The 70,821-nt window shown below is 44.2% G+C and overlaps 3 protein-coding genes and 1 non-coding gene across 5 annotated transcripts; 1 reads left to right on the top strand and 3 right to left on the bottom strand.

Annotated features, from left to right (window-relative positions):
• Positions 1-4,939: 4,939 nt before the first annotated feature.
• Positions 4,940-5,021, bottom strand: TRNAL-CAA (transfer RNA leucine (anticodon CAA)). The gene has a single exon. It is a non-coding gene; the product is annotated as a tRNA-Leu (tRNA).
• Positions 5,022-6,826: 1,805 nt separating this feature from the next.
• TRIM31 (tripartite motif containing 31) lies at positions 6,827-17,455 on the bottom strand. Its single transcript, XM_068961067.1, has 8 exons — positions 17,039-17,455; positions 16,298-16,393; positions 15,267-15,501; positions 13,329-13,463; positions 10,596-10,670; positions 9,381-9,446; positions 8,654-8,827; positions 6,827-7,353 (listed from the first exon to the last, which is right to left on the bottom strand). The coding sequence occupies exons 1-8, from the start codon at positions 17,453-17,455 to the stop codon at positions 6,827-6,829; spliced, it is 1,725 nt and encodes a 574-aa protein (XP_068817168.1).
• A 27,599-nt stretch (positions 17,456-45,054) lies between these two features.
• On the top strand, positions 45,055-56,469 carry TRIM40 (tripartite motif containing 40). Its single transcript, XM_068994173.1, has 5 exons — positions 45,055-45,399; positions 54,640-54,735; positions 55,337-55,555; positions 55,848-55,870; positions 56,352-56,469. Exons 1-5 carry the CDS (start codon positions 45,055-45,057, stop codon positions 56,467-56,469), a joined length of 801 nt encoding a protein of 266 aa, XP_068850274.1.
• A 4,012-nt stretch (positions 56,470-60,481) lies between these two features.
• On the bottom strand, positions 60,482-68,528 carry TRIM10 (tripartite motif containing 10). 2 transcript variants are annotated; one of them, XM_068960824.1, is made up of 8 exons: positions 68,100-68,528; positions 66,210-66,305; positions 65,472-65,702; positions 64,720-64,742; positions 64,270-64,385; positions 63,007-63,039; positions 61,078-61,252; positions 60,482-60,551 (listed from the first exon to the last, which is right to left on the bottom strand). In XM_068960824.1, the coding sequence occupies exons 1-8, from the start codon at positions 68,526-68,528 to the stop codon at positions 60,482-60,484; spliced, it is 1,173 nt and encodes a 390-aa protein (XP_068816925.1). The 2 variants fall into 2 exon arrangements, with proteins under 2 accessions (XP_068816925.1, XP_068816924.1); XM_068960823.1 differs by lacking the exon at positions 60,482-60,551 and having other exon boundaries at positions 60,711-61,252.
• Between the last annotated feature and the right edge of the window lie 2,293 nt (positions 68,529-70,821).

Raw genomic sequence — 70,821 nt, 5'->3', positions numbered from 1 at the left:
AGAATGGAAAGTAAGAAGCAGTGTCGGGGAGGGATTAGGCTGGAGGCACTTACAAACGGGTTTGGGCTTTATGCTTGCCCCAAAGAAGGCATCATGGAATGTCCGTTGAATGTTCCGCAAGCCCTGACCTGATGAGATTATGTTTTTAAACATCATTTGAAAGTCTGCAACTTACTTGATTTTGTCTGGTTTTGTGGGGTTTTTGTTTGTTTTGGTTTGTTTTTTTCTGACTGAGTGGCATGTGGGATTTCAGTTCCTCAACCAGGGATCGAACATGCAGCTTCTAAGCAACTTACTTTAAAAAGCATAAAATTATAAGATGGACTGATGGATGGATAAAGGGGAGGATAGATGGAAAAAGCACTTGATAAAGCAATTGTAGTAAAGTGCTAAAGATAGAATATCATTCTATAAAACATTCTAACTCTGTTTGAAAATGTTTGGAGAGGGGGTTATGTTGGCCTCTGTCCTGGAGGATAGATTGAGCAGGGTGAAGTCTAGAGGCAGGGAGACTCACTGATGCATCTCCATCCAAGCCAAGGAAGGACAAAGGATAAAGATTGCCAGCAAACACAGGAATTTGAAGGGGCAAGGAAGGTTCTTCCCTAGATACTTTTGAGAAAGTATGGCCCTGTTGACACCTTGATTTCAGACATTTAGCGTCCAGAACAGTGAGGGAATAGTTTCTCTTGTTTTATTCCACCCAGTTTGAGGCAATTTGTTAGAGCAGACTTAGGAAATTAGCACAGGAGTTGAGGATGTCAAGGTAGACGGCACTACCATGGAAAGATTATTATTTGTTATACCATACTATCACATATTTTTACCATATTTTGCCTTTTCAATATGGCTTTTGTGTTTGCTTTCAGTTAAAAGACCTGAGTTTGAGCATCGATGCCAATACCTAATTCAAGAGGCTATGAGGAACAAATGGAATACGGTGTATAAAACCATTTGATAAACTGTCAAACTCTGTAAAGAAGGTATTAGTACTGATACCAGTGTGTGGAGGAGCCAAAAACACCTTGAACTAGAGAACGGAAAGCTAGGCCTTGGCCTCAGTGACTGTTTCACTTTCCAAACACAGCGCTGTGTGAGTGGCCAGGACCCAATTCAAGTTTGTCAGCTTCTGAAAGATTCAAAAGTGCTTCTCTTCAGACAGGACAGAAGAGGGACAGGTCACAGTTTCAGGTTAGGGACCAGAGGGGAAGACCTTCCCAGATTTAAACCATGTCACAATATGTCCCTTCATTCAATAAGAACTGTGCAAGAGGGGAGGAGAGGGAAGCCAAGATGAGTAAGAGGCAGCTTCTGCCCTCAAGGACTTCACAGTCTACCAAGGTGAGTGCGATGGCTTGGGAGCGTGGACCTGTCTACAGGAAGAGCCAGGAACCCCAACTGGGGAAGGTGTCCTGGAGGAGGTAAGGTGAAACTGCTCCAAAACAGTTGAGTGGGGTTGCCAAGATACCAGTCCTTCCGGAGAAAGAGGAATTAGGAGATGGTTTCCACTTAGTGAATGCTATCAACCACCTCATTCCCTGATCTGTGCTAAGCGTCAGGTGAGGGAGAAAGTATGAAATATGCTCTCCAGTTCTTGTAAGGAAGCTAAATCTGCATACAAGAAAAGGAAGCTATGAGATAAAGAGAGTGATGGCAACCACTCAGACTTTGAATAGGGGATATAGTGACTGTGAACTTTGCCCCGGAAAGATTTCTGCAGGAATGCAGGGGGCGACGGGAGGGCAGGGGCGGGGATGTGGGTCCTGGTCACCTTGTCCCCCGTCGTTGCCTAACAGGCAGATGAAGGCTGCTTCTGTAATCGACGGTGCCTTGAGGGCGACGCGGGAAACAGGATGAGGGGGGCCGGGCTGGGGCTGACTGGGCGCTCCTGGAATCTGCGCTGCGGGAGTTGCCTCTCCCGGCCGGACACCTGGATGCGCCCTGCCCCTGCGGAGACGAGCGCGCGGCCACACGGAGATCCGCGGGCGGCTCCCCACGCCTTTGTAATCCAGCCGTTTCCCAACTGGAACCGGTTGGCTGTAAATGCCCGGGAAGCCCGCCCCATCCGCCTACCCCTCTCTCCACCCAGCTGAAGGGAGTCGAAGAGGAAGAAACCTGTAATAATCTGGAACTCTGGAGCAAATTCTGAGTCTTGCTCCCCGTCATCTTGTCGTCATCTTGGCTTAGGTTTCCAAGCCTCTCGCCTCTTATTTTCATCGGATTATCTTTGAAACAGGGGCAGTCCTTCTTTGAGTTTAATTTCGATCCCTCACGTGGCAACACTATATACAAAGGTCTTTGCTCCGCGTGATGCTGGTGGTGGTGGTGGTGTGGGGAGGTGGGTAGTTAGGAGGATGCACCTGGTCCTGAGATTAATTTTGAGGAAATTAAGGAAGAAAAAGGACTGACGATTTGCCTTTGAAAGGGAAACGACATCCTCTCATACTCCAGGTTAAGCCAGTCTTTCTAAAAATTAAAATCTTTTCACATCTTTGAAAGGATTTTTGGGTTCTGCGTTAGATCCACTCCCAAATATTGACCATGGGAGGCCACACTTACAGGATGTCTTAAATTTTTTGTGTGTCAACTTTTTTATTATAGAAAAATTAAAACACACATGAAGTGGAGAAATTAATATGATGAGCTCTTGTGCAACTATCACCCCCTTGGACAATGATCAGCTCATGACCAATTTTGTTTCATCAATTGCCTCCCACTCATCCTCCCCCTTTCCCCAGTGTGTCATTTTTAAGCAAATTCCAGGCGTATTTTATTAATAAAACTTCAATATACCAAAACCTCACTTTATTTGTTTAATTAATTTATTTATTTATTTTAATTTTACTTTACAATACTGTATTGGTTTTGCCATACATTGACATGAATCCGCCACGGGTGTACATGAGTTCCCAATCCTGAACCCCCCTCCCACCTCTCTCCCCATATCATCTCTCTGGGTCATCCCAGTGCACTAGCCCCAAGCATCCTGTATCCTGTATCGAACCTAGACTGGCGATTCATTTCTTACATGATAGTATACATGTTTCAGTGCCATTCTCCCAAATTATCCCACCCTCTCCCTCTCCCAGAGTCCAAAAGTCTGTTCTATACATCTGTGTCTCTTTTACTGTCTCGCATACAGAGTTATAATTACCATCTTTCTAAATTCCATAAATATGTGTTAGTATACTGTATTGGTGTTTTTCTTTCTGGCTTACTTCACTCTGTATAATAGGTTCCAGTTTCATCCACCTCGTTAGAACTGATTCACATGTATTCTTTTTAATGGCTGAGTAATACTCCATTGTGCATATGTACCACAGTTTTCTTATCCATTCGTCTGCTGATGAACATCTAGGTTGCTTCCATGTCCTGGCTATTATAAACAGTGCTGCAATGAACATTGGGGTACACGTGTCTCTTTCAATTCTGGTTTCCTCGGTGTGTATGCCCAGCAATAGGATTGCTGGGTCATAAGGCAGTTCAATTTCCATTTTTTTTAAGGAATCTCCACACTGTTCTCCATAGTGGCTGTACTAGTTTGCATTCCCACCAACAGTGTAGGAGGGTTCCCTTTTCTCCACACTCTTTCCAGCATTTATTGCTTGTAGACTTTTGGATCTCAGCCATTCTGACTGGTGTGAAATGCTATCTCATTGTGGTCTTGATTTGCATTTCTCTGATAATCAGTGATATTGAGCATCTTTTCATGTGTTGTTAGCCATCTGTATGTCTTCTTTGGAGAAATGTCTATTTAGTTCTTTGGCCCAGTTTTTAATTGGGTCACTTATTTTTCTGGAATTGAGCTGCAGGAGTTGCTTGTATATTTTTGAGATTAGTTGTTTGTCAGTTGCTTCATTTGCTATTATTTTCTCCCATTCTGAAGGCTGTCTTTTCACCTTGCTTATAGTTTCCTTTGTTGTGCAGAAGCTTTTAATTTTAATTAGATCCCATTTGTTTATTTTTGCTTTTATTTCCAGTATTCTGGGAGGTGGATCATAGAGGATCCTGCTGTGATTTATGTCAGAGTGCAAAACCTCACTTTAAAAAGTACAATTATCACACCTGAAAAGTGCACAATTCCTTAATATAAATGTACAGTCTGTTAAATTTTGTCTCATGTTTTAAAATTAGATTACAATTAATTCGTTCAAACCAGGATGCAAACAAGTCCACCACAGCGTTTGCTTGATATCTCTTTCAATCTTTAAGTTTCCTTTTTCTTATCTCCCCCACCTGCACCCCAATCCCTTTTCTTCTGGAAACTTATCTGATGAAGATAACTGATTCTCTGTCCTGTGAATTTTCCCAAACTTGGATTTGCCGACTGCATTTCTGTTAGCATTGTTAAAACGATTCTGATAGATGGGTTTTAGGTTCATCATTTTTGGCAAGTATACATCAAGTCATTACTTCCTATTGTATTACATTGGAGAGCACATAATGTTGGATTGTCTCTGTTTTTATGATGCTAGAGTTGATCAGTGGGTTCAAGTATTGTCGGAATGATTCATCATTGTAAGATTCCCATAAGCTTTTCACATATGTTTCTAGCAGCTGTTGATTATTGCATTGGTCCTTTATTTCATTAGGCATTAAAAAGAATGATATTCTTCCACCTTGTCTTCATTTATTAGCTGGAATATGTAATAAACTGTCCCTCAACCATTTGGTGATCTTAGATATATTTGTACAAGAATGGTGGCATAAAAACTGTGTCTTTATTTACCAGCGTTCAGGAAGAAGTAAAGGTTTCTGAAAGAAAAGTGAAAGTTGCACAGTCGTGTCTGACTCTTGGTAACCCCAGGCCAGACTACTAGAGTGGGTAAGCCTTTCCGTTCATCCAGAGGATTTTCCCAGCCCAGGGATTGAACCCAGGTCTCCCACATTGCAGGTGGATTCCTTACCAGCTGAGCCACAAAGGAAGCCCAAAGGAGAATGCTGTGAGCAGGATTTGAACCTGCCCGGGCAAACCCCATTGGGTTTTGAGTCCAATGCCTTAACCACTCGGCCATCACAGCTCAGTTTCTAGCATCTTCCAAAAGTGACCAGTGAGTTTTTAGTTGTCATAATGAACTGGTGGAACTTTATTTTTTGCATAGTTGACATATATTAATTAATTGCAGATATTATCCTCCTTCATGCTTAAAAGTGTCCCATCTTTAACCAGACATGGCCCCAGTAGCTTTCTCACAATCTGATGTGACAAAATGCTCCAGGGTCATCTTGTGTATTTCTTCTCTCAGACCTAGAATTAGCCAGTTCTTCAAGGAGCCATTTTCTTTTGAGCGGGAAATAATAAGATTTTCATCTGGGTGTAAGCAGGGCTTGCTCAGTGCATCCAGTTAGGCTATTATTTTTAATAATAGGGCTTCTTTGTGAAGGAAGCTAAGGAATGCATTTTATTATTTTTTTAAGGAACACGCATCATGAGTTTATCACATTTTGATTTTCCAATTCAAATTTGGGATCACTATGTTTTTATTTCTCTTCTTTTACGTCATAATCATAAGAGAAAACTAATCTTTCAGGTGGAAAATCTTGGTTCCTGGTAATGTTAACATAATTGCTTATTTTCTTTATCTTATTATATTTGGGTATATATGTACACATACATAATACATGGGCTACCCAGGTGGCTCAGCAGTAAAGAATCTGCCTGCTAATGCAGGAGACACAGGTTGGATCCCTGGATCAGGAATATCTCCTGGAGAAGGAAATGGCAACCCACTCCAGTATTCTTGCCTGGAAAATCCCATGGACAGAGAAGCCATAGAGTCACAAAGGAGTCACATATGACTTAGGGACTAAACAACATAATACATAGTAAATTCAGAATAACAACAAAAATATTATTACCAAGATGATAACTGAAGATTTTAAGTTTTATTTTCAATTCTTTTTGTCATTAGGCTATATTCCACAAAGGAGATACAGCTAAATTACTGTGTTTTAAAGTCACCTAAACTAACTCCTAAGAACGGAGAATTTAAGCTACCAACTACTTACACAGTTAGGTTTCTCTTGTTTTAATTTAATTTTGTTTTATAATGATGTAGAACATTTATACAATTCCAAAGCCTAATTTCCATGTCTTCCACTTGGTTTCCCCTCCTCCCAAAGGTAAGTGTTTTTGTTAGGTTTTGGTTTATCCTTCCACTTTAAAAATAAATATAAGCAAAAATAAAAAAGTATATTTACATTTCCCCTTTTCTTAGGTAAAGTGTAGCATGCTGTGTGCACTATCCTCCATCTTGGTTTTTTTTCACTTAATATATCCTGGAGGTCGTCCTAAAATAATAGACAGACAGTCCTCACTTGCAAAAGGTCTAGACCTGACTGAGTCGTCTGGGGAGACAACAATCCGCGATTCGGCGTCATGTTTTCCAGGTCCCTCGAAAGGATGAGGTCCAGACGGGGCAAGCCTGCACACACTCTCAAGGACATCGAGGAGAAAAGCCACAGCCTCAAATCAGTGTGTGGTCTCCTGGAATCTGTGTCTCAACCAACATTCTCATTGCAGAATCTTCAACTATCACCTATTGATTCATAATGCGACAGTAAATAGTCTTGTCTACTTGAAGCTTCCTTTTCAACCTAGGTATACTGGGGAGAAAAGGGGACTGAAAGTAACAAGGTAAATGTAAAGGGCGGGGTGGGGGCCGTGGGGGGAATGTCAGAGATATCAGGCCTCGATCAAGAAGCCAAAGAGTGTAACCTTCCTAAGGGGTTCCTGGAAGTAGCTTCAACCCTACCGCACACATCCCACACATCCCAAAGCGAGGGGGTAACGGGGAGGAGACGCAGAGGAAAGCAAAGAACAACTCTAGGGACTCAGGGTGATCTGGGTCCCGGGAAACAGGAGCCGGAAAAAGGGGAAGATCTGCCCTGGAAACGAGGCGTGGAAGGTGTAGAGGTGCTTGCTCGTGGTGGCGTCGTAGAACACGACCTTGCCGCACTCGTAATTCACGCAGACGCCCACTTTCCTGGGACAGACCGAGAGATCCTCGCGGGTGCCCGCCTCCGTGAGCGCCTGGCACTCGGAGCCCGCGATGCGCAGCGCCCAAAAGCCGCTCAAGGGCTCTATCTGCAGCATGCCCTTCCTGGGTACTAGCTCCGAGGCCACGCCCACTACGCAACCCCCGCCCCCGGGCCCTTGGAGCTCTGCCTCCCAGGTCTGGCAGCCGGAGCTGAGGCCTGGCAAGCCCAGAACACAGCGGAACGGATAGAAGCGTTCGGGGTCGGTGTGCTCAGCGCAGACTCTCTGAAGATCCGGGTTCAGCGTCACTGTCTTCAGATCCTGGGAAATGATGAGATCTGGGTGAGCCGAAGCCGCATCCAGGGTCAGTGGGTCTGCAGGAAGATGAGGAGAAAGAAGGGCAACCCCAGGTCAAGCCATCCGGGCCCACTTTAGGATGGCCTTCTCTAGAAGTCAAGGTCACCTTTGCCCCCAGAGAAGTCCTAGCCCCCCGCCCCCTCCTTGACGTTAATCCCTAAATTTCACCATATGCAGCTCTGAGGGTGGTCTCCCTCAGAGAGTGGTGGGGAGGTGTCATCTCAACACTCAGAACTGAGACTGTCTCCTCTTCCTTCCCTGTTTCCTGTGTTCCTCATATCTAGAACAAGATTTGAGGCTTGTATAAGAAATGTCGAGGTTCAGATTGTCTGAGCTCGAGTAGTTTTCTGAAGTACAACCCCTCAAAAACAGGGTTCAGTGGAGGGGTGGAGTGCAGAAGGAGGAACTGTCAGCCCCCTTCTCACCCCCTTCTCACACTTTGAGGCGGGGCGGGGCGGTGGACGCTCAGCATGCAATATCTTAGTTCCCCCACCAGGGTTGGAACTCACCACCTCTGAAGTGGAAGCATGGAGTCTTAACCACTGGGGAAGTCTGCCCCGCACATGCTTTTAATTGGATTTGGGTATTAAGTTATAGTTTGTCAAAGGTAGAAGGCCCCATCCTCCCTCTACAATGGCTTAAGAAGCTGTGGTTCCAGTCCTTGCCAAAGACTTAGGAATCTTCCTTTTACTTGTGTGTGTGTGTGTGTGTGTGTGTGTGTGTGTTAGTCGCTCAGTCATGTCCGACTCTTTGCAGCCCTACACACTGTAGCCCGACAGGCTCCTCTGTCCAAGGGGTTCTTCAGGCAAGAATACTGGAGTAGCTTGCCGTTCCTTTCTCCAGGGGATCTTCCTGACCCAGGGATCGAATCCTGGTCTCCTGCGTTGCAGGCAGATTCTTCACCATTTGAGCTACAGGGAAGTCCTCCTCTTACTCTAATATGACTTAATGTTTCCTTACTGGATGGGGTGTTTAGGAGAGATGGAGGATGTGGGAATGTGGGGAAGAGGAAAAAGAGCGGTCAGAATCATGAGGATGAGTTAGGTGGATTGGGGCCCAGGTAGTTTTTACTGGTCTCTAGATTCCACCCTGGCTAAACTGATGCCTTGGTAGTTGAAAAAAAAAGTGGACCGGAGCAGTCAACTATAGTGACTTTCTTTATCCACCAGGGGGCACCACAGCCAAGCAGTAAACAGAAGCCAAGTGCTGGGTCCTCGTCCTCCTTTTGCTTGAGAACACCTGCTTCCTTCTCCAAGTCCCCACCTCCATCCCCATCTTCCCTCCCTCAGGGACCTTTCCGTGTTCTCAGCCACTCACCTATCACCGTCCTGAGCTCTTCAATATTCGTAGCTTCAGGGCTCCCCAGGTTCTCAGAGCTGTCCAGGTTTGGTGAATAAGAAACAAAAGAGGCCCTGTTTCGGCTCCGGAAGAGTGGGCTGAGTGAAATTGAGAGTATGGTATTTGGCAGCACTGTTTTAGTTGTTCTGTCAACTTTGAGGGAGAAGGAGAGGAGAGAGGTCAGTGGGGGCAAGGCAGCAATGTCAGAAAGTGCTACCGAGCTCTAGACCCAGCAGGAGGAATCAGGGGTAGACTCAGGAAAGTGAAACTGCCCACACGGTTCCAGTAGCTGGGGATCAACAGAAATTCTTGGGCTTGCCTTACTGAATGCTAAATAAAGGCACAGTTTATTAAAACCCCTCTGCTTATAAGCTGTCTTCACTGGTTAAGCTTACGTTAGTTATTTTTTCCATCTAATTGTAATTTTTCCTTTTAATTGCATGTGTGTGTGTGTTAGTCACTCAGTGGTATCAGACTCTTTGCAACTCCATGCAAGAATACTGGAGTGAGCAGCCATTCCTTTCTTCAGGGTATCTTCTTGACTCACGGATAGAACCCCGATCTCCTGCATTGCAGGCGGATTCTTTACCATTGATTGCATACCCTCCAAGTGCTTGGGTGGGGACAGCATTTGACCCCCTGTAGACTTGGAGGTTCCTTGACTCCACCATTAGAAGCCACCAGCATTCAGGGGCAGGACTCTTACCTGGAGGGGTCAACTCAGGCTCTGAAGTTTTGTTTGTCTTAGGATCATTTTTCTCTGACAGGTACCCTAGGAATTGGTGAGAGAAAACCAATGTTGGTCTCGATAACCGGAAGCTGCAAACTAAAAACCAAACAGCCTGCCACCATCAATAAGAACAAGAATTGGTGTTTCTCAGTAAGGACTGCCCCCCAGGTCATCAGGAAGTATAGAAGCCTTTCAGGTTGTCCCAATGCCTGCAAAGAAGGGGGCTACTCTACTGGCCTAGAATGTTTCCTGAGGCCTGGGATGTGATTCAGCAGACCGCAAGGCAGAGAGCACAGTGGAGACTTAACCATGTGCAAACACTGATAGCTCCTCTGGTGGAAAAACACTGGTGGAACAGAATCTTAAGTTCTGCTCTTGGCTTTGGAAGGCATTGTGTAGTTTCTGGCTTTGGCAAAATGATTTCTAATGCTGTCTTTTCCACTTAATAGTCACGTGACTTGGGTAATTTACTTCACCTCTCTGAAGTTGCAGGGGCCCTATTTATTGTAAATTGCCAATAATAACACCTATCTAGGAGGATGGTAGTGAGATTTTGAACTTTTAGAAGTGGACTGCTTAGCACATGGTGGCTCTTAAAGAAATGCTACTTCTAGTGTTACCATGTCAGATAGCAGGGCTATCTCTGATGGCTTGGGCATAGGCTGCGGTTACAGGGGGTCTCCCTCCCCTGGGCTGTCATGATCTGACTTACAACCAGAAACCCAGCCTATGGCTGATGGCAGCTACTACTATAGAGACTGAGCTGCTTTGGTCTTCTCCTTGTCTTATCTTTTCTTTCCTTACTCTGAGGAATGGAGGAATAAATTTGAAACTTTCTGTTACTTTTTTTGGGGGGAGGGGGGCATGCCGTGCAGCACGTGGGATCTTAGTTCCCCAACCAAGGATCGAACCCATGCCCCCTGAATTAGAACCATGGAGTCTTACCCACTGGACCACCAGGGAAGTCCTAGAATTTTCTGTTACTTTTCAATATTTCTAAATTTTGGGATTAGTCTCTGTTTTGTGAGTTACCTGAGTTTAAAATAATAAAACATATCCATATGCCTGTGCTTCTCCCTTGATGAGGAATGGGAATGCGCCTATATTTGGCCTCCGTGTAATCAGAGAGACAGAATTCTTCCCCTTTGCTTTTTTCACTTTCCCCAGATGGCAGGAGCAGTCATCACTTACAGCTCTTTCTGTCTTCCTCAGTCATGCCTCTGAGGAATTTGCTTTTATCTTTCTTGCTGTCAGCCTGGAGATTGTCTGTGGAGAGAGAACAGAATGAGATGGAGTAAATTCAGAGAGTTTGAACAAGGAACCCACTATCACACAGAGGGCATCAAATTTCAAATGCCTTGAACTTGACTCTCATAGTCTTAGTGGACCAAGGTGTAAAACTCTGAGAGATGCCCTTTCTGTTACCCTGGAGTGGCTCTCTAGCCCAGCACTGTCCAGTAGAAATACACTCAAGTCACAAATAACATTTTAAATTTTCTAGTAGTCACAAGGGAAGGGTTTCTCTTGTAGCTCAGTCGGTAAAGGATCTGCCTGCAGCACAGGAGACCAGGGTTCAATCCCTGGGTTGGGAAGATCCCCCGGAGAAGGAAATGGCAACCCACTCCAGTATCCTTGCCTGAAAATCTCATGGACACAGGAGCCTGGTGGGCTTCAGTCTACGGGGTTGCAAAGAGTCGGGCACAACTGAGTGACTAACATTTACTTACTTACTTAGTAGTCACATTACAAAAAGTAAAGTAAAAAGAAACAGATAAAATTAATTTTTAATTGTATTTTCTATTTAAATAATTATTGTAAAATATTGTCTTTCAACCTATAAAAAGTTATTACTATATTTTACATTCTATTTTCACAGTAAGTCTTGTGAAATCTGACATGTTTCCTTTACTAGCAGCACACCTGACTTTGGAGCCACATTTCAAATGCCCAAGCGCATACTGAGCAGCACAAATCTAGTCCCTTCCGTGAGAAGAACTGAGGAGAAAGGGCTGAGGGACAAAGGTGCTGTTTGGCCTCACGCTTTGGCTTCAGAAGAAGGTCAGGCACAGGGTGTGGTAAAGGATGGTCCCACCTACTTAAAGCCTGGGTGGCAATCCCTCTCCTCCCGATAAGAGAAGACTCAAGACAAGAAAGGCAAGGGAGCTCCGGACCAAGGCTCTTGGTGCCCTTCTGTCCCAGTTCTCCCCAAGGAGGGAGTTCTGTGCCCCCGTCTCCCAGACATGGAGGGCTGTCAACGTCTGTGTACCCTCATGGAAATAGGGGCAGAGGACAAAAGACTTTGTGTGGTTGGAGAATGAGCCCATAACTCAGGGACAATGGCCTGTGTCCAGCCTGCACTTGCTGTAGGGGTGCTGGACTAAGGGAAGAGCTACAGAGTGGGACTCCTAGATAAGGGGCTTCCTCTGGGCCTCTGTACCCTTCTAGTGCCCTGTAGCTCCAGGACAGGAGAGAGCCAGCCCTGGGTATAGGTGGAGGGAGACAGGGCATCTCCTCTGAGGGCTACCAGCCCAGCCATAGGGAATGCTCAGCAACCTTCTTATGAGGGGTCCGCACACCTGGAGCCAGAGCAAACACTGGCCAGGAATGCTATGCTTCCAGGGCCTTCAGGCTCCAGCCACCAACCCCCTCCACCTCTGGTTTCCCAGACCCAGTCATTCCCCAACAAGAGGCAACCATCCTCAGACTAGGCAGCTATGGAGATTAAACCAGTGTTCTAAATAGGCCCCCAGCACCCCCTCCATCCAGCGGACTCTAAGAGGGCCAGGTGGGAGTTAGGGGACTGTGTGTAGGGGTGGGGGGGGCGGAGAGAAAATACAGCAGACCACGTTCATCTGTGCCAAAAGGTAGAGAGTGTATTTGTAGCCCCCTTCTCCACGCCCAATCCCAGCCTGTGCCAAAATGAAAAGGTAATAAACCCCTTTATTGAAATTCTAAACTGAAGCCAAACTATTTAATTTTATTTTTTAGATTGTAGTTCTTCTATGTGAGATTGAACCCAGGCCGTGGCAGTGAAAGGCCAGCATCCTAACCACTAGGCCACCAGGGAACTTCAGAACCAAATTGGAATGACTATGAAAACCTGAAATGACTATGAATTGTTGGATTACATGAGATTACCCCACGTGGGATGGGAGAGCTGGACAAAGCAAAGCAGTCACTAGGGAAAAGAAAAGTTCAAAACAACAAAATTAAGAACAAAAACTGTGTCTGGGGAGTGGAGATTCTTAGCTAAACAAGTGGTATTCTTGGGGGCATTGTCCTGCTCCTGTTTTTCCAGAGGCATATGGGAGGGATCTTGGGGTGGGAGACTCTTGTGATATTTCCTGGGAGAAAACTCCATCCAGCTCTCTCTACTCCTGGTTTATACAACCACAACCTTTGCTGTGAAGGGAGTCCTTACAAATACCCAGCTGTCTTCCTAGTTGTAAACCCAGACATGTTTTTGAAAAATATCTGACCAAATATCTAAAGCCCAAGTCATCTACTGTCTGACTTCTGTTTCCCTGCAAGGCTGCAAGAAGGATTTCCCTAAAATGTCACTGACTTTGAATCTATTTTCTCATATTCTGTAGTCAGAAATAGATTGAATTCCAGTTCTGGCCCACCAGACAACTGGTCTACCACCTTCCTGCCAGTCACTGTGCCAGGCATGGGAACCTCTTGCAGCTTTCACAGGAAGAGTCAGGGAGGCAAACAGATGAAACATGATGAAGGCAGAGTGCAAGAAATGCCTGAAAAGAAAGATACAGATGCCTGGAAAGTGCCCAGCAGAGAGCCCAGCATTGGAAATGTCCTATATAATTATTGCTGACATGGATGAGTTACAGTTCCATTTCCTCGGGGTGATGGAGGAAGAATCCCCCAAAGGGAGGTGAACTGAGTTGGTGACAGCTTCTTCCTTACCTTTGAATCTCTTCAGGCTCTCTGTGAGGGAATCATGCCGTGATTTGATGTCACTGAGTTTTTTCTCCAGGTCCATTGAAACAGGGGTTGGGTTGAGAAAGTGAAATCCTTCACTTCTAGGAAGATATGGCTGAACTGGATGGATGGTGAGATCAAGGGATGGGGTGCAGGGGAGGAAGAGCTGTGACAAAGAGGTGGGGATGAGGTGATGGAGCCTTGGGGGTGGGGAAGGAAATCAGAGGATAGTGAGCTGAGAGTCAGGAGGCCAGGGCTAGGGATATGGGGCCAGGGTGAGGTGGAGCATAGTGTGATATGGAAATGCAGATGGGAGATAAGCCAGAAAGAAGCAGAGAGGAAGGAGGCAGAGAGATGGGGTAGGGGACCCAGGAGCCATCTAACTGAGCAAGAGGTCATGCAGGAAGTGCAAGGAAATAGAATCTGTGATGAAGAAATAGGAACATAAAGAAAACAGCTCTTCTCTTTAGTAACCAACTCAGCTTAAGCTGCAGCCTAAGTACCTGACTGCAGTTAGACAGAGTAGACAGGAACTTGGGAGGGAAGAATGTTGAATATTTGAATGTATGTTGAGCATTGTAAGATGAATGAATCAGTGGGCAAAATGCATTTGGGGTGGCCGATCATACCTGCACAAGGCAGTTTTGATGTCCTAGAAGAAAAAGAGAAACAGCATAGTCTTAGCACCTGGATGATCAACCATGCAGGGCATGGGGCAGAACAGGTGGAATGAGAACATCTCTCTTCCCAAATGAACATCTCCACAAAGGGTTCCTCCAGGAAGTGTCCAATATGCCAGTAGGCAGGAAAATGGTCAGACCTCGAGAGGAACTCACTGAGCTGTTTGAAAATAAGTTTTGTCTCTGAGACTAAACCAGAGAAGGGAGAAGAGAGACAGGAAAAGGGCTGGAATGGCTTTGTGTGGTCTTTCTTAAAACAAAAAGAAAAGAAATGGATTTCTGAACTAGTGGGAGTGGGAGATGGATTCAGGAGGGAGCTCAGCTCATCCTGTGCACCACCTAGACCCGCCCTGTCCAGCATGGCAGCCACCTGTCACACATGGCTGTTGAACACTTTGAAACATGGCTAGTATGACAAGGAACCACATTTTTAAATTTTATGAGAGTCACCAATCCAAATTTAAATTAAAAAAAACTGAAATAGTGTAAAATACTTTTTCCATGAACCACAACTATATTGATTTGGTCAGAATATATTTAATTCAACCATTCAAAATATGATGTCTGAACTGAGATCTGCCAAACATATACCAGATTTTGAAGACTCAATTTTTTTAAAGGAAGAGGTTCATAAAATATTTCATTAATACTTTAAAAATATTGGTTAACGACTGAAATTATAATACTTTGGATAAAATGAAAGTGAAGTCGCTCAGTTGTGTCTGACTCTTTGTGACCTCATGGATTGTAGCCTACCAGGCTCCTCCATCCATCGGATTCTCCAGGCAAGAACACTGGAGTGGGTTGCCATTTCCTTCTCCAGGGGATCTTCCCCGCCCCAGGGATTGAACCCAGGTCTCCTGCATTGTAGGCAGACGCTTTTACCGTCTGCGCCACCAGGGAAGTCCTACTGTGGATATAGTGGGTAAAATAAAATATTTCACTTAATTTTACCTGTGTCTTTTTATCCTTTTAATGTGGCTACAGGAAAAAAGTTTAAGTCATATTTGTGTCTTGCAAAATAATTCTAAATTATACATATAGCTCACATTGTACTTCTAAATTATATATATTGTGTGAAATATATTTGTAAATTATGGTTCACACAGTATTTCTATTGGACAGCACTGAGCTGGGGAAAGGAAGATAGAGGCAACTCTGATATCCTGCCACGTGGTCAGTGCTCTGATCTGTAACCAGGGAGGGGTCGCTGTGTTTTTACAACTTGGTCCCCAAGGGACACTCACCTGGAGCAGCTGGCCTGGCGGCAAACACTGTCTGGACTTCAGAGAATCCGTAAGCTTCCTGAGATAGTTCAGCTGTGTGTCAGTGGAAGTGACATAGAATTTCTCCCCCTTGGAGATCTCCTTTTCCAGCCAGTTGATCCGGGACAAGAGGAAGCTCTTCTCCTCCTTTAGCACCTGACGCAGCTGTCTGAAGGTTGTGGTGACCTTCTGCTTCTCTAATTCCACCTGGGCCTGGGGGCAAGAAAGTGGACATTCAGAAGATGGGAGGATGGCCTCAAAGTTCCTTCTATCCCATTTTATTCAATGTTATCACTTTATTAAGTTTATTCTGAGCAACATGCAGTGGCAGACATGGAGGAAAAGAAATGGGAGGCGAACAAGCTTTTGAAAGCCCTTACTATGTGCCTTGTTTTCGTATTAGGTTATTTACTTATATTTTTTGCTTTCAAGGACAGGTAGCTAATACTTAATAACTAAGTATTAACTACTCATATTTCCAGAAGTCTTTTCAGTTTATAATCTGCTTTCACATAAATTTTTTTTTTCCTTTTTACACACACCCACCCACAAAATAGGTACAGATATTTGAGTGGGTTCATAGTGTCTTCATTTTCTAATTTGAGAAGTCAGTTTCTAGGTAAGTAAGGGACTGTGAGAGGCAGAGATGGGTCTTAAAACTGGTATTTCTGATTCTAAGACCAGCACCAGTTTTCCTTACACTACCTGTCCCCAGGTGGAGGAGACCAAAGTGGCCAACCTACTCCAACAACACGAGGCTGGACGTGGAAGACGCTAGCACTGGCAGACCAAGTGCTGTAGAGGAGGAGAAGGCTGGAGCACACCCTTATCCCTGATGCCACAATCCTTTATGTCCTTCCTACACTCTATCCCATTCTGTATCTGTTCCTTTGTCAATGAGGTCTTTTTGAGTGGTCGGTGTAATAAGGAATTCTAGGAGTTTTGCAGAGATACCGTTTCTGCTTTCAAGCTCATGGACAGAGAGACCCACACCTGAGTTTTTTCTTACCATGGAGACATTGATCTTGTGTTCACCTTGTGCCTTCATCTGAATTATCTCCCTCTCCTTTTGCTGCAAGACCTCGATTTGTGATTGGATCCGCCCCTGTGGGGAGAGAGTTGTCATGGCAAGTTGTGCCTGGAGATCTCCTGGCCTCATGATGCCCTCCTTATCTCTTGGGATGGAGGACGTGTCGTTGTGTCATTATTAACAGATGCCCCTTTCCTGTTCAAGCTGGGGGCTGGGGTGTGACGGGGGAGGAAGAACTCAGAAGCCTAAGTGACCTACAAGAAGGGAATGTGGTAATAAATTATAACTAATAAAATATGAGTAATATTTGGATGTGCTTTGGGGTTATCAAAGGACTTCCACAAACCTCTCATTTATTATACCTACGACTCTTAAGAAGTACAATTTGTTTGCCCCATTTAAAGAGGAGGCACCTGGAGCTCAGAGAGGTAGAGTGACTCCTTGAAGGATCCATAGAAAGTTCAGGAGTCTGAACATGAATCTACACCTCCGACTCGAAATTCCGTGTTCTTTCCATTCTCCATTATACCTTGGTTGCAACAAGCATCAGTTCTCCAGTCTTAGACTTTTGAACCTACTGGGCTTGACTACAAATTTTCTACTCAGGTGCAAAGATAGGGGCAATGGGTACAAACCCAGAGGGAGGAGATGACAGTTTCCAGGTCCCCACTGAACTCCTGGTCTAATGGGGGAACAGGGAAGGGACCCCCAAATGCCTACCTGATAACTCTGGGCAGCTTCTTCTATCAGAGTTGTGTGGTGGGTTTTGTGATCCTTGGATCCACAACACACCACGCAGAGAAACTTGCCATCAACCTCACAGAAGTAATGACATTTCTCTCCATGCCTTAGACATCTCAGCTCTTCCGTTTCTGGCTGCCTCTCCGAGGGCTCCATAGATTGGATTTTCTCCACCAGATTTACCAAGAGCCAGTTAGGCGTGATCGTGTCCCTCCTCACAATTTTGTTGCAGAGGGGACATTTAAGAACACTGTCTTCTGCTTCTCCACTCTGAGTGATGCAACTGAGGCAGAAGTTGTGCCCACAGTCGATGGTAGCAGGGTGCTGCAGAATATCCATGCATATGGGGCAAATCACTTCTTCTTGAAGCTTACTGGTAAACTGTTGATGGGCCATGATGGGGCCAAAGGGTTCTTCAAGTCTGTAGGAAGTCTAGAAGTCAGCTGTGGGCACTGGTTCTAGGAAAAGAGAAGGTAACAGAGGCGATGGAGGTCAGAGTCTATTAATTAGAGAATCAGAGAGAGAGGAAAAGGAGAGAGAAAAAAACAATAGTAGAAAAGAGTCAAAATTAGAAGGTAGGAAATATTATAAAGAGGGAAACAGATGGGCAATGCTACCTCACTGCCTCTTGAGAATGAGTGGATGTAGTAAATGAATATACACTGCTTAAAAAATGGGGTAAGTATTCCTGAACCTTGGACTAATTAAGGGTGTTTATGAGGCAGTTAACTGAGATTAGAAGGACCAGGGCACCAAAGTCCGTTCTCAGAGGTTCAGGGAAGGAGTGGAGGGACTGGAAAATGCTTCCCGAAAGGTCACAGCCAGTTCACCAGTAATGATTTGAGCATCTTTTCATGCAGAGCCCAAACTTTGGGAGAACATATGCAAAGGAAGGGGGTAATCCTCTACCTCCTGTAATTTGGTTCCGCACTTTTAAGTATTTTGTGCAAATGTGGAAAACATTGAAGGAGGAAACAGACAGAGCTGGACTCCATCTGAGGCCAGGCTGCAAACATTAGGCTACACACATGGTCACCCTCCCAGTGGACTCTGAACTTTGTGCCCGGCGTCTATAGAAATGGCATACCAATAGAAAACCAGACCCCCGGATAAAAGAGCCTGAGGACTTGGACTTGGACTCTCCGTTGCCTAAAAGAATATGCTAATTATCTCTATAACAGAACAAAGTCATAAATTCCGTAAGTTTATCAAGATATGACCACAGTCCTACTGATAAATGTCCACTGTTTAACTAGTTTTGTGACATATGAATCATGGGCTAACTTTGATCGTATCTCTGTTTTACCTTGTCCAGACTAGTTTCAAGGAATTTGGGGAGGTGGATTTGAGCAAGTACACTTAGGGTATATAAGGTTTTCACAAAAAACGGTCGGGGTCCTTGGCTAAGAGGAGACTCTGCCTTGGGCCCGCAGGTGTAATAAACTGCACTCCACTATCTGCATTGTCCTTCTGAGTGGGTTTGTTTCCCGGAACGCGTGGCTACAACAATACAATCACCTGCTCAGGGAGTTTCCAGTTAAAAGGAGAGGCAACCATTCCTCCCCTGGGGAGATTCGTAGTACAGTGGAATCAGCAAGGAACTTCCTTGCTGAAAGGTCATTCTCTGTTCTCCATCCTAGTTGGTTTTTTACTTCCCCGCAGCACCTGGATCAGTCTGTCTTCTTCTGTTTCTTTTTTTTTTTTTCCCCCCAAACATCTTCAACACTCTGGTGTGTCCATGCTCATTCGTTTTTTCTGTGTTTCTTCCTACTTCTTGGTGCTTACTTGATCCCTGGATTGCCTTCCCCCAACCACCACCACGGACACTCCCTCCTGTAGCTCCACACATTTGCATCACAGCCTTTGCTCCTTCCCTCTTATATAAGGGAAGGGTCCTTCCTCTCTTCCCATTTCATCTGGATCCCAGCTGCCACCCTTACCTCCTCTCTCTCCAGCATCTGCCATCGGTCTCCCTCAAGAAACACATCTTTCATCTTTATCTGATCTTAATATTTAGGTCAGACAGGCATTGTGGGTAATTTTTGATTATAATCAGAGTGATTGTATATTTTGGTTTACTTTGGGACAGTGCTGAGTGTCACCTTTGACCTGATGTAATGAATAGATCATCCTTCCATTCTCAAAAGTATCCAGGTTGGATGATGAATTATATGGTCACCTTAATTATAGAAACTGTTGGAAGCCAAGGCTTTCAGAAGTGTTATACCTTCATTTCAGAAATGCTATGAAAAGGCCTTCCTCTTTGTTTGCTTTGAGGTGAAATTAAAGCATCTTAACTCTTGCCTGGAAAATCCCATGGACGGAGGAGCCTGGTAGGCTGCAGTCCATGGGGTCGCTAAGAGTTGGGGATGACTGAGCGACTTGGCTTTCGCTTTTCACTTTCATGCATTGGAGAAGGAAATGGCAACCCACTCCAGTGTTCTTGCCTGGAGAATCCCAGAGACAGTGGGCTCCTGTCTATGGGGTCGCACAGAGTCGGACACGACTGAAGCGACTTAGCAGCAGCAGCAGCAGCAACATTTGTATAATATCTTATAGTTTATTCTCATCCTAAACTGCTGTCCCCTGGAGGCCGAATTTAACTTATAGGTAGGTTTCATTTGACATAGTGATTTTAGACATAATAATTTGTATGACTTTAGAGAGGATGGATGTTTTATTTTCCCTACCACTTCTTACTGCCTCTGTCTGCCTGGCTCCTGAAGACATCTCACCTTCACCCACCCCCAGCTTTATTGACATAATTGACATATAGCATTGTGAAGGCTTACTGTGATGTGATGTGATGATTTGGCACGTGTACATATGTGAGATGTTTGCCACAATAAGGTTAGTTAACATACCCTTCACCTCACATAAATAACTTTTTCGTTGTCATTGCTATGGTGAGAGCATTAAAGATCTATTTTTATAGCAACTTTTGATTATATAATAAACTATTGTCACACACTGTACATGACATCCCTGAAACTTATAACTGTATACCCCTTGATCCACATCTTCAAATTTCTCTCACCCCTCAGACCCTGACAACCAGCATTCTATCTGTGTCTATGAGTGCAGTGCTTTCAGTTTCCATATACAAGTGAAATCCTACAGTATTTATCTTTCTCTTGTCTGCCATTTTTCTGACATATCAGGCTTCCCTGAGCTCAGTTGGTAAAGAATTCCCCTGCAATGCAGGAGACTCCGGTTCAGTTCCTGGGTTGGGAAGATTCCCTGGAGAAGGGATAGGCTACCCACTCCAAGATTCTTGGGCTTCCCTTGTGGTTCAGCTGGTAAAGAATCTGCTCACAATGCAGGAGACCTGGGTTCAATCCCTGGGTTGGGAAGGTCCCCTGGAGAAGGGAAAGGCTACCTACCCCAGTATTCTGGCCAGGAGAATTCCATGGACTGTAGCGAAGAGTCAGACATGACTTTCACTGTCTGACATTTTACTTAGCCTAATGCCCCCATGTCCATTCTTATTGTCACAAATGTCAGGATTTCCATCTTTCTATGGCTGACTTTAAATACATTTGAGAGACTTCGCTGGTGACCCAGTAGTGAAGAATCCACCGGCGAGCTAAGATCCCACAGGCCACAGAGGAACTAAGCCCACGTGCCACAGCTACGAAAGTGTGTGCATTCAGGAGCCTGTGCAACAAGGAAAGATTCCATGTGACACAATGAAGATTCTGCGTGCCACAACTAAGACCTGGCTGTATACAGTATTTGCTTTATCTACAACTGAGACCTGACACAGCCAAATAAATGAATATTTTAAATAAATAAAATACACACACACAATAGTATTTGCTTTCTCCATTCGTCTGTTGATGAATACTTAAGGTTGTTTCCAAGTCATGGCTTTTGGGAACAAAGTGCAGTGAACATGGGAATGCAGATATCTCTTTGAATTCTGGATTTCATTTCCTTCAGACATACCCCCAGAAGTGGGATTGCTGGATCCTATGGTAGTTCTAGTTTTAATTTTTTCGAGGATCTTCCATACTGTTTTCCATAGTAGCTGCACCAATTTCCATTCACCAATAGTGCACCAAGGTTCCCTTTTCTCCACATCCTTGGCAGCATTTGTTGTCTTTTTGATGATAGCCATTCTGACAGGTGTGAGGTGATATGTCATTGTGATTTTGATTTGCGTTTCCCTGATGACTAGTGATGTCGAGCACCTTTTCATGTACCTTTTGGCCAGGTTTATGTCTCCTTTGGAAAAATGTCTATTCACTCTCTTATAGTGTTAGTCACTCAGTTGTGTTTGACTTTTTGCAATCCCATGGACTGCAGCTTGCTGGGGTCTGCTGTCCATGGGATTCTCCAGGCAAGAATGGGGGTGGGTTGCCATTCCATTCTCCACTAGGGTGGGTTGCCATTCCCTTTTCCAGGGATCTTCCCGACCCAGGGATCGAACCTGGGTCACCAGCATTGCAGGTGGATACTTTACTGCCTGAGCCACCAGGGAAGCCCGTCTCTTCAATAGACTGTTTAACTGGATTATTTGTGGAATTTTACTATTGAGTTGCAGGAGTTTCTTATACATGTTGGATATTAACCTCTTATTCGGTATAAGACTTGCAAATATTTTCTCTCATCCCATAGGTGTTTTTCCATTTTGTTCATTGTTTCTTTTGCTATGCAGAAGATTTTTAGCTTGATATAGTCCCACTTGTTGCCATAATTGACTATATAGAAGGAAACAAAGTTAAGACTTGCACTGTATACCATAAACAAAAATTCTAGGTGGTTTAAAGATCAAGTATGAAAATATTAAAAATTTAGAATAATATTTACCCTTAATGTGAGAGAGCTGTCATTTTTCTGAATGATATTAAAAAAACAGAAGACATAAAATATTGACAGATTACAAAAAACAAAACAAAAATTTCAACATGGAAAATAATGCCATAAGAAATCAAAGGACAAATAATAGCAAAAGAGAATTTACTAGCACTAATATGACATGTCAAGGGTTAACAGCAGTAATATAGAAAAATGATTTGGCATCATGGGGCCACCACTGCTCCCTTCTCTTTCAAAGACATACTAATATTAGACAAAATATTTTTTAAAGGTAAAAAACTACAACCAGTCAATGAGAGAATTCATGAATCTAAGATAGCGCTGGGTCGGCACCTTCTGAGAAGTTTACTAACACACAGCACAGAAACACAGAGAATCACTAAGCGGCAGAAACCAAGTAAGGTCAGAGATACAGAAAGTGAAAGTGAAGTAGCTCAGTTGTGTACAACCCTTTTGACTGTAGCCTACCAGGCTCCTCCCTCCATGGGGTTCTCCAGGCAAGAATACTGGAGTGGGTTGCCATTTCCTTCTCCAAGAGATACAGAGGATAAATCTAAATGCTCCAACATGTGTCCAGTTGGAAGTTCAGAAGAAGAGAAGAGGGGAAATGGAGGAGCAAAATATGAAGAGAAAAAGCCTTCAGGTTGGTTTTTTTTTTTTTTTCAGAATGTACAGGCCCCCTGAAAATGCACCAAATATCAAGCACAACAAGTGAAAAATAAATAATTTCACACTAAAAACACTTCGTAATGCAACTGAAGAGAATGAAAGAGAAAACTGCAAAAGCTGCCAGAATGAAATAGCAGAGTACTGAAGAACAAGTAAATCTTTTAAATTTATTTTTAATTGGAGGATAATTGCTTTACAATATTGTGTTGGTTTCTGCCATACATCAACATGCAAGTAAATCTCTAGAACTGATACTAATATTTCTAAGAAGTGGGAGGAAATTACCAAACCAAGGTGTTTATATTCATTTAACCTATTATTCATGCTACTGCTACTGCTAAGTCACTTCAGTCACGTCTGACTCTATGTGACCCCATAGACGGCAGCCCACCAGGTTCCCTCATCTCTGGGATTCTCCAGGCAAGAACACTGGAGTGGGTTGCCATTTCCTTCTCCAATGTATGAAAGTGAAAAGTGAAAGTGAGAGTGAAGTCGTGTCCGACCCTTAGCGACCCTATGGACTGCAGCCCACCAGGCTCCTCCGTCCATGGGATTTTCCAGGCAAGAGTACTGGAGTGGGGTGCCATTGCCTTCTCCGATTATTCATAAAGGAGGGCAAAATAAAGATATTTTTGGACATTAAAAAAAACAAACTAATTTTCCACCAGGAGATCCTTGAAATATTTTCTTTTTTCCTCTTTGAATTCTGTTTTTCCCTTTGTGGAATCTTACTTTGTGGGATCTTAGTTCCTCCACCAGGTATCAAACCCTCATGCCCTGCATTCAGAGTGTGGAGTCTTACCTACCGGACTGCCAAGGGAGTCATAGGAGATCCTTGGAATCTTCCTGAAAAACCTGAAAGTTATCTTTTAAAAAGAGAGAGAGAGACAAAGGCTCCACGATGGGAGTGTGATGCACAAAGCAAAGAAAACATAATTCAACAGTATTGGTAAATATTATATATCACTGACTGTAAAAAACATTAGAAACAAAAGTTTTACCTTCAAAAAAGTAGAGCTAAAATTTTAGACAACTATAATACAGGAATTAGAAGCAGGGGGAAGTTTGGAGGATAGCTAAAGACCTACCTAAGGGAGCTAAGATTTTGGAGTCTAAAAATACTTAAAATTTTTAGACTGTTATAAAAATATGAAGTTAATGACATAAGATAAAAATTCAAGGATAAGTACTAAAGGAATAGAAATTATAACTTTCAAAGCAGCAAAGGGAAAAATACTGATAAAGAACATTTAGCCAATAAAATAGGAGGCAAGGGACTTCCCTGGTGACCCAGTGGTTAAGAGTCTGTGCTCCCAGGACAGCGGGTCTGGGTTTATCCCTGGTCAGGGAGCTAGATCTCGCATGCCACAACTAAGACCCAGTGCAGCCAAATTAAAATAAATAATTTAAAAAATTAAAAACAAAACAGGAGGCAAGAGAGTTGGAAGGGGCTATAAATAAGAAGTATGGGGACTTCCCTGGTGGTCCAGTGGCTAAGACTTTGTGCTCTCAAGGCAGGTGGCCTTGGGTTTGATCCCTGGTCAGGGAACTACATCCCACATGCCACATCTAAAGATCTCACGTGCAGCAATAAAGATCAAAAATCCCCTGTGTGGCAACCAAGACCCTGCGCAGCCAATTAAATATTTTTTTTAAAAAATAAAGGTCATAAGAAAAAATAAGTAAGAGTAGCTACGAAAAAGAGGAATTATGGAAAAGAATGTAAAAAAAAAGTACATGTTGGGGAAAATGACCTCATTATATTATTGATTCATATTACAGAGTCTCAATAGTATGGCATGAATACAAGATCAGGAATAGAGCAGAGTAGAAAGTTCAGAAATAGCCAAAATACATACAGGCATTTAGTATTTAACAAAGATCCCATCTCCACTGAAGAAATGATAATTGGAACAAGAAGAAAGTGATTTAGAAAAAAATTAATGGATTGAATGCACTCCCTATACCTTAAACTGGGCTAAATTCCAAACAGACATATTTTAAAGCTTAAAAAAAAATGGAAATATAAAAGCACTAGAAGAAACCATAGGAGAATTATTTATAGTTTCAGAGTGGGAAGGTCTTTATAAATAGGACACAAAATAGACAACATTGATAAATTTAAATGATAAATTTTAAAAATAAAAATGTTTAATAAAAATGTTTCTACGACAAAATTTATAAAAATAAATTCAAATGACAAATGAAAACTGGGAGAACTATTAATTTGATCCATAGATTAATCAAAGATTAAGAATCAATTTATTTGAAACATAAAAAAGCTGCTACAGGGACTTCCCTGGTGGTGCAGTGGGTAAGAATCTGCCTGCCAAAGCAGGAAACATGGGTTTGATCCCTGGTCTGAGAAGATCACCACATGCTGCAGAGCAACCAGGCCTGTATGCCACAACTACTGAAACCCGAGCACCGAGAGCCTGCACTCCACAGGAGAAGGCACCACACTGGGAAGCTGCACACTGCAGTGAAGAGCACCCCTGCTAGCCACAGCTAGAAAACGCCTGCGCAAAAGTAATGAAGACCCCGTGCAGCCAAAAATAAACATTTAAAACAAAATGCTGCTACAAACCAGTAAGATCAACAATCTCATAGGAAAATGAGCCAAGGCTATGAACAGACAGTTCACAGGAAAGAGAATGCAATTCACATTTAAAACATGTTTAAAACATGTGGAAAATGTTTAAAACATGTGAAAAATTTTCAGCCTCACTTACATTGAAAGAAATGCATATTAAAATGACACTGAAATATGATTTTTTACTTGATAAAAATCCAGGAGTCTGATGACACTGTGATGGCCAACGTCAGGGGAAAAGATTCTTTCATTGCTGGGCCAATGTAAATTGGTGCAATTTTTATGGAAGTCAATATTACAATATGCTTCAAAATTACAAGTGCTTTTGCCTTGTAAGTAAGTGGCTTCCTTTGTGGCTCAGTTGGTAAAGAATCCGCCTGCAATGCAGGATACCTGGGTTTGATACCTGGGTTGGGAAGATCCCCTGGAGAAGGAAATGGCAACCCACTCCAGTACTCTTGCCTGGAGAATTCCATGAACAGAGGAACGGAATAGGCTGCAGCCCATGGAATCGCAGAGTCGGACACGACTGTGCAACTAACTTTCACTTTCTTTTCACTTTACCTCGTAATTCCCTTTACCACTGTACCTCAGAAATTTATTTATCCTATAGATTTACTCACACACCTAAAATTAGTGTGGATTTGTGGCAATGTTTGTATTAACAAAAGACTGGAAACAACCCAAATGCCCATCAATAGGAAAACGTTTAAATAAATTACAATCCAGCTTTATACCTGAATAGAAATTAAGAATGAGGAAGTTCTGTATTTATAGATAGAAAAATATCACCAAGTTATGTCACTAAGTGGGGGAAAAAAAACAGTGATGCAGAATAATGCGTGTATTATGAATCATTTGGATAAAATTCCTATTTTCTTGAACATGAATATAAACTCTCTGGAACAATAATGATCTACTAACATTGGTTGCCTCTAAGGAAGTGGATGACTGGCTGAAGGATGGGGTGGTAGAGACTTTTTACAATATATAAATTTTTTTTATTTTGTGAAGGTTTAACTTTGTAAAATGCTTTTACGTTTTCACAAAATTGCGTGATAAAAAAACGGGCTGAGATTGAACTGTAAATTCACAGAACAATAAAATTAACCAATCAATAAGCATGTGAAATAGTAATCTTGAAAATGCAAAGTTAAAACAAGATATCACTTTATACCTTAGATTAAGAAGTCTGAGAATATCAAATGTGACTAGAGACATGGGGAAATGGAGACACCTACACTTTACTAGTGAAAGTATAAATTATATCAATTTGTTAAAAGTTCAAAATGTGCAGTTAGAGTTTAAAATGTGCAGTTTCAGTATTACACTACATAATAATGATGATAATGGAAACATTACTACTACTAATAATAAATAAATAAAAACTAACACATATTGAAATACCATGTACTAGGCACAGTTTCAAACATTTTATATTTATTAGTGAAATAATTATTTATATAGGGAAGTATTAATGCCACTTTGAGGACAAGTCAACCGAAGTTAAGGGAGATAAAGCAATTATTTCAAGGTTATTTGGTAAAAATGCTGGAATATAAACTTGAACCCAACTAGACTCCAGAGCCTAGGATTCTGCCTAAAAATCATGTGTGTGTGCATTCAGAGATGTGTATAAGGATGTTAAATGTAGCATTGTTTATAAAATCAAAATATCAAATAAAATCTATATCAGGGCTTCCCAACCACATTATTACTGACATTTTAGGCTGGATGATTCTTTGTTGTGTGGACTGTCCTGTGCATTGTAGGATATTTGGCAACATCTTTCTATCTACTTAATTCCAGCAGTATTCCCCCCTCACACCCCTGTCCCAATGTGACAAACAGAAGTGTTTCCAGACATTACCAAATGCCCCTGAGGGACAAAACCTCCAGCTGAGAACCATGGATCTGTAAGTATTCATATGGCTAGGTCTCAATAGTGAGGCCATTCATATACCTTTAAAAACACACAAAACAGTGCTCCAGATAATTCGTGGCTCTCTCTATATATATGATAGAAGTATAAACACATGGATGGCCTGGAAGGATTAACACTAAATTTATGACAATATTTGAGGAAAACAACTAAGAAAATTAAGTGAACAAAAGGAACTTCAAATCTATAACATTTAATTTTATTTTTTTAAATTTATTTTTGTAAATACTGTGGCAAAACAGTTACCTTTGTTAATTCTAGGTTATTGTTACACGAGTGTTTTTTTCCCTATATTAACTTTTTCAAAATAATTTAGTTTAAAAAGGAAAACTATAAGAAATGCACAGTAGATATAGATATTCAAAGTAATTCTTAAATTCTAAAATTAAAAAAATTCAACCTCTCTACTACTCAAGAAAATACAAATACAACAATTATATAAAACTTTGTACTCATCAGATTGGCAAAAAAAAAAAAAATGTTTTTTTAATGTTTCAGCTCTCATGAGGATGTGGAAAGATGAGCCCTTCATACGTTGCTGGTAAGGTCACTTATAGGAAAAAATTAGGCAAATGATACAAAATCCAATCAGCTTGTGACTAAAAAGCACATTATAAGAAAAATAATATGTAAACAGGATTTCTAAAAGGTTTTCAGACCTTAAGATAAGTTAAGGACTGTGGAGTGAGAAAGAATTAAAGGCACAGCCAGGAATTCCTTTGTGGTCCAGTGGTAAATAATGTGCCTTGCAATGCAGGGGATGTGCATTCCCTCGCTGGTCAGGGAATGAAGATCCCACATCTGCAGGGCAACTAAGCTCTGTGCACTGCAACTAAGATCAGAGACAGTCAAAAATAAACATTTTTTTTTAATTAATAAAGGGATAGCCAACACAGAGATACCCTGTGAATGGTCTCCATAGGAGATACATTTTGCTTAGTTAAAAATAGAAATTGAAAGTAACAAAAACAATTCTGTTTAAAATACCTTAATATCTTTAAAATATTTGCTGAGAGATTTTCCTGGTGGTCCAGTGGCTAAAACTCCAAGCTCCCAATGCAGGGGGCTGGGGTTCAATCTCTGGTCTGGGAACTACATCCCACATGCAGCAACTAAGAGTTCACAAGCCACAACTAAAGATCCCACATGCCACAGCAAAGACCTGATACAACCGAATAACTTTTTTTTTTAGTAAATATTTTAAATAATAAAATAAAATGTTTGCCGAGTTGGCAAATTGAATGAGGTTAACCTATGACCCCACTTAAAAGGAGTAAAGAGTTTAAAGTCCTCTATAGAAATCATATCACATAGAGAGCAAAGAAAAATAACCATAAAAATAAATGCATGGGTTGACAGAAGTCAATTTATAAGTAATAGTTACAGCATTCAATACAACATGAGACTGAGTCACTCAAAAAAACAGTTGGATTTAAAAAAACACAACAAAATGTAATGTTCCTTTTCTTCCTTACACTCGTTAAAAAAGATAGCATAAAAATTACATGAAAGATATAGTATAGGATTTCCCTGGTGGTCCAGCAGCTAAGACTCCACCATCTCAATGCAGGGGGTGCCCAGGTGTGATCCCTGGTCAAGTAACTAGATCCCACGTGCCACAACTAAGACCCAGTACAGCCAAATAAATAAATAAATATTAAAAGATATAGCATAAATGCAGAGATATTTAAAGGCTGCTATGCTAACGGAAATAGAAAAACCCCAATGGCAGGCTTATCTCCCTCTTTCAGGAGAAACTGCAGGCTTCCTAAACAACTCGACTCCAAATGAAGTACGAGCAAGGACAAGCGAAGAAATCAAAAAGACCTGGTCTTCACTTGACTCATTTACCTAAAGCGAATGTAAAGTATTGGACTGACCTGTAGGATGGCTAATATTATGTGTCAATATGGCTAGGCTATGGTACCCAGACATTTGGCAACATCAGTCTAGATGCTGCTATGAAGGTATTTTTCACATGAGATTAACAATTAATATTTAACATTTACATTTAAGTAGATTTTTTGAGTAAAGAAAATTACCTTCTCTAGTATGGGTGGGCCTCATCAATTAGTTTAAGGCCTTAAAAGAGAAAAATTTCCCTTGAGAAGGAGAGAATTCTGATTCCAGATCGCCTCTAGCTGCAACATCAACTCTTCCTTGGGTCTCCAACTTGCCTGGACTGCCCTGTAGAATTTGAACTTGCCAGCATCCACAGTCACATGAGCCAATTTCTTGAGGGAACTTAGCTCTCCAACCAGGGATTGAAGCCACGACAGTGAAAGCACCAAGTCCTAACCACTGGACCACCAGGCAACTCCCAAGTCAATTTCTTAAATCTCTGTCTCTCTACACATGAACTGGTTCTGTTTCTCTGGAGAATTCTAATACAGTCTACCCTCAACTCATACCCTCCATAATTAGGCTACCTGGGCAGTAAATGACATCAAAAGAAAACTGGCAAGAAGAAGTAAAAATATGGTTGCAGCTGAGGATCTAAACATACCCCTAGCAGAAGACATCAGACTTTGTAATATTTTGTACTATAGAAGTACTGTGCTCAGAGCCCAGCACAGAGTTCTTCGTAATTCCTCACTCTGAGACACCACAGACTGGACTTTCTTTCAGGAGGATGTTAGGATGGTGAACAGCTTCGAAATCCAGTCGCAATAGATGGGCGTAAGGATCTGGCATTGGCCCGAGGAGCCTCGGGAGGACAGGAAAGCTGCTTTCTGAAATTTAGGAAAATTGAAGTGAATGTCCACCCCTCCTGTTTTTCAAGCAGATTGTAATGAGCGAAATTACATCCACCCAAATTTGTATGTTGAAGCCCCAACCCTTAGTACCTCAGGAGGTGACTATCACTTTGAGACAGGACCTTTAAAAAGTGACCAAGTTAAAATAAGACCATTGAGGGGGGCCTAAGCCGACAGGTGTCCTTGTGAAGAGAGACTAGGACACACAGAGACATCAGAGATGCTCTCATGCAGAGGAAAGGCTGTGAAGCTGGCCAGTGGCAAGCCAGGGAGAGAGGCCTCAAAGAAAACCGCCTGGATGGTGGACTGCTAGCCTCCAGAACTGTGAGAAAAAGAATTTCTTCTGCTTGAAGCCATGCAGGTGGTGGTATTTTGTTATGGCAGCCCTAGCAAATTAATACACTGATACACAGATTAATGCTCATGTTGCTGTAAAGCCCACCTTACACCTCACCCCTAGCTCTGAGTTGCCAATTCTGTACAAGCGGTCTCCCTACCCCTCCCACCCCCCATGGGACACAGCAGCACTCAGGGCTGTTCTTCTTCCATTCCAAGCTCTAGGTGGGACATGAGTTGGTTCAACCTCTCTGAACTGCATGTTGGCAACATATACTAGATAAAATTCTTTAAAAATGCACATAAGATCTTTAGTCTCAGCAATTCCATGTCCAAAAATTTGTCCTACAGATACTGAGTATTTCTATATGTGCCAGGCACAGTTCTAGGACTAGTGGTAGTGACAGAGCAGACAAAAGCCCCACTCACTGAGAAGAGCCCAGCAAATTAGCTAACCAAATGAATTATACATTAAGGGGCAATACATATTATGGAGAAAAGGCAGGAAGGGGGCGTTTTCAATAGGTGGTCAAAATGGGCCTAGCTGCATCCTCAGCGGTGTCCAACTCTCTGCAAACTCCTGGAGCAGGTTGCGATTTCCTCCTCCAGGGGATCTTCCCCACCCAGGGATTGAACTCTTCTGTCCTTTGCATCTTCTGCACTGGCAAGTGGATTCTTTACCATTGCACCACCCTGGAAGTGCAAAACGGGCCGAACTAATGCAATGATAATCAAGCAACAATTTGAAGGTAATTAACAGCAAAAATGTAAACAGTTGCTATTGCTGGTTGGTGGAATTATGGCTACTTATTTTCTTTTTTACTTTTCCGTAATTGCCAAATACATTACAATTAATGTATTTCTACACGGTAGGGAAAAAACCCCCAATAAATATTTTTATAAAGCCATCTTCAGTCAGTCCTGTTTTCTACAGGACAAAGTCTAAACTGCTGATGTTTAAAGGCCTCCTCCCTTCCATTTAAGCTTATCTTTAGTTTCTCCTCAAGATAAACTGTCTTTTCCAGTAAGGCTGATACTCTGTGACCCATATGTGCCAGTAGGATTGCCAGATTGAGCAAATAAAAAGTACAGGCCAGCCAGTTAAATCTGCAATTTCAGATAAACAATGAATACTACAGTGGCAACCCACTGCAGTATTCTTGCCTGGAGAATCCCATGGACAGAGGAGCCTGGTAGGCTGGAGTCCAAGGGGTTGAAAAGAGTCGGACTCGACAACGACTTTCACTTTCTTTCTTAAGACATTATGAAATCATCTGAAATTCAAGTTTAACTGAGACACCTGATTTCTAGCTGGCAATACTACATGTGTTCTTTCCTCATCTGCTGGAATAATCTTTTTTCCATCTTCCCAAACCTTTCTAATTAAGCCCAAGGGTGGGGAGGAGGAAGAAGAGATGGGTGGAACAGAAAAGCTCGCCTATATAAGCTCAGTCAGCTCCTATATAAGGTAGTCGGGGGGTGAGTGTGGGCCAAGTGAGGGGCTCCCCCTTTACTTGGACTGGTGACTCTCCAGTAGATAAAGAATGCACCTTTGATCGGAGGGCCCAGACCCTGGAGTCAGGCAAAGAGATGAAAGTGCCAAGGCTCTCAAATTCTCTCCCCAGAAGAAACTATTTTAGTTTAAAGGACATTTGTTCCAATCTTTGCTATTTTAATCCGGGTAAAATATCCTTAGTAACTTTTTTTTAACCTAAAAGTGTTAAAAAAAAATTACATTGCAATGCCTTTTTTTTTTAGATGTTGAATAACTTGAGGCTTTTAAAATGGACAGTTTTTGTTCCAAATAAGAATACATTTCTATTTGTCTGACCCACCCATTGTCGCCTATCCCGTTCATTAGCTCCACGGGGACCTGAGAGTGCCTTAAAGTTGATCTGAGTCAGATTATTCAGTTGACTCAGAGATTCTGCTAAGTCTGCAGGGGGAAAGCTGATACTCCTCTCTCCTAGGAGACAGCAAGGTACTCTGGCCCAGACCTGACACAGAAGAGCTGCGACGCCCAGGCTACCAGAAACCCTTGGGCTAATCTCCAGCAACTCCAGCCTGCAACAAATCTAACGCTGCCCGGCTGCTCCAGTGAGTCCAAATCACAAGACAGATGGGGAAGCAGCTGGATGAACACCCAGGACAAATTCTAGAAAACCCCTCCCAAATCCACATGGTAGAAAAAAATTTCCCCTTAAGACAATGGGAACTAAAAGTCCTTACTCATGTCCATCTTGATCACCTCAGCACTTAACCTGGTGCAAGATAATTTTGTTGCCATATTAAACTGAACCAATTTATAAGGGCTCTATGTACTGACATGACAAAGATAGCTAGGCTATAAAAGTGAAAAAGAATATTATTTGGCAGGCAAAATTTTGCTTTAAAGGGGGAAAGTACAAATACATATACGTTTATATATATATATAGTATAAATACACTTGTATTTACTTCCACCTACATAAACATTGAAACCGTTTACCTCAGACTGGGACTTGAACTCACTTGCTGGGACTTGAACCCAGCCAAAACCCAGTTTGGGACTGAATCCACATGGCTGGGACGCAAACCCAGCCAAAACCCTGCTTGGGACTTGAACCCACTATCTTTTAATTAGAATCATTCACCCGATATCTGGACTTACTAAGGTTCAGGTTCTTTGTGTCTCAGCGCAGAAGGAATTCAGTGAGAGGCAAGGTGATAGGATTTACTAACATAGCACGCTTGTAAGAGATGCAAGTGGGCAGGCGAGGTAGCTCTGCCCTGAATTGAGTGGGCTACAATTTATAATGGAGAAAGGGAGAGGGGAAAAACCACTTTCTTCAGATAGACATAGTGCAGACATTAAGGCATTAACTTCTCCTTCATATTAGGTAGGAAATTGTCTGACCCTCTGAGGTCAAACTAGGATTATTGTATTAGTAGAAGGGTGGTGGTCTTCCATCTAGTGGCCTCCGGCATATCTTGTGGTTTTGTTTATGGTTTTATAATTAAGCAAGACTGCTTCATTGAATAATGTTCCAATAGCTTTTTTTGAGCCATCACTCACTTACAAAGGCCTCCCAAAGTTTCCTAGGTTTCATTCTCTATCTATAGGCCCCTCTGGGGACTTCTACAACTACTTGTATAACTATCCTATTCTATCCCTATCAAAAGGATACACAAGAAACTGGTAAAAGTGTTTACCTGTGGGGCAGGGGTGGAGGTGGGTAGTGGCAGATGAGATGAATAGGGGTGGATGGCTGCAAATCTTTTACATAGTTCTTATACACTACTTTTTGAACCAGATGAATGTACAACCTTTACAAATTATATAGTTCAAATTATATGCTTTATTTTTTTGTTTATGTCATTCTGTGATATCAAAAGCTGAACTGGAAACAGGAACTACTGTCTCTAAATCTGTGTGATCTTCAGATAGACCAACAAGAGTACGACACTTGAGTTTCCATGACTTCATAACTTCAGAACCCGTGACTCTCTCAGGCTACAGTTATTTTTTTTTAACATCTGCTATGCCACTTATTAAAATTCCTGCTTCTCTGCCAGATCTTTCAAGTCTGGCTTGTATCTCCTTGAACACAGCACACACAAAGTCGTTAGTCTCTGCCAGTAAAGGCAGTGTCTGAAATCCCTGTGCGTCTAATTCTGTCGTCCCTGCTTTCCTTACTGGTGGGGTTTCTTGTCCCTCTGGTGCCTGGTTATTTTTGCCTGTGTGCTAGATACATTTGAAGACGTATTTGTAGAAATAATTCAAAGCCTAGGATTATGTGAGCTTCTTCCCAGAAGGATTCTTTTTTTTTTTTTTTTTTTGATGCTGCAGCCTAGAGTCACCTTAAACAAGTTCAACACTTGATATTTTGGGGGCTTGGGGACTCTATTTCTAGTTCCGTAAGCCTTTAAAGGCTGTCAAAAACTCAGTCTGGGATCTCAGCAACATGCAGGATCAGCAAATGTTCCCAGACAGAAGCAACTTTTAAGTTCTGGGCTCAGATCCACAGATTCCTTTCCCAAACTTTGGCCCAGCCATTCTTTATTGGCCCTTTGAATTTTTAAGATACTTGAAAAATATTTTATCCAGCTTTTTCAGTTATCTTCACCTAGAAGAAGTCTGAATTACTCAGTCCACTGATAAGAGCAGAAAACTTTCTGATTCAGGCCTCAGTTTTTGCAGGGGGTTGCTCTTCTCTGAATCTTAGCTTTCAGAAAATGTATTTTCCTCTTTTTTTCCTTTTCCCTTTAGTAATAAAGTCTATTTGGGCTTTTCTTGCTGGTGCACACACACATTGCCGTTTTACCCCCAGACAGAGCTGAAATAGAATCTTGCATCCTGCACATCTAATATTCCAAAAAGAGCTGGAGTCAGACCAGCCCTCCTTACTAGGCTCAGAAACAAAAAGCCTGTTCCTGCATCTTGTCAGGTTGGTGCCTGGAAAGCACGAGCTTTCATGGTGGCTGTGAGGATTTTAGCTTCAGTGCAACATAAGGAGTTGCACCGCATACAGCATAAGGGCCCCTGATGCGTCTCAGTTTGCAGACCAGGATGTGACAAGGAGATTGGAGCTGCAGCCAGCTCTAGAGGCAGAAGAGGAGCCAAACAGAAAACTCTCAGAGAATGATGCATTCAAAGGTTTCTGCAGGCCTCACTTCTAAACAAAGTTTTTCCATTCCATTGGTTTGGGGTGAGCTGTGTGCCCAGAGCGCTTGCTAAATGGGTCGGCATAGGGCCGTCTGGAAGGACTGAGGGTCCTGTAGGGGAGAAAGTTCCGAGGCCGGTTTTCTGAGGCTGCCTCTGTTGTAGGAAATCAAGTGTTAATCCTCCCACGGTCAGTCACTTACAGTACATGCTTTTGGTCACCACTCTCAGGGGTCTTCGGGGTCCGCCTTTCAGAGCCTTCCGTTTTTGCACGGACAGAATGGAGATGACTCCTTGGCAAGAGGTCGGAGGAGCGGAGGACCGAAGTGGGGCACCCACGCCGGCACCCTGAAATCCGCAGGGTCAGGAAGAGCCAGGAGCAGGCGCGCGGGGACTCAGACCACCCGGGGGTGATGTGAAAGGGGTAGCTGGGTGCTGGCCGCGGCGACCCGCGGAGTGAGCGGAGGAGCGGCTGGGCCGGGCGTGGCCAGTGGGGCGGCTCCGGGAGCCGTGGGGCACCATTAGGGTGACTGGGCCGAGGACCGCCGGTGAGCGCGCTCTGGAATGAGCCCGGGCGCGTGGCGCGCACCCGCCCCCACCTGGGAATGAGCGACAGCGTTTTCAAAAAAGCAACCGATTTGGCGGTTAATCCTGATAATACTGTCTCAGTTGAGGTGGATTTTTTTTTAATTCCAAAGCACATGTTTGACCAGGAAAGCCACTCCCTCAAAAAAAAAAAAAAAAAAAAAACCTGAGAGATGGTTGGAAACACGTGAGGGCTCAGTTGCCTGTTGGTGAAAGTGAAAGTGAAGTCGCTCAGTCGTGACCGACTCTGCGACCCCGTGGACTGTAGCCCACCAGGCTCCTCCGTCCATGGGATTCTCCGGGCAAGAATACTGGAGTGGGTTGCCATTTCCTTCTCCTGTTGGTGAAGGTTTTCTGCAAATCCCGAGGTCCAAGCCTCGCTTCTGGAATTATGGAATCGCTGCAAAGAGAGGAACCCAACCCACCTGAGCACGTGGAGCCTCGGCCCCGCCCCTGGGACGGTTCTGAACTTGCCGCAGGGACTTCTGAGTGGACTGGCCGACGGGCACTCTCGCCAGGGCGGGGACTCGCCATCTCACCTGTCACTCTGTCCGCGGAGCCTCGCCAGCCAGTGCTCCGGGGCAACTTCTTTTAATGTTCAGATCTCCTTTACGGCTTCCTGATGGAGACCTGCGCCCACCTACATCACACCATCACTGCCCCCCACCCAGAAAAAATCCCTCATAGCAGGGAGGGGGAGGGTTGGGGGATTGGGGTGGTGGAGGGTGGGGGAAGTGGAGGGATGGGGCGTTAGGTTTGTGGAGCCTGAAGCTCACACATTGTTGGGGCCTCTTCAAGGAAAAGGACACAAAATTAGAGATATAACATTAGGAATCAAAGTGAATATTTACTTAGAATGAGAAAAAAGCAACGGCAACAAATTACAAGGTTTAAAAAGCTGACATATCATAAACATCAAAAAATTCAAATGTTTTTAAATAACTGGTCACTGCTATATTTTCCCTGTATTTTTATACTTTGTTTTTTAGTTGCTCAGTTTTATTTGCAATCACAATCATTTAATCATCTCCCTCCTCCAGCAACAAGGAAATAGGTGGGCCCCAAGCACCCAAGAGCTGGTATAGGCAAAAAAAACTGTAGGCTTCAAGAATGAAGTGGCATCTACTGCAGAAAGCAATGCCTTAGGAAAGGAAGTGTTGCCTGACGTGGAACAGAAGGCTGGGTCTCAGCCCCCTTTTCCTGGTAGAGACTTCAGGGGCAAACAGGGACCCAAAGCAATGAATTGTCCCCACTACCAGGAAAAGGTGGCCAAGAAAGGAAGTGAAGGAAATTCAGAAAAAGCCAGGCATCTTCCGCAGCCCATCTCACAACTGGGAAGCTGCCATTCACCCACAGTTTCTTCTGAGTGGCCTTTCAGGTGAGGCTCCTCATGAGGAGCCAGGAACTGGAGGGTGATCTCTGCCTCTCGGGAAGACAGGAGCAGGCACTCTCAAGGTGGACTCATGTGTGTGGACACGGGGTCTTCTGGCTCAGGTGTGGGTTCTTGGCCTTGCCCTCACCCAGGGGGGGCAGCACCACTGCCTGTGCCCACACGTGGCCATGCTGGCCACTTTGGCCTCCTGCACGACCCACCTCTCTGGAGGGGTCGGCTGGGGCCTGCATAGCTGCCACAAAACCCCCTCAGGGGCCAATGCGAGATGAAGAGAGATTGAGCCCTTCAGAAAGCCTCACCCCTTCTCTATACTTTTGTCTCCTTCATTTGACAACAACTTTGTAATACATTTTCTCTGGTGATGATTAGTCATTTTGATAGGGACAGAGTAAAGGGACAAAGAAGGTGATTAAATAGTTAATCTTACTAGGGGACTGTAAGTAGAAAAAATACACTGCTACTGCTGCTGCTAAGTCGCTTCAGTCGTGTCCGACTCTGTGCGACCCCATAGACGGCAGCCCACCAGGCTCCCCCGTCCCTGGGATTCTCCAGGCAAGAACACTGGAGTGGGTTGCCATTTCCTTCTCCAATGCATGAAAGTGAAAAGGGGAAGTGAAGTCACTCAGTCGTGTCCGACTCTTAGCGACCCCATGGACTGCGGCCCACCAGGCTCCTCCATCCATGGATTTTCCAGGCAAGAGTACTGGAGTGGGGTGCCATTCCCTGCAAGTTAATGATTACTCAAGAAAGAAGGTTTGCTTAGCCACAAAACCAAGCAGGCTTGTTTAGCAACAAAACCATGCAACAGAAGCACTGGAGACATGCCCCTAAAATGGTGGCATGAGCCCCACATCCTGCCCAGTGAACTCAGGAAGTTAAAGATCCCTTAGACATGTTCTCTGCACACATAAAAAGCAATAATCATGGACCAGCTTGACCATGAAGGGACAAGAAAACTCCCCTGCTCAACCTGGAGGAGGAGCTGATGATGGAAGCATGATGTCTATTCAAGAAAGACAAAGAAGTTTTCCCCTTCCCCACTTTTCTTTTAATTATAAAACTGTAGCCCAGGAATTTCTTAGGGCATTGCATTTCTCGTCCGTTCTCCCCTGTCCGCTTGTAAACCTCATGAGCTCCTTATTCTAATAATCACTTCTTATCTATCACTTTGCCTGTCTCTGAATTCCTTTCTGCGCTGAGATATAAAGAGCTGTGGTACCGGAACTCTTTGGAGTCCCTAGTGAAACAACACCCAGTGCTTTCAATTTGGTGTTTCCTCTAGCTTGGTTAATAATTTTTTAAATTGAAAGTTAAGAAAAATTTATTTCAGTTTCACTATCATTATTGATAATAATGTGCCAATTTTTAGTTCATTAACTTTGGGGAAACTTCTGTTAAGAGTTTCTTCTGTGAGCTCTAAGATTTCAGAACACTCCAGTGATTAATCTTAAATAGCTCTTTAAATTGCTAAAGGTCACTAACCTGTTTATTGCTAAATCCTTTTTCTAAAAAGGTATTGTGAGTTCTAAGATTCCAGGTGCCAGTATTTCATACCAAATCAACAAGAAATGACAACTAAAAAATAAAATAAAGTTTTAAAAATGTAATATGTTTATAGGTTTATTCTTTGCCAACTGAGTGTCAAAAAACCTAGGACTCTATTCTTTACTTCTATTTAACATTCATCTCTTCCCATCACTTATTGATTTTGGTTTGATCTGAATTGTTTTTCTTCCAAGTTGCTTTTTGATGTCAGAATAACTTCAATTGATTTCATGTAGAAATATGTTAAAAATAATTTGTCATGTATACATATTCATATATGTTACATTGCTAAATATATTCCTGAAGAAAAGCACTTCCATTTTGACTAGACCTTGGTGAAACTGAATCCTACACTTAAAATTTTCCACATCTAGGGATGTAGAAGGGATTTATTGACTCCCCTGTCCACAGACGTCTGGTACCACATGTCACAGGACATGTGTCATGACACATTGTCTGACCCTGCACTTTAGTCTCTGAGGTCAGGTGAGCTGTCTCAGTGGGTGGTAAAGGTGTTCCTGGAAGCCATTTCTACATGGAGGACACCCAGCAATAACTCATGAACTTATTAAGCAATAACTGATGAATCTTAACAAACCTGAAAAATTGAAGCCCAACTTAACTCATCCTTAGCTAGATCGCACACCCCAAAGTCACCCAATACCAGGAAAGAGACAGCAATCTTACCTATGGTTAAAAATATATTACTTTTGCAAATTTTACAGAAGAGCATGGCCCTGTTAAACACGTAGCTAGGGCCTATCCCAGAGCACTGGAAAGGGCCAGAGCAGGTGAGGGGCTTCAGGATCCTCCTCTGTGCACCCTGATACTGCAGCAAGATTGTCTCTGAAGTCCCTCTACTGGGGTCTCACATCCATCTGCCCCTGACTTTCCATCTCGCCTAATGTCAATCTGCTCTTGCTGGCTTCTTTTCTTTCTTCTTCAAGCCTCAGTGAGTTTGGAAGTTCATAAATTCCCCTATTTTGTTTATCATATAGTTTCATCCTTTTGTTGAAAACAGATGTGTCCAACCAAGTACCGACGGTCAGTCAGTCGCTTGTACACCTTCCACACAGGGTGGATTCAGCCCCTTCTGCCACCTCAACAACCAAAGCATTCATACAGTTCTATCTGGCTGTGCTTCTCAGGAGAAGTTTTTCTATAGGACTCAAAATAAGGACTCTATCAACCTGGTGAATGATAATAGCCTCAGTACATTTCAGGCTGTTTCCTCCATGCCACTGGGTAGAACCCAGGAGGTCCCACCTAGAACATGTCACTTTCACTAGCTGCTCCTAAGGCCTCTGCTGAATTCTCCTTTTTTCCTGAGTCTCCAGTCTTGAGCTCCTATTCCCCTCCCTTCCTTTTTCATAATTGTGGAGCAGAGAGATTAAGGTTCAGCATTAGACTGTCTGCATTTTAAAATTCTTGGCTATTTCTGCCGTCGGATATCTCTCACTGGCACTGTCTTCCTAGGTCCCTGCCTTTTGCTGCTCTGCTGGCTGTCTCTCCTGGGCTATACCCCTCCTCCTCTTATATGGTTTTATGCCCTCTTCTCCTTCTTCCATCCCTCTTTCTGAATGTGCATATATCAGACCTAACTTTCCACAGCCAGGTATGTCTTGCTCTGAGGAATTACAAGGCCAGATTGGAAACTCATTTTAAAATGAAAATTCCCAGGGCCCGGAGACATTCTGCCTCCCAGAGCGGAAAATAAGATGCATCGTGTCTTGGGAGACAGTGCCACCTACTGCCCAATGAGAGACAGCTGTTTATTGCCTGTTCAGGGTAAAGTTGTTAGTTGCTCAGTCGTGTCTGACCCTTCGCGACCCCATGGATTGTAGCCCACCAGGTCCTCTGTCCATGGAATTCTCCAGACAAGAACACTGGAATGGGTTGCCATTTCCTTCTCCAGGGGATCTTCCCCACCCAGGGATCTAACCCAGGTTTCCTACAGTGCAGGCAGGTTTTTTACTGTCTGAGCCACCAGGGAAGCCCTGTTCTGGGTAAGGTGGCAAATAATCCAGGCAAGAATAATTTAGAATCGAAGTTGAGATGGTGATGAGACATACAAGCATGCACAGGAATTTTAACTCAGTAAGTACATCAAGACCATAGATAAAGATCTGGATGGCAGTGGAGCTCAGGGAGCTTACTGGACCTTCTTAAGGTTCACAGCTGCAAAGTGGTGGAGCAGAGATGGGAATCTGGCCCATCTGCCTTCAAAGTCCATGCAGCTCCACCTCATTGTGCTAGGATGCAGTTGATCCCCTGTAATGCATGGTCAGAGAGGTAAAAGGTAACCCAGGAGGCAGCAGAGGTGAGAATTTCAAGGAAGGGACTGCTGATGCTCTCATGTTTCAGAGACATCAGTTTGGATATGGACTGAGAAAACATCCTTAGGATTTAGTTGGAGCCTTGAAAGACTGCTTAAGATACCCATCAGTGGGCTAGGCATCAGAAGGTATGTCTTCTGTGAGGGAAGACATAGATAGTCCTGTTCCTCACGGAGCTAAGCATGAGCCAAAGTCAGAGAAGTTGGAAAAAAATTTAACAGTAATAAATTAGGAGATGGCTCAGGGACTTCTCTAGGCTTCCCTGGTGGCTCAGCACTAAAGAATCCACCTGCCAGTGTCAGAGACATGGGTTCAATCCCTGGGTAGGAAAGATTCCCTGGAGAAGGAATAGCAACCCACTCCAGTACTCTTGCCTGGAAAATCCCATGGATGGAGGAGCCTGGTGGGTTGGAGTCCATGGGGTCGTTAAGAGTCGGACACGACTGAGCGACTTCACTTTCCCTTTTCACTTTCATGCATTGGAGAAGGAAATGGCAACCCACTCCAGTGTTCTTGCCTGGAGAATCCCAGGGATGGGGGAGCCTGGTGGGCTGCCGTCTATGGGGTCGCACAGAGTCGGACACGACTGAAGCTACTTAGCAGCAGCAGCAGCAGCAGCAGCCAGTACTCTTGCCTGGGAAATCCTACAGACAGAGGAGCCTAGTGGGCTATAGTCCATGGAGTCTCAAAGAGACTTAGTTACTAAACAACAGCAAGGACTTCTCCAGTGGTCCAGTGTTAAGACTTGGTGCTGTCAACGCAGGGAGCACAGGTTAGATCCCTGGTCAGTGGCCAAAAGATAATTTTTTTTTTTAAAGAAATTAGGAGGTGGTTCAGGAAAAAGAGTGATGCATATAGACCTGCCAGCCCCTCTGACACCTTTGTGCAAGTTAGAATGGGCCCCTCCCCTTCGTCAGGGGCAATGCTGCTGTGGGCCGCCGAGGTTCGTGGCTCTGTAAGTAGACAGTGTACTGGGTCTCCTTGCTGCCTCATCCCATCTCCCAGGTGTTCTTGTACAGTGTACACCCTGCCCAACTGTAAGTGGAGGCCCTGGAAGGATGAAGATGGAGTAGTTAGGAAGGTTACATGCAGGAAACTGGGACATGAACTGAGCTTAAGCTGATTCTAAGAATTTAAAGCAGCTACAAGAAGAGGTGAGGGGCTTCTCTGCTGCAAAGTGTCAGGGCAGAGCCAGAGTGAAGGAGAGGGGAAAGATGCAAATCACTGGGCCCCTGGCTCCAATATTTTAAAGTAGGTGAAATTAGATAAGATCACTCATTCAAGTGGCTCTCAATATGCACGGAGCTATGCTGAATAGACTGTGAGGCAGGGAAATAATAAGCACCCCCTAACCGGTGTGCACTGGTTTATAATTTCTGAAGCATCTCCATTCCCAGCTGTGACATTTGATCCAGTTTCCTGGGAAGGAGGCTGAGATTGTGGCTGTCTTGGCACATGAAGCTTCAAATCTCAGAATTAAGAGCATAATCCAGATCTTTGGGGTAGTTAAAATTCCTTTCATTCTAGCCACAGATTTTTCTTCTTCTTTAAATGTAATTGTTTAAATAGATGATATCCTTGTTGTCATTTAGTCACTAACTCATGTCTGACTCTTTGCAACCCTATGGACTGTAGTCTTCCAGGCTCTTCGTCCATGGAATTCTCCAGGCAAGAATACTGAAATGGGTTGCCATTCCCTTCTCCAAGGGATCCTCCCAACCACTAACCTCTCAAGTCAGATAATTATCAATCTATCTGACAATTCATCTTTCCATTTATTAAGACTTTATTGATTTTTTGTAAGGGGAAGGAAAAGTGTGAAAAGATGAGATTTTGTGGTGAAGAAGCCCGTGGGTTAAAATGACAGACATCCAGATCTAAATCCCAACTCCCTGTTTACCCGTCTGTGGCCTCAGCAGGTAACTTAATCTCTCCTCATTTTCCTTTCTCATATTATCTCATGAGACGTGACAAATTAGGAATGTGGAGGGGTCAAGGTTTAGAAATAGGTGACCAGATGAGGTAGTAACAAGCTTGGGAGAGAGATGTAAAACAAGTCTGATGCCTGGATTTGTGACTTTGGGTGGTGAAATCTGTTCTGACAAGGACCAGAGAATGGTTACCAGGGTGGTCCCCAAAAGGAAAAGTCACTGGATGTGAGCAAGTCAAGGAGCTTAAGGGCCTCAGACCAGATGGTCAACTACATCGTCCTTGAAATCACCCAGGACGACAGCAGGATCGCAAGGTAGGGTGGGGAAGAGCCCATGAGCTTCATTCACAAGACTCAGTGGCTCATCTTTAACAAATGGGGGGAACTGGCTCTGTGGAGGACAGCAAGGCAGAAGGAGAAAGTGGACAGCCAGAGCTCCACACACAGGTATTTTTATCTGGCTCTGGGGCATCACGCTCAGGAGGTGGTGGTATGGAGTGTGTAAGATGGTCACTCCATCTGTCACCCTGAGATTTGAGGAAGCCATTGCCTTTGATAAAAAGGCCAAGTAACTGTGATTATGGTGAAAGTAACTTTTTTTAAACAATAACTTTTATGTATTATTTATTTATTTTTGGCTGTGCTGGGTCTTCATTGCTCTGCGGGCTTTACTCGAGTTGGTGAGTGGGGGCCACTTCCGGCTGCCATGCTAGGGCTTATCACTGTGGTGGCTGCCCTTGTGGAGCACGGGCTCTAGACACAGGCTTCTGTAGTTGTAGCACATGGGCTTTCTAGTTGCAGCTCCCCAGGCTCTGCAGCACTGGCCTCATAGATGGGGCTCACGGGCTTAGCTGCTCCATGGCGTGTGGGATCTTCCTGGACTAGGGATTGAACCCATGTCTCCTGCATTGGTAGGTGGATCTTTACCACTGAGCCACCTAGGAAGCCCGGGAAAGTGACTTTTTAATAGGAACCCCACAGCAGACAGTGGCCAAGTGGGATTGAGGAAGGATAGTATGGAGTGAGATTTGAACAAGAATGCTGGACCTTTTAACAAAGCCTCAGGAACTCCCTGGAGGTCTAGTGGTTCGGACTGCACGCTTTCACTACCAAGGACCCGGGTTCAGTGCTTGGTTGGGGAGCCAAGATCCCACATGTCTCACAGGATGGCAAAAAAAAAAAAGCCTCAACCGGCAACTCTTATTAGTGTTATTCCCCATGGGCTCCCCCAGGGCGAGTGCTGAGACCAGCCTGACTGGAAGACAGTGGGTGGGCGCCTGGCGTTCCGGTATCATGAGCAGATGCCATGGTTCTGTGTCACCGACACCGACCACACTTGGATCCCGAGGTGTCTAAGCTGGGCTCTGGGATCATTCTGTGTCCTGACTGACTTCGTGTCATATTCACGTTCGAGGCACCAAGACTTTCCTCCTTGCTGTGTGCAAACAAGCCACACCTTTCACCGACCAAAGTCCATCTCACCCCTCAGTCAGTCACGCAGCTGTGGGAGGATGGGCCTCATCACCTCTCCCCCACTTTTACTAACACGTGAGCATATATAATTCGCACGGTTTAAAAAGAGCCAGTCGCCTGCTGGCCATCGCTCCAGATCTGGACCGTGAGACACGACCTGAAATCGCCACGGGAGAAACTGAGGTAGGATACCAGAGGAGCTTTTCAGGAGGAGGACTAAACAAGAGGCTTGGGGATGAGGGGATGAGAGTTGAATGCAGTGTTTTAAGAGACATAGGGACAGGAGGGTACTTTCTTCCTTGGGTCTTTGGAGGTGGTTTGAAAGGAAGGGCAAAGGTCTCTGGACTTTTCTCTGTCCTTTTCTTCTTCTCTGTCCCTTTGATGGAATTTGTATATGAAAGAGATGCTGGTTGACAGAGGTGCTGATGCAAATGTCAAGTCATAAATGACAGCAGTAGCTAAACTCTTAGAGTGTGACCACAAGTTTTCAGGTATTGCAGTGTGGTACTCCACCAGCTCCTGCAGCTTCTCTCAACTGAGGGCAAATCAGAGACTTTCAACTCTGAAGTTTATGAAGCTCTGGCTTCTGACAGGGACACTCCGGCCTCTTAACTTTGAGCTGTAAAAATATTCACAGAAAGTTCTGAAGAGTGGAAACATGCTCTTTGAATCACCTACTTCCTCCAGGTGTATGAAAAAGAGTGATTTTAGGTCTAGTAAAGACTAGGAAACCAGAGGGGAATGTGAGAGATGACGTATTTCTGGAACTTGTTGCAGAATGGTGATTTCCGTGGTCCATGCTACGCTCTGTTGCTGAAGAGCAGGTGCTTGCTTGAAATTGGAGGGCTGAGTTGTGTCCTGTCTCCAGGGCTGCCTCCTCCTTAGCTGGACTGTCAAGGGTCGCAGGCCGTCCAAAGTTCCTGTGGGGAAGGAGGCCCTAGCAGACGGGACGCTGGCAGTGTCGAGTGGAGGCCATGGGCCCCCTGCGGCAGGACCGCCGGGAAGAGGGCGTCTGCCCCATCTGCCAGGAGTGCCTGAAGGAGGCAGTGCGCACCGACTGCGGCCACCTCTTCTGCCGGGCCTGCCTGGCCCAGCACCTGGAGAAGGCCTCGGCCTCCGGAGTCCGCAGCTGCCCCCTCTGCCGGAAGCCCTGTTCCGAGGGGGTCCTGGGGGCCGGCTATACCTGCGACAGCCACCAGAAGAAGGTGTGCTGGTTCTGTGAGGAGAGCAGAAGTCTTCTGTGCATGGAATGCCTGGTGACCCCTGAACACAAGTCTCACAATGAACTGACCATTGAAAATGCCATCAGCCACTACAAGGTAACGCGAGGTCATTGTCGCTATCCCCCTGCCACCACCTCCCCGAGTTACTCCTTTCTACTCCCTGTCCTTGATCCCGGGCACGTCATAGAGGTTCAACAACTGACACTTGTCTTCGTTTCTTCTGCTTTATCCTGTTTTAGACCTTCGTCTTCATTTCCCTGTGTATATCTTGCTACTGATGTTAGAGTTTCAATGTATTACTAGGAGTCTGAGAGGAGACACTGTCACGTGACATCAGATTCCCAGGAAGCGTGAACTCCTCACACTTCTCATCTGTAGTATGAAGGAGCTGGACTAAATAAGCAAAACCCTTTTAATATTAAGAGTATATGGTTCCCTTGATTGACAGTACTAGGATATTGGCCAGAAACGTAATCAGGTTTTGTTGATATTTATTCTCTAAGTCATAGTCCGATTTTTTTTGCAACCCCATGGACTGTAGCCTGCCAGGCTCCCCTGTCCATGGGATTACCCAGGCAAGAACACTGGAGTGGGTTGCCATTTCCTTTTCCAGGAGATCTTCCCAACTCAGGGGTCAAACTTACATCTGCTGCTTGGCAGGGGAATTCTTCACCACTGCGCCACATTTACATATGTTAACAATTATCCTGTAAATATATTGAAACTTGGAAATTAGTACATGATTCTCTCTTTTCCTTCTTCCTTTGTCTTTTTTTCTTCCTTCCTAGAGTAACTATTTTTATTCTATTAAAAAAAAACTTTTATCATCAAAGTGGTACATTCAGACAACACTGTAATGTATAAAGTCATAACTAAAAATCTTTCTTCCTGTTTTCCCGCATTCTTAGCCCCTAGAAGTAACCATTGTTAGATTTTTGTGTATAATTCTTTCAAAAAATTGTGTGTATGAACACACTGTCTAAAACACAGATATACAAGGATTCTCTACGTATCTTTCTGTAACTCATTTTTATCATCTAAAAATACATCTTGGACATCATTTCATTTTCCCATCAGTACCTTTAGATCTTATGAATTCAATAACTGCATGGTGTTCAGCTCTATGAATGTACCGTAAATTGGCTGGTATTGAGTTGTCTATAGGTTACTGTTTTGAGATCACAGGAAATGTTGCAATGAGTAACCTTCAACATTTATTTTAAAGGACTTAGAATAGCCAAGATATATTTTGATGAAAGAATAAGATAGCTTCCAAATTATGATCAGTTTTTCTGTCATCATTTATTACTGAATAACCCAGAGTCCCCCACTGATTTGAATCCCAACTTTATAGTATGCCATGGGTGCATATAGACTTGCATATTTTCTTGACTCTATTCTGTTTTACTCTGCCTGGGTGTAAAACCATTTTTAAAACTGTCCTTTTCCAATGTATTTTAGTGTCAGGTAGGTCTTAGAACTGTCAGAATATTCTTATTTTTCAGAATTTTTGTGGATATTTATATATGCCTATTTTGGCAATTAGCTTTAGCATTTTTCAAACCAATCTTCCCCCTCTCCCACCCCCAACTTAGTTTCCATTTGACTGGATGGAAAATTGACATATTTTCACCATGGTGTCTTTCTATCCAATAATGAAGGATGAATTTCCAAAGCTTTCTTTTAGATTCTTGACTTTTTGAACACATTTTGAAACAGAATGAGAAAGTGAGGAGTCCAGATCAAGGGTGACTATGGGAAGGGAGAGAAACAACTCAGAAAACCAAAGAGGCCAAGTTCTCCAGATCTAACATCATTCCCTCTAAGTGTAGCGGATCACAGGAGGGCAGAGGGCGGTCTCCCACCTGCTGATGGGCCAGTGAATATATGGGAAAATCTATTCACTCACTCAATGATTTATTCAGGTCTGTGCTTTGCGTATGATGTCATGCCAGGCATTGTTGGAACTATAAAGATGATTCATAATCTCTGTCCTCAAGTCTACCTTTAAATTATGACAAGGAACCTGAAGTAAATAAAGAACAATATTTGTTTAAGAAAGACTTGAGTAAGTTCCTGCAGTGTATCAGTAACTACCTTGCATGCTAGGAATACAATGCTGAACACGTCAGATGCCATCCCTCCTGCCAGGGATTTTCCAAAGAAAGACAGGCAAGAAATCAAATGACAAGTCTTGTATGATCTAGGAAGAAAACAAACAGGAATCAAAGATGGAGAGTAATGGGTGACCCATGTGGTCAGTGAGGGCCTCACGGAGGAGGTGGCACTGGTGCTGAGACCAGGGAAAAGAGAAGGTGGCCAGTGGAAAGACTGGGCAGAAGGAAATACAGATTTGGGAGCCCCAAATCTGGAAATGTCTTGTTGTATTTGAAAAGTTTATAATTAGAGTGTGAATTGACAGCATCTACTGACAGATTAGAAGTGGGGTGAGGGAATGAAGGGAATCAAAAGATGACTTCATGAGTTTCTAGTGTGAGAAACTAGATGGATGATGGAAAGATAAGGACTGAGGAGAACAGGTTTGAACGAACCATCAAGTTTCATTTAAGACAAGTCGAGTCCAAGTTGAGACACATCAAAGCAGGATCTTAGATATGCAGCTGGCTAAGAAATCTGAATCTCCAAAGAGAGTCTGGGGTAGTATTCCCAGAACCTAGGACAGGGTGCCATCAAAATAAAGATAATATTTAAGGGAATTCCCTGGCAGTGCAGTGGTTAGGACTCCATCCTAACCCTCCCTGGTCAGGGAACTAAAATCCCACAAGTCATGCAGAGCAGTCAAAAAAATAAATGAAAGTAAATAAAATAAATTTTAAAAGATAATATTTAAAACTAAGGGAATTGCTGCAATATCCCCAGGAGAGAATCTAGGGAGAAAAGAGTTTCCAGGACAAGGTCCTGAGAAAGGCCATCACGTAGACATAAGATGGAGGGAGACCCAGTAAGGGAGGCTTGGACTGAGCCACTAGCAAGTCTTGAGAAAAGCTAGGGAAGTGGTGTTCCAGATGCTAAGAAAAAACTGACTGCAGAGTACATTGAATGATGCTGAGCCATCTAGTTAGATGCACGAGGGCAAAGAAGTGGATGCTGGGCTGGGAGGAGGCACACTCTGTCCATTGAGACAGTGGGGAACGAAAGAAGGCATCTGCAAGGGGAGGGAGTCTTGCAATTTGGGAGGTGACTCACGTGTTGTGATTTGAGCCACTGAAATGAACTGAACTGAATATGTGAGAAAGAACACCAGCTGTGTAGTTAGAGGCGGGGATGTGGAAGGTTTGAAAAGAGTGAAGCTGTGGTAGGTCGAGTTTGGAAAAGTGAACCTGTCTGTGAGTGAAACCGAGTGGGACTGGAATGTGGCATGGAGCACTAACTTGATTTTTGAAACTAGGGATTTAGTGTTTTCTGTTCAAAAGTTATTATGCAGTTTTGATACTTACTGCTTTTTGGTTTATTTCTAAATGTAGCAGCATTTCACCAAATATTAATTTTTGTCCTTGATGTTCTTGCTGACTGTCTTTTCAGAAGGATTTTCTTATGCAATGTTTCTAAGCATGATGGAGAATTCCGTGAAATTTTAATTGGTATCACACTAAATTTTTTGCCTACATTAAGAATTATTGCTTTTACGGACCTACACAGTCTTGACCAATAGTGGGATATATTAATATCACCAGTGTTTTCCTTTATGTCGCTGAATCAGATGTTACATTTCTTAATTTAAATCTCATATTGAGGGTAGCTATATATTTTATAAGAGTAATTTTTTGGGGCAATTGGTACATTGTAGATCCAAATGAGAGTCTTTGCTGAATTCCTATATCCTTTAACTTAATTTCCTGACATTTTCCATATGTGTGATCATGTGGACATTGTCGGGTTTAGTCATCAACACCATTTTTCCTCATAAAATATAATAGATTATACTATAATCTATATTCTGGGACTTGTTCTGTAAGGAGCATGTTTTTTGAAAATTGGTCTTTTTGTTTTCTTGGTGACTGTATAGGGAAAGGTAACTTTTTCGCCTTCTAACCACTTTTTGTTTGATGCATATTGTTAGTAAGTCATTTGAGAGGATTTTCAGTGTTGCTAGGTTCTCATGTTTCATCACTACTTACTACTCTTTTTGGTCAAAATTTTTTTATTGTGAAATCACATTTTAGGATCACAGACTTTAAAAAAGCATTTATGAATTCAAAACAGATCTTGAACCATTGCTTATCTTTCAATTTGTCTTTTTTTCCTCAAACTCCCTGAGGAATATTTTAGCAAGACAAAAGTTGGTAAAATTTTGCTTTTTAATTCTAATGAGTACCTTATTCACAAAATATGCACACACTAAATACTATCTTAATGCAAAACTGGATGAATAAATATTTTTTTAAAAAAGGACTTTACCTTATTCATTTTGAATACTGTAAATGATAGATCTGAATTATCTTCGATTATTTCATGCATTTATCTTTATTGCTGTTATCTTTGTTTCCTTTTTTATTTACACAATGTTAATAGTTGACTATAAACTCTTCATTAAATTTTAAGCTACTCCAGAAGACAGGACTGTGATGTTCTGAACCAGATCTTAGGAACAGGCCTGACTTTGACAGGCAGAAACAGATAGCATTCCTGGCAGAGGGAAGTAAAAGAGAGGTGCGGCTGTATGGGGTGTGTTTGGGAAACCACAAGCAACTCCATTTGGCTCCTGTGAAGAACATGAAGAAAGTAGGGAGAGGGAACACAGAAAATATAATTGGGTTATGGTGGGGTCTTGGATATTGGGTTAAGGATTTGGGGCTTATATTTGACAATAAGAAACTCTTGTGAAGACAGGAGTAAAACAGGTAAAAGACAAAACATGACTGAGAATTCAGGTTGGATGACAGGCAGAATCGTGGCTCCAAGGACAGAAATATGGCAGTCAAGAGTAGTGGATTGCGAAAAAGGGTGGGGAAGAAGAAGATAAGTTTGATTACTCCAGAATGAGTTTGATTACTCCAGACTGAGTTTGAACTGCCAGCAGGGCAGTGGGAGATACTTAGGTCTCAGCTAGAAATAGGATTGACTGTTAGGACAAACATCTTTCAGGAAATTATGATAAAATCTGAAGCCTGAAATTAAGGACGTAGTTCAGCAAAAGAAACAACCTCGCAAAGGTCAAGGAAGGACAGGGTGTGGGAGGTGGGTAGAGTGGGGTGGGGAGAATCACAGCAAAGAAGAGGAGCCTGAGAAGAAGGCACCTCCGAAGCTTCTTTCCTGGAGTTCACTGGTGACCTTGGAGAGAGCAGTTTCCAAAGAGTGATAAGAAGCAAAGATAGATGCTGGGGAGCAAAAGGGTGCGAGGAAGTGAAGACAGTGAGAACCGCCTACTCCTTCAAGAAATGTAGTTGTGACACCAGAGAGAGTACATGGAAGGGGTAACAAGGTGAAGGTTATTTGCTTGTGTCAACGTTGTGAGACCTGAACGTTCATGCTTACACAATTCCCCACCCCACCTGAGCCTCCACCCTCACCAGCGAGGCCCCTGAGTGAAATTCACATGCCCTTCCTTCTGTTTTATTCCTTCTCTGTTGGGAAATGCATGCAGGTAACACCCAGTGACGTGACAAATGTTTAATAAACTCTTAGTGACATCACTGTCTCTTCTGCTTACTCTTTGTTTGCTTGAATGTCCTTGCTGATGTCTCACCCATAGCCCTTTGACTTTGGTTCTGTCTTCTGAATCTCAGGGCCAGAAAGAACTTTCAAAGTCATCTTGTCCAACCCCAGCCTCTACGTGTACATCTCCAGTGATGCAGGACACTTCTTTTCCAAAGAGGAAGTGAAGCAAAATAACAGGGGAAAAAAAGAAAGAAATATCCCCCATGAACAGCCAACAACAACAAAATCCCCTCTCCCCCATTTTTTTTTTTTTGACCTAAATTGAGATGGATTTACTTAGTGAAACACACACTCTTCAGTTAATAGCACACTCTTATCTTTAGTCTGGGCTTCCCTTGTGGCTCAGTTGGTAAAGGATCCACCCCCCAGTGGGTTCGATGCCTGGGTTGGGAAGATCTCCTGGAGAAGGGACTAGCTACCCACTCCAGAGAAGGCAACGGCACCCCACTCCAGTACTCTTGCCTGGAAAATCCCATGGATGGAGGAGCCTGGTAGGCTGCAGTCCATGGGGTTGCAAAGAGTCGGACACGACTAAGCAACTTCTTTCACTTCTCACTTTCATGCATTGGAGAAGGAAATGGCAACCCACTCCAGTGTTCCTGCTTGGAGAATCCCAGGGACAGCAGAGCCTGGTGGCCTGCCATCTCTGGGGTCGCATAGGGTCAGACACGACTGAAGCGACAGCAGCAGCAACAGCAGTAGCAGCAGCCAGTAATATGGCCTTGAGAATCCCATGGTTTGTACAGTATTCTGGCCTGGAGAATTCCGTGGACTGTATAGTCCATGGGATCACAAAGAGTCGGACACAACTGAGCGACTTTCACTTTCTATCTTTAGTCCACAAATCTTGTTTTTGTTTTGTTTGTTCCATTTAATTTAATCACTGTTCCTCTCTCCTCCATGGTAACTAGTTAGTGTTTGTTATATTTTTATTTGTAGACAGTTTGCAAAACACACATTGCTGCATTGTGTGTTTATATATTGAATTAACAAAATTACATGATGGGACTCATTCTATTTTTTTCCCCCTTGACTGGGCCCCTTGTGGGATCTTAATTCCTGAGCAGGTGTTGAACTTATGCCCTCTGTGGTGGAAGCATGGAGTCTTAACCACTGGACCACCAGGGAAGTCTCTACTTCTTGCTTTCCGTTCTACATGAATTTGAGATCAGTTCACGTTCTGTGGGTCACATGGTCCATTGTTTCTGATAGCTGCACAGTGTTTCACAGCAGGCACCTTCCTCATTTTACCCATCTGTTTCCCGGGAATGGACTCTACATGATTCCAATTCTGTTACCATAAACAGTGCTGTAGCGGACACATTATCTTAGAACCTGAGTGAGGACTTCTCTGGGATTTTTATCCAGAAACAGGACCACTGGATCATAGAGGAAAGCACACCTAGGTGGCCAAGACCCTCAACAGAATGCTATGCTAGTGTGCATCTCACCAGCCCGCAGTGTGGTCCTTACACCCCCACACATCCCATCTTACCCAGGTGTTATCCGGTTGTCTAATTTTTTATTAATCTGATGAGGGTCAAGTAACATTCCATTGTATTAATTTCCATTTCTCTAATCTCTGATGAGTTTGGGCATCCCTTCTGTAAATTAACTGTTCATATTCTTTCCAAATTTTTCTTTTGGTTTCCTGTCTTATTTATTTCTAGGCTTTCCTTTTATTTATTTACGTATTTATGGCTGCACTGTGCGACTTGTGGGATCTTAGTTCACCAACCAGGGACTGAATCCAGACCCACGGCAGTGAAAGCATTGAATCTCAACCACTGGACTGCCAGGGAACTCCCTAGGCTTTCCCTTGATGTCCTGTGTATAAGAAGTCTCTTGTTGGTTTTAAACACTGCAGATATTATCTCCTAGTCTGTCATTTCTCTGTTAGTCTTGTCCATAGTGTTGTTATTGAACAGAAATATTTAATTTTTAAGGTCATCAAATTAAATCATTGTCTCATGGTTTGTGCTATGGGGATTTTATTTAAGACAATTTTTCCCTACCTCCAGGCCACAAATTTATTCTTTAATATTATGTTCTATTAACTTTATAGTTTTCCTTTCATGCTGTCTTTAATCCATCTAGAGTTCTGGATAAGCATTTGGCTTTCTCTGTTGTTGTAAGCCAGTTTCTCAACACCATCTCCTACAGATTTTGTCTCCTCTCTTACTGATCTATATACTACTTGTTATTTCATTTTATTTCAGTTTTATTGATATATGATTGACAAATAGTAGTATAAAAGTTTAAGGTATACAGTTGATTTGATGTATATTCATAACAAAATGATTATTACAGTAAGTTTGGTGAACATCCATTATCTCCTATAGATATGAAATTAAAGAAATTTTTAAAAAACTTTCTTGTGATCAGAACTCTTAGGATTTACTCTCTTAACCACTTTCATATATAACATACAGCTGTGTTGATTATATTTATCATGTTGCACATCCATCTCTAGCACATATTTATCTTATAAGTGGAAGCTTGTACCTTTTGACTGCCTTTATCCAATTCACTCTCTTCCTATTCTCTACCTCTGATAACCACAAATCTGATTTCTTTCTTCTGTTTGTTCGTTTTGAAAGTACAATTGACCTGCAACACTATGTTAGTTCCTCTTATACAACATAGTGATTCAACATTTCTATACATTTCAAAATGATCGCCAGGACAAGTTTAGTTACAGTATGTCACTATACAAAGATATGACACAGTTACTGACTGTACCCTCCACACTGTACATTCCATACCTGTGACTCATTTCTTTGTATTTTTTCTTTTTAAAGTCTTTTGTAAACATGGGTCTCTCCCTGAGCTCTCTCTTCTTTCATTTTCTAAATGTTCTTGCCCCAGCACCATACTGTTTTATTACTAAAGTTTTGTATGCCCTTTTATCTAGCAGGGCAAATACATTTTGTCACCGGTCTTAAAAGGGATGACAAGGAGATTGTTTCCGGAATCTTTTGCTGTCACCTTCACCCTGGACTTTTCTTCCATTTTGAGTCATTAAAGGCCTGTGTTGATATCAGTATCAGCTTTGTTTATTTTTGCTTCCTACATAGTTTTTCAAAAACCTGAAAGTTAATTTTTTAGAAACTGAAATCATTCATTATATCCTTAGTTTTCCCGGACACAGTGACCCATCCAGACACTGATTTAAGATTTAGAGAGAGGTCCCATACCTTCCTGGGCTACAGGTTTACCTCTAATAGAGGATTCTTGTCCAACCCAGCCAGGGTTGGGGGAGTGGTACCAGAGGCTTTGCATCACCTCTCTAGGTCAGTTCTCGCTAAATTGGCTTCACTTGTTGATAAGAAGTAGTAAGAGTTGCCAACAATCAACACAAAACTTTTAGATGTTGGGAGAAAAACACCCTGAATTCAGAGTAGAAAATGTTCTGTTACTGTCTGTTATTCCTGTGTAGTTAAGGCTTTAAAAAAAAGCAAACTATCTCTTTTCACCACCATCATCCATTAAATAAACTCTTGTATTTCTTCCCCCAAGGATGACACATAGAAAGCTGCCTCTTTTTAGGCAAAATTTTCCTTTAGCCTCATCCTGGGATCAGGACACCCACCGCCCCCCCCCAGGGGACATCACCCTCACCCGTGGTCTGATCATTAAGCATGTCTGTCTCCCTAGGAACGACTCAACCGCAGGGTCAGGAAGCTCAGAAAGGACATCTGTGAACTCCAGAGGCTCAAAACTCAGGAGGAGGAGAGACTGCAGGAGATTAAGGTGGGTTTCTTAGAGTCTCAGGAAGGACTCCTGTCTGGCCATCTGTCTGTCTGGAGCAGCCTGCTGCAGGGGATGCACCTGGAGGCTGGAAACATGGGTGCTGGGCTCCATCTTGGGGTTTGTTGGCTGGGTGGCCTGGGGCAAGTCAAACCCTCTGAACTTCATGTGGTTTATATGTTCAATGAAAGCCAGTCCTGCTCCACCTGGTTCAAGGTAAGAATCAGAGACAAGCAGACTATCAATTGAAAATTACTCCGCAAACCATAGGGCTCTTTCTCTCTCTGACCATCTACCTTTCTGTCTCTCTGTCCCTCACCTTATGACCCGAGAGGGTTAAAAGGCAGTGGGAGGATAGAGCAGAGTCTGTGTGTGTGTGTGTAACATGCACGTGTGGATGTTCACAAGGGTGTTAGGTGGGGAGAAGGGGTCCTGGCATTTCTGAAGAATGTGGCTGCCTCTTTAACACCCATGACAGGCAGAGTCAATGTCATGAAGGGAAGAGGACTGGGAAATCAGCATTCTCACTCAGTGCTCAGAGGCGGAGGGCCATGCAGAGCCTTCTGACATCAGATCTTACAGAATTCCTTTTCTGGAGTTTCAGGCAGATCGTGGGACCCACAGGCTGGAGGCTGAGCTGGAGCAGCAACCCCAAACCAGAAGAGAGCCGGATGCCTCCGCTCAGCGGCAGCCAGACCAGCAGGGGGCTGTGTCAGCAGAGCTGTCCAGAATCCCTGGCATCTCCAAGGCATTACGTCAGCTCAGCAGCCTGGTCACTAATCTGGAGAGGATGGCCAAAAAACTGGACACCAGCCTGCTGAAGGTGCATATCCTGGGGTGCCTTCCAAAGCCTGGAATTCTCCCCAAATAGTGGGCAGCCTACCTGTAGTATCCCTCTGGGAGGTGTAAGAAGAGACTTCTCTGTGACACGTGGTGGTGATCTATCCAGGCTGCCCAATGCTGCTGCAGCAGAGGGTGGGTACACAGAAGGGGTGCACCGCTCCAGTCCTCAAGGTGGCAGTCCCGAGTGCCATCCTCTACTGGGGTGGGGAGGGGACTTGGAGGGAACAGGAACCTGAGAACCAATGGTGACTCTCACTCTTTCTCTCTCCTAGGATGCCAGTGACCTACTGAACAGGTATGAGCTGTCCCATCTCCCTTCCTACATGTGCTTCCACACACAAACCCACACCAACCTGGATGTGTGTGGGGGCTTTCTCAAGGTCAGGGAGTTCCACTGTTCCTTTAACTTGCATCTTCATGCTACATGGACAGTGGAAGAGTCAACAGAATATACTGAAGGATTTTTTGTTTCTAGGAGTGCTCCAGAGCAATTAGAGGCTATTTATCTCAACTTAGAGAAAAGAATCAACGAGTCACTTGTCCAGCCATCCTCAGCAGCTCTGACCTGTTCATCCCTGGGCCATCTCATCTCAGACTCACCTCACCTTCCTGGCTCTCCTTCCCCCAACCTGTCCAACCTCCCATTAGGTCTGCCTGGTGGCCCCTCAGACCTGCCATCTCCTGAACATGACCTCCATTCCTCGTCGCCAGAACTGTGACCTGATGCCTGACCCTCAGACCCCTGGACAATAGTCATTGCCTCTCTTCTAAACCAGGCTTGTAGTCTGGCTCCCACTGCAGAGGTCAGGATCCAAGCCCTCCTTTTCCTGTGAAATGATGGTAGCACTCATCTCTCACCATCACATATTGAAATGGGAGCATCCAGACATTTAAATGGTACAAGCTCACAATAGTGAGGCTACCTCTGCATGTGGAGCCCGCGCATCTGTTGGAAGGAACATTCCTTCTGAGCTCCTGTAGCACCTGGTATCTGTACCACTCGCCTAGCACTTTTATTATTTTTGTGATGGACAGACTCTACATGACCTCTCACGATTCTCCCTTCATGGTGTTCATACCCTTGTGTGATCCCCTCTCCCTGAGTGTGAGCAGAACCTGTGACTTGCTTCTAATCAATGGAATATGGCAAAGGGGATGGGCTGGCACTTCACGGACTGCGTTCACGAATGGGACACCTCCTTGTTAACACTCTCACTCTTGAGATTCTCCTTGCTGGATTGATTATGTGAGTGACTCTGTGGCCAGCAGGCAGCCTCCAGGAGCTGAGAGCAGCCTCCAGCCTTCAGCCAACAGGAAGCAGAGGCCCTCAGTCTTGCAGCTGCCAGAAAATTAATTCTGCCAACTGCCTAAATGAACTTGGAAGTGGATTTTTCCCCAGTTGAGTCTCCAGAGGAGAACTCAGCCCAGCTGACACCTTGATTGCAACCTCATGAGACCCTAAGCAGAGAACCCAAACTTCTGATCCACAGAAACTGTGAGGTAAAAGATGTCATGGAAATTATGATATAATGAATACAGATCAATGAATAGTACCTTTGTATATTAATCATTTGTGCATCACTTCTTTGGGTGAGTAATAACAGTGACCCAACCCACATCCATCTCACTTGTCTGATGTATAAAATGGGGCTATTTTTTAAAATGGAACTATTAATAATACCTACCTCATAGGGTTGTTGTGATCAATAAATGAGTAATATATTAAAAAATATTTATTTACAGTGACTGGTCAGAGTGAGCTCTCCAGGTGTTTGTTATTATTACTAACATTTTTTAAATCTTTAGTTCTTTCTTTGGGAACTACTTGTGTCCCCTGCAGCACCCTCACAATAGCTTCCCATGAAGCTTGGTTAGTGGTGGGAAAGTCCCATTTTCCTTATTTACGTGTCTGAGCTTATAATAAACTTTTCTATTATTTGAACTAACTTGAATGAGTTGCCATTCCTTTTAATAGAGCTGTTACAGTGTAAGCTGTGAAAAAATCATGTAAACATGTGGATGTCCCACCAAGTGTGCACAGTCCTTTGGGGGTGTTGGAGAGGTTGATGGGGAGCTTGGGGCTCTGGACTCCAGCACTTCCCAAAGGAGGGAACCTTGAGACCAGACTGTGACAAGCAGAGCGTGGAGGCTCATGGAGCTACCTTATCTTGAAGTCACCGTGTTTTAGGATCGATCCACTTCCTCAGCACTGAGTCCACACTCCAAACAAATGAACTTCAATTACCCTGCAAGTGCTGATAGACCAACACGAGTATTTTCACTCACTAGCAGTTTTATTTCTCAGTGTAAGAAATCTAAATTGATTTCTGAATCCAAGTCCCTTGTTGGGAGCATGTCCAATAATAAAATATTCACACCTACTGGTGGACCCATTTCTGAACAAGGTAGCCTGGTGGCTAAGAGCTCTTGGGTCTGACATAGATCAAAATCCTGGGTGCATGATTTTGGCTGAGCAAGCACCCCAAATTCACCAGGTCTCAGCATTTTTAACTTTAAAATGTAGATAATAATAGGAGCTACCTGGGTCACTAAGATTAAGTGACATAATACATGTAAAGTCCTTCAACAGGCCAAGCTCTCTCTTTAAGGTCTAATGTAGTCTTTAAATATATATATATATATATTTTTTTTTTTTAATTGGAGGATAATTGCTTTACAATGCTATCTTGTTTAGGCTGGGATCTTCATACACATTTACCCCAGAGGCTAATTGTCATTTTTAAAAACGCAACTAAAACCAGTGAAAAATAAACAGAAAAAGACGATCCACTTTTTGCTGGAATCTCAGGTCTGAGGACTTGGGGTATGTTTTACCATTATATAAGGACATGCACGTGCCTTTTCTTTTTTTTTTTTTTTTGACTATACATTTTACATGAAATACTGAACACTCCCAGAAAAAGCAATTGTACCTTCATTTTCCAATTCCTGGCTCCTGATCTCCCATGTTTTCTACTCGATAAACTGAGGGCTTCCCTCATAGCTCAGCCCATAAAGAATCTGCCTGCAATGCAGAAGACCTGGGTTCGACTCCTGGGTCGGGAAGATCCCCTGGAGAAGGAATGGCAACCCACCCCAGTAATCTTGCCTGGAGAATCCCAGCGACAGAAGAGCCTGGCAGGCTACAGCCCAGGGGGTTGCAAGAGCAGAATATAACTCAGCGACTAAACCACCACTAAACTGAGGATAAACCACAGGGAATTCCCCAGCAGTCCTGTGGTTAGGATGCCAGCTTCACTGCCGTGGGCCTGGGTTCAATTCCCGGTTGGAGAACCAAGATCCTATAAGCCTTTTGGCCAGAAGAGGAAAAAAAGAAGAGGCTAAATAACAGAATTTTAGGGTGACTTCTAAGCCTGGGCCTCAGTACACTGTACCCATCTCTCCTTAGAGTTGCACCTGGATGGTTTGCTCCTCCCAGAGGCTGCAATGGGGAGATGATAGAATGTTTTACTTTATGTTGAGCAGATTCAACAGAGACAGTATTAAAGCGAAGGGTATATTTAAGCAGAATAAATGACACCACCACCAAGAACTAAAAATAAAATATAAGGCAATGCTTTTATTGTACACAGGGTTAAAACTTCCTTGGAATGACAGAAATCACCTTACAAACTCAAGGCAGCCACGTGTTAGTTCTTGTCCCTGAACCAGCACCAGGCAGGGTGGCTTCTGGAGTCATGAACACTCAGCTTCTTCACACCACGTGCAGCCACAGCTTCTGCCAATACAACCTGCTCCCCTACAAGGTCTCTGCCCAAATCCACACGTCTTCACAAAGTCCTGATTCTCTCCCTTCTGCCCAGTCCCTCAGATGACACTTCTTATCCAGCCCTGGAGCAGTCCCAGTGCTTTGGGCTACAAGTCACAGGTCTCTTTCTGTAACTGCATTTGGGCAATTCACCGCCTGCCTCTGTCTGAGATTCCTTCCCCAGTACAAAGCTTATTATGGTGCTCTCTCTGCTCCCACAGCTGAGCTATTTGGGACTCATTCCTGTTCACCATCTTATTCCTTTCGTCTCATTTCTCAACGTCAGATGGTGATCAACAGATCAGGAAGAGGATTTTCCTGATTTTCCAGGGGATGAGTGTGGACCTCAGGTTGTGGCTTATGTCCACAACTTCCCTGACCCCTTCCCACCAAGGCCCTGCATTTTCATCGCAGCCAGAAGAAGGCACTGAGTGGTGTCAGGGGTGGGTGTCATGAGCAATCAGCTCATGAAGACAGTGCAAATGACCCAGTGTCCCATGGGTCACAGATCATCCATCCACTTCTCTGCCACCCCTTCTCCCTAAGATGCTTTTTCCCCTTTTTTCCTCATTCACTATAATCATCTTTTGGTTTTATTTTTGTCCACACTCTGAAGCATGTGGGATCTTAGTTTGCTGACCAGGGACTGAGCCCACATACCCTGCATTGGAAGCATGGAGTCTTAACCACTGGACCACTATACCTATCTTTTAGACTTCCCTTTCTTGAAAGCAACCCTGACTCACCTCCTGCCTCCTAATGGGTTATACCCCTCCTCTGGGCTGTTCTAGTGCCCAGATCAGACTCCTATCACAACACTTTGCTCTCATTTCCTCCTGAGGCCTCTGTCTCTTCTCATGACCTCCTTCAGATACAGGACAAGTTTTGTAGGGGTTTTATTGTTTGTTCGTTTTTTTCTTTTCCCTTTCATGTCACCAGTGGCTACCATACTGCTTGGCTCATAATTAGCACACAACAAATATTTCCTAAGGATATGAGTAGATGAACTCTAATGTTTTAGGGGAGAAAACAAGATGAAGAGAGTGAGATGCCTAGTTTAAGATCATATAATTAGTTCATTACAAGGCTGGCTCTAGAACCCAAGTCTTCCTCACTCAAATCCAGTATTCCTTCCTCTTACACAGTACTTCTGTGCCTGGTGGGGATGGTGGTGAGGAGGGCTGGCAGTAGTCTGAGTCCCATCCACCCGACATTGAGGAAAAGGCTTGATCAGCAGACTGAAGTTCATCTCACCTTGTCCCTCTCCAAAGTCCCGACTCTTATCACATCATCGAAAGCAGTCATTTCAAATCTCAGGTGACCCAGCCAGGGTCAAGTCAATAGGTCCTCTCTTTGAGCCCTGTGCTTAGGACATGGTAGCTGCACCCTCTTGGGAGCTCAGGGAGAACTTGGACCCTCGGCCCCAGAGCCCAAAGAAGGGAAAGACCTTCTGGGTGAAGGACGCAGTGAAGGTGTAAATGGGTTCCTGGGTGACGGCGTTGGCAAAGGTCACCCAGCCCACCTCGTAGTCGATGGACACCCGCACCTGCTGGGGCTGCTCCTCCAGGGTCAGTCGAGTGGGGAAGGAGCTCAGGGCTGAGACGAAGCCCCAAGCCAGCCTCACCGCCCACACCCCCTCCTCCGGCCGCAGCCGAAGCTCCCCCTTCCGGCGGATGTCCTTACTGACCACGCCCAGGGTGCAGCTGCCCCCGTGAGCCAAGTCCACACTCACCACCCACGTGTGTCTACCCCCTGTGAAGCCACCATGGGCCAGGACACAGGTGGCCCGGTCAAAACGCTGGGGGTTGTCCGGTGACTTCTGCCACTTGTAGGAGAAACGAGCCTGCTGGTAGTCCTCGGACAGCAGGAGCTTGGGGTGGGAAGTCCGGGGATCTAGAGAGATGTGCGCTGTGGGGAAAACAAAAGGGGTGCAGATGTCAGCAGACACGCTATCACCTTCAAGAAAGGCCTAAACACTCCCCTTGGCATTCGCGTTAGCATTACTCCCAACAATGTGTAGAATGCCTACAAAGACAGGAAGCATGGGAATCTCCTGGGAACTTGTTAGTGACACTCTCAAGCTCCACCCCAGACCACCTGAGACAGAATCTGCATTTTAGCACCATCCATAAATGATTCCTGAACCTGTTAACGCCTGCTTCAGAGGATGTGTCCAGTTCAGTCGCTCAGTCGTGTCCGACTCTTTTCTGCGACCCCATGGAGTGCAGCATGCCAGGCTTCCCTGTCCCTTGCCAACTTCCGGAGCCAACTCAAACTCATGTCCATCCCGTCAGTGATGCCATCCAACCATCTCATCCTCTGTCGTCCCCTTCTCCTCCTGCCCCCAATCTTGCCCAGCATCAGGGTGGTGCTGATGCTGACTTTTCCAATGAGTCAGTTCTTTGCATCAGATGGCCAAAGTATTGGAGTTTCAGCTTCAGCATCAGTCCTTCCAATGAATATTCAGGACTGATTTCCTTTAGGATTGACTGGTTGGATCTCCTTGCAGTCCAAGGGACTCTCAAAAGTCTTCTCCAACATCACAGTTCAAAAGCATCAATTCTTCAGTGCTCAGCTTTCTTTATAGTCGAACTCTCACACCCATCCATGACCACTGGAAAAACCACAGCTTTGACTAGACAGACCTTTGTTGGTAAAGCAATGACTCTGCTTTTTAATAGGCTGTCTGTGTTGGTCACAGCATTAGTTAGTTGGTTAGCGTGTTAGTTTGGACACGTGGGCTCTCATCTGGTTCTCTGCAGTCCCCTGAAAAGCACTTCTGCGGCCTGCAAACTGGCTGACACCCAGAGCTGTGTGCCTGCTCTCATTTCGTCTGCTGACACATCACGTTCTATCCCTCCTGTACCTCAGAGGGCGGGGACATCCCCCCACCCCCAGTCCAAACTTCATGATCACTCCCTGGGTGCATGTGACTCATATACCCAGTCTTCCTTGCTCCTGTCAGGCTCCCTGACTCACCCACGGGGTATTCATTCTGCCTCAGGAATCTACAATCAGGCCGTCTGAGGGCCACTTTTTGACATCAAAACTTCTGCAGATCTCTGCATAGTGTTACTTTCAGTATCTATAAGTTGAGACAAATACGTGAATTCTGATATGTCCATGAATTAGAGTCGCTTCCAAGAACCCCATGACATCCCAGTGTCTTTGGCTGATAGACTAGGAACAATCGCCTTGAGAGGGGTCCAGTCTTTATTCCTTTCCTGCCCACAGGTTACACTCCTATCATCCATGAAACAACACCTGAGAGAGAGTAGGGGGTCCTGACAATTCTAAGAATGTTATCCTAAATCCAGATCAAAGTTCCCCTCACCCAGGAAGCCCTTCCTGATAGACCTTGGCCCAGGCTGATTTAATCTTTCTATCTCGTCAAGTGCAGATCAGACCCTGAACTTCCTGTCAGGTACGTGGTATGAATATGTGTGTCTTCCTTCTTCATGGTTCTCCCGCAGTCCTAATGAAGGCAGTGACATGTATCACTGCCACGTGTGACATTATGTGTGTATGTATATTTATTAATATATATATATGATATATATGCATTTGACTAGTACATTTTCCAGTGTGGAACCCAGCAAAATTATCCTTCCTTTTCAACTTTAGATTCCTCACTCCCTCCCATACTGACTGAGGCAACTCACCTGGCTCATAATCCAACTCAAAGCTGAGTTTTTCTGTAAAGAGGAAGTAAAACAAGATGTGAATTCGTTAGTCTTACAAAACCACAGAACATTCACTGATGAGGAAACTGAGGCCCCAGAAAGGGAAGGGACAAAGAGAAGAATGGCAGCTGGAACCCTCTAGACCAATAATGAAATCAGTTTCATTATTTTTCAAAATAGTTAAAATTTTCTGGAAAGCTTCAGTGGTTCTGAACTTGAACTTGCATCAGAGCCCCCAGAGCACTTGTTTTTGATTCAAGTGGCCCAGGGTGGGGCCGAGATTTGCATTTCTGGCAAGTTCCCAGGGCATGCTGATGCAGGCTGGGACTTCATTTTGAGCCTCACTGTCTAGCTCTGAGCAGGCAGAGACCATGTTTACCTTCAATGCCTCACACAGAGCCCAGGACATAGTAAATGCTCAAGAAACATCTACTTAATGAACAGATAAGTGGGTTAATTTGTTTCTCATTCTGCTTGGAAATAATTTAGGGGAGAGTCAAAGGTCAGCCTTTGACGAGGGTAAAATTTCCTTCTCTGCTAGGCCACTTACTTGCAGGAAGTAGACTTAGGGGAAAACTCTTCTAAGGTGACATTTTTTTTGTGGGCAGGTCTTTTAGAACTAGGTGGCATCATTCATGATGTCATGTGGGACAAAGGGGAGGTGTTGGCAGCAAGCCACATTTCTGACTCTCATTTCAAACCCTCCAGTCCCTCACCTATCACCACTCCCTGTCCCGGAAAAGGGATCATGGTCCCCACATGGACAGTTCAACTCTGAGAACCAGGTTAATGGGGTGGAGGATGGGGGAAAGCCAGGGAAAGGAGGAAGGGAAGTCAGCTACCACAGGGCACAGAAAAATACTCTCAGTGGCTATTAATTAACATTCATTTAAAAAAAAAAACTCATCATATATTACAAATGCCCCTGTGGCTTTTTTAAAATTATTGACAGTGACCAATTTTCTTAATCATTATCTTACATGTCACTTCATGACAAGTGATTAGATCAGTTTCATTATTTTTCAAAATAGTTAAAATTTTCTGGAAAGCTTCAGCTTTATTATCTCACTTCGTTGTCACATTATTCTGAAAGCAGATTTTATAAAGATCAGCAAATAAGAAAACAAGGCACTGGAAAGGCTTGAGCCTTGTCACAGGTCACACAAGCATAGGGAAGCAGGCATGGAGGCCACTCGTAAGCCCAGGCTTCATGTCCACCTGTGCTCCATGGGGTCCTCTTACCCAGAAACATCTTCATCTCCCTCCGCAGCGGGAAGGCTTGCTGGGGGAAGTCCCGAATCCTCTGGCCCAACTCCGGAGATATAGCCACTGGTTTCCGGCACCTTCTGGTTTCACATCTAGAGGCACAGAAATGGTGGGTTCTGGGGTTTATCCTCCTTAGCACTGCCCCCAGACTCAGTTGGTCATCTTCTTCTAACTGAGCTTGGAGGTGCCAGTCCCCATGGGCAGACATCATTCCTCTAGGATGGACCCCCTTCCTCTCCTCACTGCCCACTTTCGGGTAATGCCATGCTGGGTGTGTACCTATGGTAATACGTGGAAATGCACTGAGGATGTGAAAGTTTACATGTGAGTTTTATCTGTAATGTGAGAACGTATGTTTGTTTGGCAATAACCAGGCGTGTGGTGCCTGTCTGTTTATGTATGTGGGGAAAGAAGAGACAAACTTACCTTATTAGAGTGCTTCTGATATCCTAGGAGAAAGACAGAAAGCAGAGATTGGTTTCCACTTCTCCTTCCCACAAGAAAAGACAAAAATACTATATTCTCAGACCTAAATAGAAAAGGACACCAGATCCATGGAGTCACAGCATTTTAGGGCTTATGAGGCTTTAGGGATCCTGGAGCCCATCTCCTTTATTTTATAAGATGCAGACAGTGAAGTGACCTGGCCCTCAGAGGCAAAGACAAGTCCCATTCCAAGGTCACCTGCTTCTCAGTCCCAAGCGTGTCCCCCTAAGTCATGCTGCCTTTGTGATGCTGTATTGGGACCCCAGTATCTCTCCTCCAGCAAGACAAAGTGAAATAGACTAGAAAGAACTTCCTGACTGGGGGGTGTGGCACAGAGAATGGTTTGCCTTGAAAACAGCACTTGACATTTGTTTGCTTAGTGCCTGATGCTTTTCAAAGAGCTACTTTCACTTGCATTTTACTGTGGGATCCTCACAAATAAAGTATTTGTGAGATAAATAAAGCATCTTCCCTATCTGAATGGATGGTAGGATGAAGAGACCACAATCGGCACAAATTGACCCGGGAGCTCTGGGGGAAGCAAGGACTCTTAGAATTCAGAACTTGTGGTCCTGTGACCATCTTCCACTTGGGGTACAAAGATCTGTGAGCGAAGAAGAGATGGCTCAGATGGTAAAGATGCCGCAAAGCCTAGGCGAGCACAGGGGGTGGGGGCGGGGCTCAGCTCTCACCGTCAGGAGCTCCCTCGCCGGCCTCTCCTTCTTCTCCTCCAGTTCCTCAATGAGGGTGTTGAACCGGCCGATCTCCCCAGTGACCAGGACATCAAACTCATCCCGATGCTTCAGGATGTCCTCGTCCAGCTTCTCCAGCTGGGCTAATAGGATGTTCTGCTGCTCTTCCAAGAACTGGCTCAGATGTGCAAACTCAGAAATCACCTTTTGTTTCTTGGTGGCCACCTGAGTCTGAGAGGGCAGGAGAAGAAAGGGGGCAGGAAGTTATTCCTCCTCTTCTTCTCCTTCTTTTTCCTTAACTCACTCCCATCTCCCTCCTGGCCCAGATCCACATCTTCCAAGGTTTGGTGGTAAAGTCAGAGTCCCCTAGTCTCCAGGTCCCCGGACAGACTTGGAACCACGGCATGGTTTCCTTTCCACCTGGCCTGCCATTTCCGGGAGGAGATGTAAGGAGGGGGTGAGCAAACCTTACTTCCTGCCGTTTACCAAGTGTAACAACGTGCGTTTCACTAAGGGACAGTCGTTACAGCAATTCAGTGAGATAGTGACGATTTTTAATCTTCACTTCACAGGAAAATAAACTGAGCATAGAGAGCTGTTTGAGGTCATAGAGCTAATTTGTTTCAGGATTCAAACTCAGAAGGACTTCAAAGCCCCTTTATGCGATGTTTCCTTGATTTCAGATAGGCACTGGAGCCAGAAGAAGGCAAGAGGGCTAGGGAAGGGATAATGACTTACCAGGAGGACTTGTATCCTTCGATTTTCCCTTGACTGAATTTCTTGAATCTCCTCTCTCTCTTTTCTTAGACACTCAAGACACTTCTGTATTTGTTCCTGGAAAGAAGAGGCATAAAATATATAAGATGGAGGTGGGGGAGGGATAAATTAGAAGTTTGGGATTAGCAGATACAAGCTACCATATGTAAAACAGATAAACAACAAGGACCTACCGTACAGCACAGGGAACTAAATTCAATACCTTGAAATAAATTATAATGGAAAGGAGCCTGAAAAAAATATGAATCACTTTGCTGTACACTAGAAACTAATACAAAGCTGTAAATCAACTATACTTCAATTAATTTTTAAACAATATTTAAGATGGAAACAATGATTTGTTAAGAAGTGTCATCTCTGTCTCTTGGAATAGAGTGACCCAATGGAAGGAGTTGGGCCTCAGCTGACAAAGCCTGGGCTGTTATTGTCCTTAACAGCTGACTCTCTTTGGGTCTTTTTCCTCTTGTTTGGCCCTCCAAGAATTTTGATCAGGGCTTTTCCCCTTTAACCTGCACCGTTATAGGCTATGATTCCATGTTCCCACCTGAGCCTTCCTGCTATCAGGTTGTGTAAATGTGCTCAGTCACTTCAGTCTTGTCTGACTCTGCAAATTTATGGACTGTAGCCCTCCAGGGTCCTCAGTACATTGGATTCTCCAGGCAAGAATACTGGAGTAGGTTGCCATGCCCTCCTCCAGGGGATCTTCCCAACTCTGGGATAGAACCTTCATCTCCTGTGTCTCCTGCATTCAGGCAGATTGTTTACTGCTGAGCCCCTGGGGAAGCCCTGTCATCAGGCTAAACAGACTCTAATTTCTTTTGCCTTTAGAAATGGTATCTAGGGTCTGTCCTGAATTTGATATGCCCTTCTTTGAAATTATCCTCACTTTGTCACATCTCCCAAAAGAAGCACCTCCAAACAACCTCTGTTATGAATGGAATTAACTTTCTGAGTATGATCTGGAGGGAACAAGAAACATGGATAATGCAAAAAAAAAAATCAATGACTTATTTCAAAAATTGCTTGCTCTTGCGGACTTCCCTGGTGATCCAGTGGTTAAGACTTTGTGCTTCCACTGCAGGGGGCACAGGTTCGATCCCTGGTTGGTGAACTATTAATAAGATCCCACAGGCCACACGATGTGGCCAAAACACCCTCCCAAAACAAACATACAAAAAATTTCTTCCTCTAGAGAAGGGTTACAAACAGTTATACACATATTAATGCCCATAAAAGTACACTGCAAAATATATTTAGAACTCTTACCAATACATGCTAATTAACTAGCTGACACATATACACAGACACCTACTTGTAATAAAACAAGATGCATAAACAACTAAAACCAGCATAGACTCATTTAATGACAGAGAAAATTACACACTATATGTATCTACCCAACCTGCATATATGTAAACACTAATTTACTCACAAACATGAGCACTCAGTTACACATACACACTCAAATTGTCAGATCCCCCCAAACACATTGCATCCACTGGGAAACGTGCAAACATTAATACTAATACACACTATGCAATCACTTCCTCAAGTGCAAACCCAGGCATCCTCAGACACACCTGACTGATCCAGGGCCAGACACACATGCTCGTGTTTTGGTGACTCATTCACTCACCATGTGTTTGTTGAGCTACTATTATGCGTTGGCCGTAAGGAAACAATATAGGACATACTTAAAACACAAACACACGATCTTGCATTCCTGGGTCTATTGCCTGGCTGATGATAAAATAGAGAGTGGCCCAAATCATCCACCCCTCCGCTCTGCTTCTTTCAGTCTAGTCGCATCCGAGACCCACCCCCAGAAAGCTCTCAGTTTCCCCTTCGTACCCGGTAGGGCCCCGCTGCATCCTCCAGGAAGCGCACGGTGTGGGCGCGGTGCTCCCAGGCCTCCCGGCACACCACGCACAGCTGCATCTCGTCGTCTTCGCAGAAGAAGTAGACCTTCTCCCCGTGCTCTGGGCAGACGTCCTCCTCGTCTAAGTCCATCTGGGACACCAGCTTGAGACGCTCGATGTTCTCCACCACGTTGGCCAGCTGCCAGTTGGGCCGGAAGTTCCCTGGGCGGAAAGGCTCCTTGCAGAGTGGGCAGGTCGGGGGCTCCTCGGGGTCCGGGCTGGTGATCTCCAGGTAGCGGGTGAGGCAGACGCGGCAGAAGTTGTGGCCACAGTCAATGGTGACCGGTTCTCTGAGGGTCCCTTGGCAGACGGGGCAGTTGACCTCATCTGCCAGGCTGGTCACGGAAGCAGCTGAGGCCATGGTGCTGCTGCTGCTTCTGACCTCTTCAAGGTCACCTCTGCTCGGCTAGGGGGCAGGGCTGGGAGAACAATGAGGACGCACGGCGCACACTCACACACCCACATGCACACACAGCCAGACACAGGGGCACCCTACATACCCAGTGACAGCCTCATGGTCACACACATACACACCTGCACTTGCACACAAGAGCAAGGTGCCCACTGGCATGCCTGCAGCCAGGGCTCTGCTTTTCCCCCAGAGGAGCAGACACACACCTCCAGTGGCAGAGACAGAAACAGCAGAGGAGCCGGAGAAGAAGGGGTGACAGCCTCCCAGAGATGACCTCAGTTACTGTCTCAGCTGGTGCCCATGACCAGCAGGTTGCTGCTTCGTCCCGTCCATCCAGAGACGCTCGCGGTAGAAGGAAAGTATCTTAACCACCCACGGGTGGAAGAGACTGTTCTTCTTTTGGGAGCAGGAGGGAGACTGGGTCACAGAGCAGTGATGCCACCCAGCCTCCCTGCAGTATGACCAGCTGTCTCCAGGGAGATTGAAGGTATCAGCCAACCCAGGGGAGTGTGGGGACTCAGATAAGGGTGTTGTGCCCGGGGCGGGGGCAGTGGATCAGGGCACAAGCAACTTCACCAGTGATGCTCCAACCGGCCTGCCATCGGCTGCTCAAGGGGTTGGAATGTACTCTGTGTGGGGGAGGAGAGAGAAAAATAACACCAGCCAGAGCTTATTTACAATAGCCATATTCCCCATACTGACATAAGCAGTTTAAACATGCCATCTTATTTATTCCTCCAGGCTGTTCTGTGACGTCAGCGCTGTTACGATATTAGCTGAGCTCAGCCAGGTTACTTAACTTGCTCAAGGCACAGAGGTAGGGAGGTGAGAGGCCATAATTTGCACTGAGATTTGTGAGTCTCAGAGTCATGCTCTCCAACAGAAATACCATGTGAGCCACACATGCAATTTTAAGTTCCAGTAGCCATATTTTTTTATAAGTGAAACTAATTGTTGTTGTTGTTCCATCACTGACTGCAGCAGGCCAGGCCTCCCTATCCCTCACCGTCTCCTGGAGTTTGCTCAAGTTCATGTTCATTGCGTCAGTGATACCATCCAGCCGTCTCATCCTCTGGCGCCTTCTTTTCCTTCTGCCCTCGATCTTTCCCAGCACTAGGGACTTTTCTAATGAGTAACCTGTTCACATCAGATGACCAAAATACTAGAGCTTCAGCTTCAGTATCAGTTCTTTCAGTGAATATTCAGGGTTGATCTCTGTTAAGATTGACTGGTTTGATCTCCTTGCTCTCCAAGGGACTTAAAGGAGTCTTCTCCAGCACCACAGTTCAAAGGCATCAATTCTTTGGCATTCTGCCTTTATTACGGTCCAACTCTCACAACTGTACGTGATCACTGGAAAGACTATAGCTTTGACTATACAGACCTTTGTCGGCAGAGTAATGCCTCTGCTTTGCAACACACTGACCAGGTTTGTCATCACGTTCCTGCCAAGAAGCAGTCATCTTCTGATTTCAAGGCTGCAGTCACCATCCACAGTGATTTTGGAGCCCGAGAGGAAATCTGTCACTCACTTTTCCACCTTTTCCCTTTCCATCTGCCATGCAGTAATTGTGCCGGATGCCATGATCTTTTTTTAATATTTAGTCTTAAGCCAGCTCTTCCACTCTTCTCCTTCATCCTCATCAAGAGGCTCTTTAGTTCCCCTTCACTTTCTGCCATTAGAGTGCTGTCATCTGTGTATCTGAGGTTGTTGATGTTTCTCCTGCCTGTCTTGATTCCGGCTTGTAACTCATCCAGCCTAGCGGTTCTCATGATGTGCTCAGCATATAGATTAAACAAGCAGGGTGACAGGAAACTAATATTTAGCCCCAAACAGTACCAATGTGTGTAATTGGTAGAACAAATTAGTCATGAGACATTTTACATTCTTCTTATTTGGTGCTAAAGTCTTTGAAGGGGCTTTGCGGGTGGCTCAGTGGTAAAGAATCCACCTGCCAATGCATGGGTTCCATCCGTGGGTCGTGAAGATCCCCTGGAGACTGGCATGGCGACCCACTCTAGTGTTCTTGCCTGGAGAATTCCATGGACAGAGGAGCCTGGTGGCCTACAGTCCGTGGGGCTGCAAAGAGTTGGACATGACTGAGCAAGTAAACAACAACAAAGTCTGAAATCAGGGCGTATTTTACACATACGGCACACTTCATTTGGGACCTGCCACATTCAATGCCCAGCAGCCTTGGGCATTTGGAGGCTCTTGTGCTGGACAGCACAGCTCCAGGGA

The sequence above is a fragment of the Capricornis sumatraensis genome, chromosome 22 (assembly GCF_032405125.1).
Source record: "Capricornis sumatraensis isolate serow.1 chromosome 22, serow.2, whole genome shotgun sequence".
In the NCBI taxonomy this organism is placed as follows: domain Eukaryota; kingdom Metazoa; phylum Chordata; class Mammalia; order Artiodactyla; family Bovidae; genus Capricornis; species Capricornis sumatraensis.
The sequence above is the reverse complement of the archived record's forward strand: the minus strand, read 5'-3'. Positions and strand labels throughout refer to the sequence as shown.

Excerpts from the sequence above, each read along its gene's own strand:
- TRIM10 (XM_068960823.1), bottom strand. The coding sequence starts at position 68,528 with ATGGCCTCAGCTGCTTCCGTGACCAGCCTGGCAGATGAGGTCAACTGC. Across the intron at positions 66,306-68,099 it reads ATGCAGCGGGGCCCTACCGG|GAACAAATACAGAAGTGTCT; the intron begins GTACGAAGGGGA and ends TCTTCTTTCCAG. Across the intron at positions 64,386-64,719 it reads ATCAGAAGCACTCTAATAAG|ATGTGAAACCAGAAGGTGCC; the intron begins GTAAGTTTGTCT and ends CTGTGCCTCTAG.
- TRIM31 (XM_068961067.1), bottom strand. The coding sequence starts at position 17,455 with ATGGCCCATCAACAGTTTACCAGTAAGCTTCAAGAAGAAGTGATTTGC. Across the intron at positions 10,671-13,328 it reads GAGCCTGAAGAGATTCAAAG|ACAATCTCCAGGCTGACAGC; the intron begins GTAAGGAAGAAG and ends CTCTCTCCACAG. Across the intron at positions 8,828-9,380 it reads GCCTGAGTTGACCCCTCCAG|TTGACAGAACAACTAAAACA; the intron begins GTAAGAGTCCTG and ends TCTCCCTCAAAG.
- TRIM40 (XM_068994173.1), top strand. The coding sequence starts at position 45,055 with ATGGGCCCCCTGCGGCAGGACCGCCGGGAAGAGGGCGTCTGCCCCATC. Across the intron at positions 54,736-55,336 it reads AGAGACTGCAGGAGATTAAG|GCAGATCGTGGGACCCACAG; the intron begins GTGGGTTTCTTA and ends CTGGAGTTTCAG. Across the intron at positions 55,871-56,351 it reads GCCAGTGACCTACTGAACAG|GCTTGTAGTCTGGCTCCCAC; the intron begins GTATGAGCTGTC and ends CTTCTAAACCAG.